This window comes from Vigna unguiculata, unplaced genomic scaffold (genome assembly GCF_004118075.2).
Source record: "Vigna unguiculata cultivar IT97K-499-35 unplaced genomic scaffold, ASM411807v1 contig_681, whole genome shotgun sequence".
NCBI classification, from domain to species: Eukaryota; Viridiplantae; Streptophyta; class Magnoliopsida; order Fabales; family Fabaceae; genus Vigna; species Vigna unguiculata.
Window position 1 is genome coordinate 7,813 of NW_021011407.1, and position 69,688 is coordinate 77,500.

General features: G+C 34.1%; 5 protein-coding genes, 1 long non-coding RNA gene and 2 pseudogenes across 20 annotated transcripts; 3 read left to right on the plus strand and 5 right to left on the minus strand.

The window, feature by feature from the left end:
• Positions 1–9,272: 9,272 nt before the first annotated feature.
• Positions 9,273–34,331, minus strand: LOC114172688 (protein Iojap, chloroplastic-like). Of its 8 annotated transcripts, XM_028057025.1 has the most exons (8): positions 17,378–17,761; positions 15,500–15,552; positions 15,194–15,323; positions 14,204–14,446; positions 12,805–12,931; positions 10,655–10,793; positions 10,487–10,575; positions 9,273–9,782 (listed from the first exon to the last, which is right to left on the minus strand). In XM_028057025.1, exons 4-8 carry the CDS (start codon positions 14,444–14,446, stop codon positions 9,661–9,663), a joined length of 720 nt encoding a protein of 239 aa, XP_027912826.1. In that variant the 5' UTR covers positions 15,194–15,323; positions 15,500–15,552; positions 17,378–17,761; the 3' UTR covers positions 9,273–9,660. The 8 variants fall into 8 exon arrangements, with proteins under 8 accessions (XP_027912826.1, XP_027912827.1, XP_027912824.1 ...); XM_028057026.1 differs by lacking the exons at positions 15,194–15,323; positions 15,500–15,552; positions 17,378–17,761 and adding exons at positions 31,973–32,102; positions 32,279–32,927; XM_028057023.1 differs by lacking the exon at positions 15,500–15,552 and having other exon boundaries at positions 15,194–15,301.
• Positions 16,625–17,272, minus strand: LOC114172692 (F-box protein At5g46170-like). Its single transcript, XM_028057031.1, has one exon. The coding sequence runs from the start codon at positions 17,270–17,272 to the stop codon at positions 16,625–16,627; it is 648 nt and encodes a 215-aa protein (XP_027912832.1).
• On the plus strand, positions 22,751–26,993 carry LOC114172689 (protein Iojap, chloroplastic-like). Its single transcript, XM_028057029.1, has 3 exons — positions 22,751–23,042; positions 25,187–25,429; positions 26,702–26,993. Exons 2-3 carry the CDS (start codon positions 25,187–25,189, stop codon positions 26,927–26,929), a joined length of 471 nt encoding a protein of 156 aa, XP_027912830.1. The 5' UTR covers positions 22,751–23,042; the 3' UTR covers positions 26,930–26,993.
• On the minus strand, positions 27,753–31,616 carry LOC114172693 (annotated as a pseudogene).
• A 52-nt stretch (positions 34,332–34,383) lies between the features above and the next one.
• Positions 34,384–38,139, plus strand: LOC114172690. 3 transcript variants are annotated; one of them, XR_003602223.1, is made up of 5 exons: positions 34,384–34,591; positions 34,870–34,971; positions 35,910–36,033; positions 37,096–37,185; positions 38,125–38,139. It is a non-coding gene; the product is annotated as an uncharacterized LOC114172690 (long non-coding RNA). The 3 variants fall into 3 exon arrangements; XR_003602222.1 differs by having other exon boundaries at positions 34,499–34,676; XR_003602224.1 differs by having other exon boundaries at positions 34,499–34,676; positions 35,910–35,992.
• A 7,589-nt stretch (positions 38,140–45,728) lies between these two features.
• On the minus strand, positions 45,729–57,609 carry LOC114172687. 6 transcript variants are annotated; one of them, XM_028057018.1, is made up of 13 exons: positions 57,256–57,609; positions 55,437–55,489; positions 55,131–55,260; positions 54,143–54,385; positions 52,749–52,875; positions 50,592–50,730; positions 50,424–50,512; positions 49,406–49,737; positions 48,568–48,713; positions 47,670–47,838; positions 46,962–47,060; positions 46,608–46,690; positions 45,729–46,159 (listed from the first exon to the last, which is right to left on the minus strand). In XM_028057018.1, exons 4-13 carry the CDS (start codon positions 54,383–54,385, stop codon positions 46,033–46,035), a joined length of 1,554 nt encoding a protein of 517 aa, XP_027912819.1. In that variant the 5' UTR covers positions 55,131–55,260; positions 55,437–55,489; positions 57,256–57,609; the 3' UTR covers positions 45,729–46,032. The 6 variants fall into 6 exon arrangements, with proteins under 6 accessions (XP_027912819.1, XP_027912818.1, XP_027912815.1 ...); XM_028057017.1 differs by lacking the exon at positions 55,437–55,489 and having other exon boundaries at positions 55,131–55,238; XM_028057014.1 differs by lacking the exons at positions 55,437–55,489; positions 57,256–57,609 and adding an exon at positions 56,254–56,527 and having other exon boundaries at positions 55,131–55,238.
• On the minus strand, positions 56,539–57,150 carry LOC114172694 (F-box protein At5g46170-like). The gene has a single exon (XM_028057032.1). The coding sequence runs from the start codon at positions 57,148–57,150 to the stop codon at positions 56,539–56,541; it is 612 nt and encodes a 203-aa protein (XP_027912833.1).
• A 4,949-nt stretch (positions 57,610–62,558) lies between the features above and the next one.
• LOC114172686 lies at positions 62,559–65,986 on the plus strand (annotated as a pseudogene).
• The last annotated feature ends 3,702 nt before the right edge of the window (positions 65,987–69,688 follow it).

The following is a 69,688-nucleotide window of genomic DNA, read 5'->3' on the forward strand; positions in this document are numbered from 1 at the left end:
CCCAATATATTATCACCTATGCTTCCATTCAATTAATCCTTCCAATTCCCCAATTAGCACGACCTGACTCACCAAAAATCCAGAACCATAAACTAACACTCGCGACCACATCAAATCCCAGTCTCTACGGTGGCGTCTAGAGGCGAGCCCCGTGCCGCCAGGCGGTGCATGTGGTTCTGGCAAAATTCCAGAATTTCTGCACCTGCACTGCCCTACTACCTATTTCTTGAAACTTTCCTCTGCCTAAGCTCACTATTTCTTACATGATCCACTTCATCGTGATACCAAGACTCCAACTAGACTATATCCAACACAATTTTATGACCAAGTTACCATAAACACACATAATCATGAAACCCCCCAATGTGCCAACCTTAAGATTGGTTCATATATCACCACTTTCATTTAATTCTCTTGTGCCGCACTAAAAGTTCACAATTTAATCATCTCTTTTTGATGAATTCGTAATCACAATACCAATTACGCTGACCAACATATCCCAAAACCCCGAAAACAGCAAAATCGAGCCAATATGGCTCGCGTCGCCTGACGGTTCAATCACCACCGCCAGGCTCCTCATTAGAAAACCCAGAATTGGGTAAATCACCAAGTGTCGCCTGGCGGACCGTCTCGTTCCGCCAGGCGGTTCCATCTCCGGAACCCAAAATTAGCATAACTGGGATGAGTCGCCTAGTGGAAATTCATCACCCACCAGGTGGTTTCTGGAATATTTTCAGAAACGTGAATTTGCACAGTTTTATTCCACTACATGCATCCAATTATTCAATTAATCATGCAATATTAACAACACAAGTAAAAAGGACGGAGTCCAGCTCCCCTAACCTGGTTTCCTTTGCTTAAAACTTGAGTAGCCCTTGGTTCTCCCTTGCTTCCAATGGCCTTCCTTAGTTCTCCTCAATTTAGCCTCAATGCCCCACTCAATATACTCACCTTACTCTGACACAAAACCTCTCTCTTTTTCCCTTAATTGGTCAATAATTGGTGTCTTAATGTGGGTTTAATGATGCAAAACGAAAGTACAATTAAACTAAGGTTAATGCCATTCAATTTGTTGTCTTATGATAGTTTTCCAGCCCTCTCTTGGCTGCTAGGGTTTCCTTGCCCTTTCACCTTCATGCCAAATAACATTTTGGCAAAAATAAAGTTTAATTTGGGTTCACCAAGGTTTAAACCCCTTACCTTGCCAAAGCCAAATCAATGTTCCACCATTCAACCGCTTCATGTTTCGTGATGATTAATATAATTTTATGATTATATTATCACTCAACATGCTCTAGCATATTATTAAAAACAATAATAATTAAATGACACACAAATGGTATACATAAGACTTGAACCCAAGTCCTCTCACACAATTAAGTACTCTCAACCACTTGAGCTAGTACTTTTCCACGTCATAGCAATCAGCATTAAATGCCTTAAAGACTCCTACTACCCGCATTTATTAAATAATTATTTAATTAATTATTTAATTAATTATTTAAATTTCTCGAGTCTTACACTTAGCATCACCTTCACATTGAACACCATCTCCTAAAACAGCAACACTCTCACATTGTCCTCCCTCCTCCCTTAACTCACATCACCTTCACCTTCACATTCACCTTCACACTCAACACCCTCTCCTAAAATAGCTGCAGCCCCCTCCTCTTGTGTGTCAGGTTCATCCATAAAATATTCCAACATTTCAATCACATGGGGTTCAGACAATGTGAGTTCCACAAATAAATGAACCTGACCCTTTAGCCTCACGATATTAACCATATGCATCGCACCAGTGTCATCACATAGAAGCTGCAATATGTCATCCAACACTAAAACACTTCCTATAGAGAACCACAATTGATTCTCTCCAACATACCCTAACCCTTTTATCACACTTAAAACAACATAGTAACTCCACATGTCTGGGTCGAAGGACAACGTAGTACTTTCCCCTTCGTACCGCAACTTCCCATCACTTAAGAATTTACCTCCGTGGTGAAAAACCACCTCAAAATCCCCGTCCATAATGCAAACAAGTATAAAGATAGATACATAAACCTATTTATAACGCTGTCGTTGACGTGATCAAATTAATACTACTAAATTATAGCAACGTCAGTATTGCTAAGATAGTAGTCAATAAATAGAAAGGGTAAAGTAATCCAAAGTCATCTCCCAACGAACACGGAATTGATTTTTAACAAGTTAGTTCTTATAAAATATATACAAAACGGTTAGTCAAATAAAATAATAAAAATATGGGAGGATTAAGATAAAAAGATAAAATAAGATAGAAACAATAGTAAAGAAAATAGATTAATTCCATTGCTTTTTCAAAATAGATTCATCATCGGTTATCTAAATATTATTGCTCAATTAATTATTTTTGTAGATTTACAAATTAACCAATGTAAAGTCTCAATTACTTTGTTGGCGTTCTCACTTTTAACCAAAGTACAGTCTCAATTAAAAGTGAGAACTTTTAGATTATCCACAGTAAATTCAACCAAAGTACAATCTCAATCAAATTTTACTATGCCTAATCATGTCTATTCTTTTATCTCCTCACCAAATAAAAAGCTTAATTAATCAAACTAAAGTCTCAATTAATTTTCGTTAAAGTAAATACCTTTAATCAAAGTAAAGTCTCAAATATTGGTAAAACCTCATTCAATCACATGAAAGTTTCTAAATAAAATCAAAGTAAAGTCTCAATTCAATTTAAAAATCCTTGAACTCATATGATCAACATGTATATAGATTTAAAATCATTACTTTTTAAGTGATTCAATGATAAAAGACATAGATGAATTAAAACCTCAACAATAATAAAAAGAACAAAGAAATTATTTCATTCTAACTCAGAATCCATAATGAAATTACAATGGAATCAACCCAAGAAGTTTAGCACTCCATGAAACATAAAATAAAATAAAAGAAGAATAGAGAGAGAAAGGAAACGAAATTAGGCCCCCCTTAAGGGTTCCTGAACTCCGAAGTTCCGAGCTGGTTCTTTTTGCTTCCCCCTTGTTCTCTTTATATAGGAGTTGGACTAGGCTTTTCGGTTGCTAAAATCTCTCAAATATCTTTTAAAATAAAGATAAAGCTAAATATTTAAAAATATTTGGAGAGATATAGACTATTTGACAAATATAGTTGGTTGATAATATCAATATCTAATATAATTAAATTAATTAATTAATCAAAGATATATGATAAATTATCACCAATTAATATTTGTATTAATTTTCCAAATCAACCCTTTGCAATCTCCTCAAATTATCTTCTAAATAATCCAATATCTTTAAGATATATTTGTTTGTTGTGGATCTAAAAAGATTCAAAAACATCTTGTCATATTTAAAAAGATTTGGTAGTTATTATCTTTTAATATTTTATGATATAGTTAAATAAGATAATTATTTAAAAATATTAAATAAAATATCTGAAGATATATTTTTCCCAAATTATCTTCTATCATAAAGATAAAGAAAATCGCAAGGTCCAATTTTTTTGTTGCTCTCTTCTTGGTTTAGCCAAACTTCTTCACTTTTTCAAGCTTTTCTTGTCGTCTTCATAGAATGCTTGGCTAGGATTTTTGTGCTTTTGATAATTTCTTATTCTTGGATTTATCTTTAAGGTGTCATGAAACTTTAAGCAATTTATTTCCACACCTCCATGAGCTTAACTTAGCTGCCATGCACTAACACACTCAAAATATCCAAAGAACATTTATGCAACTAAAAAGCTATTTTTAACATGTTTTTGTATCTCATGCTCAATAAACTCAATTATAGGAAATCTCAATTAAATCAATCTTTAAGTACACAAATTCAATTAAATACCCAGAATTAAACATTAAATGAGGGCAAAAATATGCATTCATCACCTATATATTAATCAAATACTGACAAAAAAATATATATTAAATACAAACCACACTGAAACAGACACATCAACACGACTTTAAACATGGGGAACCACATCGCAAAAGCATTTCCATATGGTGGGTCAACATAACATATTTAAACACCTTCACCCCATAATCATTACTGTGGTTCCCCCAAAACACATAAGCCCCATGACCAATATTCTGCTTCCCCAAAATACAAACACCACAACACACAACGAACAAAACAAATGAACATATTATAGAGAGAAACTCACCTTCTCCCCCCTTCTATTTAAATGAACGCGCGATTTAGACCAACGACTACCACAATTGTACTTGGATTTGAACGCCCTCCTCCCCCTTCTCTTCTCTTCTCTTATCTTCTCAAAGAACCCTAAATCGTTTCGTTTCCCCCAATCAAATTTTTGTCCCCTTCTATTCTGTCCAATCCCTAATTATATTATTCAACTAATATAATTTTTTCCAGCTCATTATTTCTACTAAAGCCACATCACTTAAAAATAACACATCAACATGCCTAGTCACTATTCATTTAACCGTCACTGACACAGTTAACGATTATAGTTGAATTGTTGCTATTTTTCAAAATTAGGGATCAAATTGAGTCAAATAAAAAGAGGAAGACTTTTGGAATGATTTAACGTAATTGATTTCATGCATCTCTTTCACCGACAACTATCCAATTACATTTATGTCTCTTCTACTATCAGTTTTGGGTTTTCATAATGTGAACTAGATTATGCCAGAGAGAGAATTGATTATTGGTAGCCTAATAATTGATTTCAGATAATGAAAATGATTTTGTTTAGATGAAGAGGATAATGGTATGATATATTTGAAAAAAAATTAATTTTAACATTTTACTCTTACTTAAGTAGCTTTATCCATGTTTTTCTTAAAATTTCAGATTGAAGGATTTCAAGCTTTCTCTGCATTTTCTCGTCCCCATTTCCGTGTACATCACGTGATCCAAACATAACTGTCATCCATAAATTTGTTTTCAGCAACCTGGCAATGAGATGACAAACAATGAGAACTGTGAGAAGAATTTAAAAATGAAAACTGATTAAAATGACTCAACAGAAACTCCAATACTCAAACATCTTTAAACCCATTAAAAGACTTTAAAAGCAACTTCCTAAGACTTAAAACAACAAAGGAAAGATGTTAAAAGGTTTAAAACAGAAAAGAAAACTGACTCAAAATGAAAGCTGACATAAACCGAGAAAAAGAAGACTAGAAATCTAAACAACAACTCCTAATAGCTAAAAACTGTTAAAACTTTTTAAAAACTCTTAAACCAACTTGCTACAGCTAAAAAAAATTAAAAGAAAGATGTTAGGAAGTTTGAAAAACAGAGAGAAATTGTCTAGGGGAGCAAAAATAGCTTAAAGCCAGAAAACTAACTGAAAACAACAACTCTAATAGCTAAAAATTGTTAGAACTACCTAAAGACTTTCGAAAACACTTTTCTACAACTCAAAACAACTTAGGAAAGCTAAGGAAACATGTAAGAAAGCTTAAACAGTAAAAAAAATCAAAACAGATTAAACGGTTAGTGAAACTAAAAAATTCAACACAAAGGAATAATATAGAGCTAGGAAACCTGATTAGTCCATTCAAAATTCAAAACACGGAATTAAACTACTAATATATACTATTAACATGATCAAAACAGAAAAAAGAGAACTAGTAAACTGATGAAAAAGCAATTCAAACTGAAACAGTAAAACTGGAACAAAATCAGAGAATTTTTTTTGACTCAAATTCCTTAAAAGATCAAACTAATTACTAGCAGCTAGGAATTTCAAAAATTTAAGAGCCTTTCCCCCCACATTTAAATGACACCTTGTCCTCAAGGTGCAAGGGGATCAAAATAGCAAAGAAAAATAGAAAAAGAAAAGAAAATTCACTGTCAGAAAAAATTTCTAAAACAGAATGTAAAAACTTCTCTTTTTGGTGTTTCTTCTAGGCCTCTATCACTAGTTCTGATTTTCCCTAGCGCTAATCACGGGCTGGGTTGTGATGGTTCTAGATTTCTTATGCATCAACTCATTCATGGAGGTAGCCAACTGCCCCATTTGAGTTTTCAAGTCTTGAATCACAACTTCAATTGTAGGGTCAGTTTTGTACTACTGCTGTGGCACAAAATTTTGTGGCCTCATCTATTGTGATTGCCTTGAACTGGGTGCTATGCTTGGCCTTGCTTGTTGTGGAATCATCCTTTGTTGATTATTCTGGAAAAACTGCTGCCTTTACTTAGAATAAGCAAGCTCCCTAAGAATTCTTTCACGCCGTTGAACCATACTCACAGTTTCCCCAAACTTGAGTTCAAAGTTAGCAGCAATGTGATCAAATTGTTCTTTCTTAGCTTGATGTTTCATTTTCTGGTTTGGGTCACATCTAAAATCATGAACCGACCCAACAAAATGGACAAACCTGAAGACTTAGACGTGCTTGATGACCCAGACAGGCCTGACGACCCGAACAGGCTTAACCATCCTGATAAGCTCGACGATCTAGACAGGCTTGACGACACAAACGAGCTTGATGATCCGGACGGGCCAACGACCCAAACAAACATGACGATTTAGATGATCCAGAAGACGCCAACGACCCGAATGGTGCCGACAAGCCGGATGGCTCGACGAGTTGGACATACACAATGAAACAGACATGTCCGACAGACCCAACGACCTAAACAAGCACAACGATCCGAACAAGCCCAACGACTCGAACTTGCCCAACGACCTGAACGAGCACGAAGACCCGAATGAGACCAATGACCCAGACGGGTCCGACGATCCGATCAGGCCCAACAATCTAGACGGGCCTGACGACACAAACGACCTGGACGGGCCTAACGACTCAGACGGACCTGACTATCTGGACATATTCGACGGTTTAGACAGGCTCGTTCAGATCGTTCAGCCCATCCTGATTGTAAGGGTCGTCCGACTCGTCGAGCCCGTTCTGGTCGTCGAACTCATCTTGGTCATCTGGTTCATCGGACCTGTCCGGGTTGGTGGGCCCATTTGGGTCGTCACGCTTGTTCGGGTCGTTTGGCCCATTCGAATTGTTGGGCCAGTCCGAATCGTCGTGTCCGTCTGAATTGCCAGGCCAGTCTGAATCGTCGGGCCCGTTAGAGTCTCCGGGCCCATCCGTGTCGTTGTGCTGGTCCGGGTCATTTGGTCCATCCGGATCATTGGTCCGACCAGATAGTCAGGCCTGTCTGGATCCTTGGACACGTTCAGATAATTGGGCCCTTCCAGAACCTCGGTCACGTTTGGATCGTCAAGCCCATTTTGGTCGTCAGGCTCGTTCGGGTCGTTGAGCCCATTCGGATTGTCGGACCCGTCCGGGTTATCAGGCTTGTCTGGGTCGTCACGCTTGTTTGGGTCGTTGGACCCGTCCGAATTGTTGGGCCTGTATTGGTCCTCTAGCCCGTCTGTACCGTCGTGCTGCTCCGGGTCGTTTGGCTCATCCAGATAGTCGGGCTCAGCCGAATAGTCAGGCTCGTCCAGATCCTCGGGCCCGTTCTGGTTGTTGTGTTTGTTCGGGTTGTCAGACCTGTTCGATCGGTGGACCTGTTTGGGTTGTCGAGCCTGTTTGGGTCGTCGTGCTTGTTGGGGTCGTCGAATAGATCTAGGTTGTTGGGCATGTTCGGGTCGTCGTGCTTGTTCGAGTCGTTGGGTCCGTCCAGATTGTCGGACTTGTCCCACAGATAATAATATATTTTTCATGTTGAAGATGAAAGCCCATGAGTTGACCCTGACCCACAAAACTTTTGTGGAGTTTTTGACTGTGCGGACTTCTTTGATGGGGACTTTTTTTCAATGTGGAATTTTTTAGCCCTAGCCCACATGGGTTAGGGAAGCCCTGTGAGCTGAGTCAAATTGACACCTCTACCAATTTGTGTATCAGCCTTGACCTATCCATTATTGACTCCCCTTCAAGAGAATCTTGGCCTCTATCTACTCTTTGACCACTCACACAAATGTATAGCCTTATCAACTCTATTACAACAATAAAACCACAAAAACAAACCGAGAAACAATCCAGAAAATACAAATGGAAAGAATATACTACAACATAAGCGCTTGGGAAACCTTGTTCGGAGCACAAGACAACACTTTGATCTTTCAAATCTTTAGAGCACTTGGAAAAGGTGTGTTGTTCTCAGAAAAAAACATTTGTTTATTTCTTAGATTGCTTGTAAAAGTTAAGTAAAGATACAACTTACCCTTTTATAGAGATCTTAAAACCCATTTTGCAAGTGCAAAATTCATGCATATAATCAATTATATTAGATGGTGATTGATTATTCTATTTGGTTATCAAAAACATGTCTCAACATCTAAGACATAATTGATTATTTCTCCGTATAATCGATTATACACGCTCCTCATTAATTGCTCAAACCTAATATAACGGATTGGTAATTGATTATATAACTGCAATAGGAAAAGCTTAAAAACATGCATTTATAAATAATCGGTTATACCAACACATACAACCTCTGAAGATCAATATAACAGTGGGGGAAGTAAAAAACAATGTAAAATCTACTCTACAACAGTGCAACGGATCAAAGAAAAAAAGTTTAAAAAACTGCTGGAAACAGAAATGTACTAAAGGAGTTAAGTATTTGACAGATTTTCAATAGGAAAAAAAATTATATTTTTTAATGTATAATCTAAAATAATAATTTAACATTTCAGATTATATAGTGCAAACAAAAAAATATAACTCTTTTTTCATTCTAAATTGCACTACCTAAAAGACAAAAAAATAACATTTTTTTTTCCAAATTATGTAATTCAGAAAATCTACGAACTATATTATCTAGAACTTAAACTGAAAAAACAAAAAACTACGTACTCATAAGAGTATAACTGATATTTCAAAATTATAGGATAAAAAAACAATAGGATGGATTAAACAATAACCATTTGGAAGCTCAATGATTTTAAAATATTATATTAAAACTTATACTTTCAATAACTTTTATTCAAATGATAATATATATATATATATATATATATTTATATAATCATATATTATATCAATTTATAACAAATATATTATTAAATGTCTTTATTATTAAAACTATAGTACCTAATATCAATAGTTTTGTATAATATTTACAACGTCATTTGGTTAACTTAAAAAAAAATATAAAATATAGTATTTCATATTGTAGTTGTTATTTGAAAGTAGCTATATTTATATTTGTCGTGCACCAACCAAGTGTTGGAATTGAGTTTATCAATTCATTTTAATTAATTTTGGAATCATTATAAAATATTCGGAAAAATACTTATCTTTAAGTCCCAAGTAAATAGGAAAGGAAGAGAGCAAAAGTTTCCTTTGAATCATCATTTTCTTGTTCTCTTTCTCCTGTTTTAAATATGGAAGAAAAAGAATAAATTTCTTTACAAAACCCACCTAATTCAAACTAACAGATATCGAATTTCAAGACAGACTTCAACAATTTGTCTCTATTCCCATTTGGTAAAGATTTTTCAGAGGAATTACCACTAATGTAAAAATTCAGAAAAAAAAGACTTCTAAATGCAGTGAAATTGTGCCTTTTCGCTTCCCCATTGACTGATTCTCCACTCCTGCTAATAAGGACATTGGAAGCCTACATCATACTCACGTAAACAAACCAAAGCTGGTCATTATAAATGTCTTGATCATCTTGAGTTTTTACAACAACTGGCAAATAAAAGGAGCTGTCAACTACGAAATGGTGGTTGATTCTCAAAAGGAAGCTCTACCGGTGTTGCATTACCATAAAACTCTTCCAAATTGTAGAAAGTTCTCTGTGAGGGAAGGAAGATGTGTACAACAACATCACCTGTAACCAATAAACAATCATTAGACCCACCAGGATCACACAGTACTTAACAAGATTACTAAACCAAGCCTAATCCAGAACTAGTGAAGCAACCGTTTCCATTAATTAACTACACGCATCGGCCAAGTGCACTCTTGATCTGTGGAATTATATAGGCTTTTTGGATTCAGACACAATTTTTTGTTGATTGGCTAAAACGGCTCTGGTGGGATCAAAGAGGGTAGAATCTTCTGAGTTATGTTGTTGCATCATGTTGGAGTACAAAGTATTTAACAAGTTTTGTCTTTGCATGTGTATGCTTTATACATCTTGTTGGAGTGCAATGGCCAACTTCAAGGGATTTCTTCGGGTAAATGGAGACAATTAAAGGGCTTTACTGTATTGATGTACTCTTGCTTTCTGCAGCAGGCTCTGTTCTTCGTTAATTTTCAGGTGGATATTTTATCCTTCAAGAAAATGAAGTTCCTCCCTTTCTAAAAGTTTTCTTCTTTTCATCATAAAAGAAACTGGCTAGAAATGTAAGATATAAAACTTAAGAAACACGTTCTTTAGTAAGATGGCATCAATTTGAGTGGCAGCACTACATGGTACCTATTAGAAGGGAGGTTGGAGTACGATGGCATTGGCATGTAAAGCTTTGTTCTTAAGTGAAAACAAGATTTCTATTAGCAGGTTATGCTATATTATAATTTAAAATCACTTACCGAAGTCCAACAGGGTCCATGAGTTGGGCTTTGTATCTCCTGTTGGAATTTTTCCATATTTTTTCTCAGCTCGATCTCTCATCCTGGACCTAAAACGCAATATCAACAAAAATGAAATCCTCAAACATTGCCTTCTCAGTACAAAGATATCAGTGACAAAGCCCTTACCCGATAGCATCAATCTGCGGACGGGAAAATGCTGTAGCTATGATAAAAAATCGGGTCCAGTAAACAAGTGGCTTCACAAACAAGACCTTTATATCTGCTGCCTTAACCTCGCTTGCAACCGAAGCCAATTCCATAGCAACTACAAATATGACACTTAGCAATTAGACACTATTGAGGCTCATTATATTTCTCCCTCTGATAGTTTTGTATAAGCAGAAAGTAACTGAACTAGTTTTTCGAACAGTTGAACCATTAGGTTTCGAGAGAAGTGAAACCAATTTATCAGCACTCGCACACACAAAAGGATATTAATAATTACACACTCCAAGAGACTGAATAGGCTATGATTATTCCATTGTAACCAACAAAGTAAACAAGTGGCTTCACAAACAAGACCTTTATATCTGCTGCCTTAACCTTGCTTGCAACCGAAGCCAGTTCCATAGCAACTACAAATATGACACTTAGTAATTAGACAGTATTTTATATTTCTCCCTCTCTTAAATAGTTTTGTATAAGAAGAAAGTAACTGAACTAGTTTTTCCAACAGTTGAACCGTTAGGTTTCTAGATAAGTGAAACCAGTTTATCGGCACTCGCACACAGAACAAGATACCACACTCGAAGATACTGAATAGCCTATGATTATTCGATTGTAACCAACAAAGTAACACGTACAAAGCTTCCAGGGACATTGTTCCCTCCTCACACAGGATAGCAATAATCCTGTTCACTCCCCTTTACAAAAACCTTCCTCCTAAGACAAGGCTACCTATCCCTATATATAAACTTCCATTGAAAGTCTCTCCCCCTCCAAACTACCAGACAACAACCTATAACCACCTATTTTTTAACAACTTTCCTCCTAACATATACCTTCCTAGTCCTATCATGAACACACTTGTATTAGTATTCAGGGGAAAATAACATGATCTTACAGAAAGATTCCATGGTACAGAACATTAAACAGAAAAGTAAAAACTAATGTGAGAAAACATATGTACAAATTAGGTGTTAGCAGAGGATTTTCTACTTCGAAACACACAAAGAAGATTGACTCAAGTACTTAATAAAATTATAACTGTACCACTAAAATTTATTTGTATATGTTTAATGTTATAACAATTAACATGGAGATTAACTGTGTTCACACATATGTAGTAATATTCTTACAAACAGAATCTACTTACTCATCAATTAAGTCAGAATGACACAGAACTGAAAGCCTGGCCAAATTCAAGCACAACAGGTATATGGTGGAGAGTGGCCATGGAGGCATGGTAAGTACCATGATTTTGTTTACAACCACACATGAAAACAATTACATTTATCAGTTAAACAACGATATCAATAAAAAAATTTCACCAACAAATAGATAAACTAAACAAATTCAAAATATCAAACAAGCTGAGTCCAGTAAAAACATTGGAGCTTAGGTTATTTATTTAAATGAGACTCCAATCACCCAACAAAGGTGAAGGCAGATCAGGGTATTTATGGGTATTCACTTCCTTTTACAGCCCCATGGCAGCAAGAATATTTCTTATTTTCTTCTGCATTAATTTATTTCAACTTTATTCTCCCAGAATTTATGTTTCATAGTTGCATGTGTATCTGTGTACTTGGGGAACACACCCTAAAAGTCTAGGCTATTAAGGAGAGAGAACCATTCACTTCAATACATAATCGAACATCCATAGTTCTTTATGACACACCAACAACTGGCTTTGATACCAATTCATAAGTACTAAAACACTTGGAAATTCAACCTCAAAAGTTAGCCATTAAGCGAGCAAGAACAAAGCACTTAAATACTCCATCAAAGATTCCATGTTACTCAATGTGTGACTTAAGCACACCACAATAACCAAGTTCCTATCGCTGCGTAACCTCCAAAAATTGTATATATATTTTTAAATCTCTAAGTAATATACCTACCTAAAAACTATAGAAATGAACTCCCTACTTTTTAATATTGTTATTCCTAAATTGCTTTACAAGATTCTTATGTAATTTATCATCCTTCAGATAGTCTGACAGATGAATCTTCTTAAAGAAACCTGATATAATCCAAAAGGTTGAAAGACAGATTGTACATGAATGTAAACAAGGTGGAAATAAATTCTTTGACAAGACTTCTTTTCAGCTTACATGACAGGCTTTCAGCATCATCATCAATCTCTGCGCTAGCAGGCTTTTTGTCTTTTCTACTAAATACCACTTTTCCATAATTATTAATTAAATCTTCATACATGTCATCTGTGTCTTCATTTACATCCTGCAAAGTACACAAGTTTTGTTACTTACGTCCCCTTAATGATGATCATCAACTGCAATTAACATGACAAAGTTTACAAAAGTATCTAAATTTCCTTAGAAAGGGTGTCAGTTGAAATTTGATGTTATAAATCCATGCAGCATACAAACAAATAAAATGTGAAAGAGTCCTATAAAAGACAATTGACCTATATTCTCAATATTAGCAGTTAACATCCAAGTGAGTTCATAAGGTACACTGTTTTCAAGACTAGAATATATAGCGATGAATAACAAGGGGATTGGAAAAAGAAATGTGGCGAAGATGACAAGGTTCACTTGTTGTCATGATGATAAAGGACATGAAAACTAATACTCTTTTTTTTTCACCAAAATCAGGGTGAAATAGGTGAATTAAATTTGTATAATTGAAAACTTCAAAGCAAACAATTGCATGATGTACCGTCCAGGGAATGGCCGACCTCAACATGCTCATTTGGATTCTGACTCGATCAATATTTATCATAAAACAACGAATTTCAGTCACAGGCCGAGGTGACGAGCATTTGGGCCGAGGTGGTCGAGGTGACGAGCATTTGGGCCGAGGTGACCCAGGTGACGAACATTTGGACCGAGGTCACCGAGGTGACTAGCATTTGGGCCGAGGTGGCCGAGGTGACAAACAAATATCCCTGGATTTTAGGAATAACCACCCCCATGCGAGATTTCAGGAGAGAATAGTGGAGAAGTGGGTAGGTTGGTTAGCTAAAGATCTGGCAGTAAGATAGCCATTTGAAGACTGAAAGACCCTATATATATATGAGGGACGGGTGAAAGAGGGGGGGTCTTTGATGGCAGAGTTGATTCCCAGTTCTGGTTCGGTCCCTAATTCCAGACCGGAACACATGCCTAAGTCAACATTTTATAAAAGTAAGCTTTCAAATTTTCAATTCGTCACCTTCTGGAAGACAAAACTTTGTTGTTCCTTAGGTAGTTATAATGTTTTCCAACCAGAATTGGAGTTTCAAATCAATAATTGTCATAATAAAGGTTGGTAATCAATATATGTTAATAAGGTAAAACTCCAAATATAAACAAAAGGATACTTGTATTGTATCTAAGTCTTTTCTCCCTTGGAACCCAAAATTCAAACTCAACCCAGAAGATTTATGAAGTGCTAAATGTTATCCAAACTGTAACTGGACTTTAAAATGATATTATGCAGCTATATTAAATTAATCAACAATTTAAAAAAAAAAAACCGAAAATTGCAAGGAACAAGATTATATTTTACCGAGAAAAAGCTGTCTTCGGCTTTTTTACCGAATGCGAAGCTTGAAAGTGAGTTTTGCTTCTTGGACTTGAAACCATTGATGGAGTGTTGCTGTAAATAAAGCTCCTTTATGCACCAACGGCTGAAAACCTTTCTGGGTCTGGGAGAACACTTGGCTTTGAGATGACCCAATTCGCCGGAAAAAATCACCGTCAGTACGGTGCCAGCACCGGCGAGAGACAGAACAGTGGATGATGGTAGCATCTATGAATAAGCCAATAGTCACAGTTCAACATGTGTCTACCATGAAACTACATATACAATTACCTTAATTCTTTTTTAATTACAAAGATGTCCAAAACATGATTAATCACTCAGAATCAATTAACAATCAGTCAAACTGATTAAGACAAACTTCATATCATAAACTTAACCAAGTGACCCTAGCTATAGTATATTATTAAAATCCAGATACTATCTAATGTATCAAGTATGAACAAAAGGTCAAAACAGAAGTTTTTAACAACTAAGTGATTTCTCTCAATCTCAATTATAAAATAAAAAACCTAATGACACAAAATGTTAAAAGTAAAAGTTGGTACATATTCATATTATGAAAAGTGAAAAATATCATATATTCAATTACATTAATGTTACGGGTGACTTCCTTTCCTATTTCTTTACACCTTTCTATGATTCTAAATTTAACTTCATTAGGTTTTCAATTCCTTTAAAGAATTGTTAATTTTAACCCTCATAAATTTTAAATAAGATGTCCCATTTAATGCTAATATTTCCACGTAACCAAAACTATCTCTTAAAAAATATGAATAACAAACAAAAAATATAAAATTAGAACTACATTAAATAATATCTATTGTAGTAAAAACAAATTTTAATCTTTAAATCAATAATAAATGCAATAAACATGTGTAATCTAAGTGTATAATCTAAGTGTTCTTTGATATTTGCTTAGAACCATAAGTTTAAGAAAGACTAAGGATGAATTACCTCCAATTTTGGCTGAGAAGACCCAAAAAAATCAATTTAAGCCGCAATCCTTAATTGAAGTAAGAACCACTTGCAGAATAATCCCCGGATTGAAACTTGGGGTTAGGCCTAGACACAAGGTAAGATGGGGCTATTGTTTGATATAAAGGTAAACAAAGGGAGGAGAAACATTTCATTCCAAATTTTATTTCCACAAAACAGAGTATGTTGACATAAAGGCTAGCAACATACCATTCAAGCATTATCAGAGAGAAATAACAAAGAATACAATAACTTTAAAGCTAAAAGACATATAAGCATGGATACTTAAAGCTGCATACAAGACAAACCACGTGATTCTCTTTTAGTAAATCATAAATCTGCACACAGAAATTAGAGTTTCATAATATGGCTCACATCGTATTGTGCTAAAAAATTTCTCAATAATTAAAATGCTTACACCATAGCTCTTTCACAAAGTAGGCAACTAAGACAGATCATGTTATCATGTTATCAAAAGACTGTTCTTTTCATTTCACTCAAAAGTAAAGTACATTCTTTTCTCTTGGCAACATTTATATGCAAATTACTGATGCTTGGCTCCAAGACTTTCAAATTGATTAGGCATGAGCAACTCTAGCATATTACAACTTCAATCATTTAAAAACTCAATAAGCATAAAAAAGAAATAATATTAAAAGGTAACAAAGCTCTCGTTGAAGTTATTTTAGTGTAATGTTGTCTTCATTGTTTACTAGTAATGTCTGCAATACTACAATTACTCATTACACAAATCACAGAATAACCACCAAACAAATCACTTATACAAACAATGGACCCCATTTCACTCCCTATCTCTAGATCTCTTTCACTCTTTATCTTCACCCAAAACCCTTCTCCAAAATTTTTCAATGTACTCTGTAATTCTTGACTGTTTTATTTGTAAACAAATTCATCACATCAGTATCCATAACCCTCTTTCTATAGCCTAAATACTCACATAATCACATATATATATAGGAAAGACCTAAACCAATAAACACACAATAAAGGTGCAATTACAACTTCACTGGAAAACCATATCATATCACTGAAAATCTCAGAACCCAAACCAATACCAATCCCAAACACAAAAATGTATCAAAATAAACAAATGTCTACAATTTTATAATGAATGACGATAAAAATCTCATAGGACAATCACAACACCATCTTTGACCTTCACAGGGGAAGCATTAGCGCCACCACGTGCTCGACCTCCTCGGCAGCGGGTTTGAGCTTCTCAAATTTCTAGTTGAAAATTCGTGCTTCACGCACGAACTTGATTTCGAAGGACTGAATTTGAGACCTATTAAAGTGGCGACTGGCAGCTTAGGGCTCAGGTACCGCACTACCAGCAGTAGTTGGCAAGGGCGAGCGGCGGCTCTTGCCGTCGGAATGGACCTACGCAATTTATTTACCAGGTCGTTCGACCGATGGTGTTTTATGTACGAGTTTTTCCAACCTTGACCAATGGGCCTGAGGATTGGCTTTGGCCGATTGACCGATGGGACATACAGTACACCATTTAAGGAGGACACCGTCTTCGATGCCAAGCTCACCGCTGGGGAGCTCGATCCGGAGGAGGCGAATCTCGTTGAAGTTTTTGAGGACCTGAGTGGGGGAGTGGTGCGTGACGCCGGCGTCTGAGTCATCATCGGTGCCGACGGCAATGGAGGAGGATGGGGTGGGGGAGGAAGAGGATGGGCGTTTGGGGCCGAGAAACTGGCCGAGGGTTTGGATGGGCTTAACGATTCCGCCGAAGACGAGGCGGAGGAGGTTCCAGAAAGGGCCGCGGGACTTGTCGGAGGCGGCGGAGGAGGAAGAAGAGTCGTCGTCGGAGATGACGCAGTCGACGCGGACGACGACGTTTTCGACCTGGGGGACGAGGGAGTGGAAGCGGCGAGAAACGACGCAGCAGCGGCCTAGGGCTTTTACGTCGCCGATCTTGTTGAAGACGAGGAGGAGGAGGGAGTCCGGGAGGCGGTCGAAGTGGTCGATTTGGGATGCATCGGGTTCCGGGAAGATCCGGCACGCTAGATCTGCGCGCTGAGAGGACATTGCACAGAGAGAGCAGAGAAATTGGGGAAATGAATTTACCTGATCCTATCGCAACTGAGAGGACATTGCACAGAGAGAGCAGAGAAATTGGGGAAATGAATTTACCTGATCCGATCGCAAGGGTTTTTCAATTTAGGGGTTCGTTTGCATCAGATCTACCAACGTCTGAAGCCTAAACAGGGATAAGCAGAGATTGAAAGAGAGCGAGAGAGAGAAAGAGAGAGAGATTGGAAGCGATGCAAAATGAGACTGCAAATGGTGGGTTATGGAGACACATCCACGGTTTTGGTTTTGTCTTTACATATATGAGAGTGAGAGAAAGAAAAAAAGAGAGATATTATGCGCGTCGAGGAAAAAGGTGGATCAGTGGTAGAGGGTGTGATTGTGTGTCATCTCATCATTCTTCCTCTCTTCTCCTTTTTCTTATCTTCTGTTAAGCACCTTCTCTAACTCCACTCTCTCCACTCTCTCCCCTCTAATTTCATCAACTGCACAAAATTATTTATTTCTCCATCTAACTCACACACCTCTTTCTATCTTCTTTTCTATTTTTCAAATCCACAATTAACACACTCTTCTCTCTGCTTTATTCTTTCTTTAATTATCTAAATTCATATTCAAATTTTCATATGTTGGAATCTGAAAATTTTCAAAATATAATTTTAATAAACTAATACATTAATACATCATAATGTTAAGTTAAACCAAGCCCACAGATAATTAATTTGATAGGTTGACTAAATAGTTCGACCAACTTTGCTATCAGTTATTGCAAATAATCCCTGTAACTGAAAGTTTGAGTTTTATTCTCATTCTATGTCTTCTCTACCATTTCGAATCAGACTACTTTTCAATTTAATAAATATAAAATATTGTCACATTGATTTTTTTTACGAACTCAATTAAAAAATAATTAAGTGAATAAATATTTTTGGATATTTTTTAAGCAAAATTTCTCACAGTGCATTACTTTGAAGATTTTATATGATGTTAAACAACTATATGACATTGTTATATTGATTTGTCTGTAGAGTGTAGTTATGACCTAAAACTTGTTCAAAAGCATAAAAAATGCATGTATTTTGTATCCCAATTAGGAATCATAAACCATGTGCACTTAGCATTCTTCTCATAATTTAGATTTGGATCCAAGAAATCACTAACTAAACCAGAACACACGCGCACCATGTGGCATGTGTGCATTCATGGCATATGCTTTCTGAACTCTCTTTTACGTTTCGCAAAACTAACATGTGCTTTTCAAATATTTTAATAAATATTTCTTTATTGTTCGTTTGATCATTAATTGATTAGATTGATTCACATTAAATTAATTATTTTGGTTTGGATTATCAATATCAATTCAACAGATGAAGATCAGTGGACGGACACTAAAAATTATTTACTACCCGTGTCCCTATACAGATAATTTAAGGATTTTTTTTTCTTTTCAGAAAATTATTATTATTCATTTGTTTTCTAAATATTTTATAATTACTTTACAACTTTTTATCAATAAAAAAAATCATAAACTGACGAGACAATCTCTCTCGTGAGGGTAAGGAGAAAATAACTAATGTTAGCTAATTAAATGAATGGTAATTTAGTGAATTAATGACATCACCGGTTTCAGTACTTTAAAAATTATATTATTAACTAAAATAACTAATTGTTTTATTTTTTAATTAAGTTAAGACGATGTTACACATATACAAAAATGACCAATAGTATACCTAATAAGTGGTGTTAATCTGTATATCTCTATCTATAATATTAAAATATATAGCAATAAATTTATCTGCTGTGATGAACCTGCAATGCTTTAATATGTGTACTAAAGAATAGTTGTTGTTTTTTTTAGTAAAGTTCTCTTATTCATTATTATTTTTTTACTTAAGTACATTAGTTTGATTGGCAAAACTTGTTGCTATTATATTTTCAAGGACCAAGCAACCATTTGGGATGTAATTGTTGTTATTCCGTGAATTTATGTCTTAAAAAGTACTTTCATATTGGAGATACTTTAAATAAAAGTTATTAAATATAATGAATAATCATGTTATTTATATACATATTATTTATATACATATAATATGAATTACCATATCACAATTTAAATAAATATAATGATTGAATCTGAAAATTTTGATAATACTAAAAAATAGAGAAGAGGTGTGAGTTGCATCGGAAGTTATCCATAATGTAGATTCATTATTAACTACATACACTAAAAAAATAACAATTTTATAATTATTTGGAATTGGATTCATTTTATGAAGAGAATATCATTAATGTTAAAAGATAATTATTGACAGACAGCACGTGCATATTTAGTATATTAGTAGTGATGTATTATATATGTTCTTTTCTTTTCTATTCCTGTAATTAATAATAATTGGACATAAAAATAATTTAGGTTAATTATATTTCAAGTTCTTCATAAATTCCATAACTTTTAATTGAATACTTGTAAGTTTATGTTAACTTTGCGAGTTAACTATTATCTTAAACGGTTATCTTAAATATCATCATATAATATTTATATCTTATTTATGAGAGATCATAATAAAATAATTTTATTCAAAGATATATGATATTTAATGGAAATTAATTTTAAATTTAATTAAAATTATTAAAATATAAAATACAAAATATAAATTATAAAAATATTAGGTATGTAACTATTAAATTATGAAATATAAAATTATAAAGTTAAAATTTATAAAAATAGAAAATTCAAAAATTCAAAAATTATAAAAATAGATAATTAAAAAACTACAAAACTATAAAATCACAAAAGTATGAAATTGTAAAATTGTTATGAAAATATCAAATTATCGATTTATAGACTTTTTAATTTTGTATTTTTGTAATTTTATAGTTTTGTATTTCATAATTTTGTGGTTAAGTATTTTATACATTTTAAAATTTAAATTTTGTATTTATAATTTTATAACATTAATTAAATTTTAAATAATTTTTACCAAATATAATAAATCTTTAAGGGATCATGTTTACTTATAATAAAATATTATATGATAATATTTAAGCAAAGTGAGAAATGCAAAATATGTCTCACATCGTATAATTAAAAAAAACTTTTACATGCAAGATTTGAAAATAATGAAATTTGTCATGTACTTAAAACATAATTCAGTAAAAAAATTACTAAATGTATAAATTTTTTATATTAGTTCAATATAAATTAATTAATTTTAAAAGAAATAAAATTTATGAAAAATAAGTACAATATCAAATATATATATATATATATATATCAAATATTTATAATTATATAAATTTTAAATTAAAATACAGTGAATAATATAAAATATCAGGATAAACATAAATAAACTTAGTTACAAACAAAATAAAGTTGTTAAAATAAAAAATATTTGAAAAAAATTAAAAAATATTTAAAAGTATTTTAAATATATTAATTTCTTTTCCTAAAATTTGATAAATTTTTTCTTATATATTAATAAAAATTACATTAGATAAAATTTATTTGTCTAGAAATATATATTATCACTCAATTTTGAATTGAGGTTGTAAAAACATATAAATAGTCTTTACGCGGATAAAATATACCTTTAAAGACTTTCACAAATAACTCACATGTGTTCTAGCAATATTCAAACTGAAATATTCATTATTTAGATATCGTTCCAAATTAAGATTGTAAAATTATGTCTTTAGAAGACATTCATAAAAAATGTGTTAAATAATAATAAACGTAATTAATTTACTTCATATATTATCCTGATTATATTATATTTATAGTATCTAAATAAGTATGAGCAGATGAATAAATTACTTTATTTAATTCTCTTAATATTTTGTTAAAACTTAATGTTATCTATGCTGATTGAGAGACAATCTCTAGTTAGATGACCAAGAAAATTTTGTATGTACATAGTTCACTTACATTCCAGGCTTGATATGTGATAAATTTCAAATTTTTAAGATATCAATGCCATTTCAGTATATAATAAAAATAAAATTTATATTTGTTTTGTCATCTCGTCCATAAGTATATAAACCAACCATAAAACCATGGAAAAATTATGGTTAAATTATACTTTTAGTCCCCATTTTCGTAGTAAAATTTGAATTTGGTCCCTCAATTATTTTTTATCTCAATCTGGTCCCTATTTTGGGAAATTTGACCCAATCAAGTCCTTTCTGTTAGTGGTGGAGTAATGGTGTTAAATGGGGTTCCACGTGTCAGCTTCTGGATTTTTTGAATTTTTTTTATTTTTTTTTTGATTTTTTTTTATTAATTTAAAAAAAAATTTAAAAATTAAAATTTTGCCACGTGTCAAGCGGACATCGTGCCACATGGCAGTGATAGTGCCACGTGTCACTATTTGGGAGTTGTCATTTTCTTATTCTCAATTTGGTCCCTATATTTTATTTTTTGTCTCAATTTAGTCCCAATTTTTGTAAAAATTGTGCAATTTTGTCCCTCTCCAAATTGAAACCAAATTTAATTTCTATATAAATATGCACAAATATTTCTACCAAAATTGACATTTCAAGTAAATATTTTTAACAAGATTAAGTTTATTTTAATTTATATTTTACGTTAAACTTTATTTAAAATTGTTTTAAAGTTGTTAATAGAAAATAATGTTAATAAAAAAATTCATAAATTATATTGATATTTTATTACATTATACTTTAATATTGTTTTTTATTTGAATTTATATTTTAAATAATTGCATATTTTTAAAATGTGTAAAATTCAATAATTTCTATATAAATATTTTAGTTAGTATAAAAATAACAATTATATAATTTAAGAAAAATTAACTAGTTTATGTAACAATAAAAAACAAATAAATTTAAAATTTGAAAACAATTTTAAGTAAAATTTAATGTGAAACAAATTTAAAGAAACTTGGTTTTATTGAAAATATATAATAAAAATATCAATTTGAATAAAAAAATCAAATTTAATAAAAATATTTGTATAACATTTTATAATTTTTGTTTCAATTTGGAGGGGGACGAAATTACATCATTTTTACAAAAATTGGGACTAAATTGAGACAAAAGATAAAATACAGGGACCAAATTGAGAATGAGAAAATGACACCTCCCAAATAGTGACACGTGACACTGTTACTGCCACGTGGCACGATGTCAGCTTGACACATGGCAAAATTTTAATTTTTTTAAAAGTTTTAAAAAAATAAAAAAAAAATAAAAAAATTCAAAAAAATTCAAAAAATGACACGTGACACTCCATTTAATACCGTTACTCCATCACTAACGAAAAGGACTTGATTGAGTCAAATTTTCCAAAATAGAGACCAAATTGAGATAAAATTTAATTAAGGGACCAAATTCAAATTTTGCTACAAAAATGGGGACTAAAAGTATAATTTAATCTTTAATTATTATACAAATAAGAATATAAAGGTAAAATGATAAATAATATAAATAAATCTGAAGCGGATGAAACTTTGGTTCGTAAGAAGGACCTACTATAGAGAATCGGAACACAAAGGCACTACACACGAGAAATCACGTTTTTTCTCTCTGGGTACGGTGCGGGTGAGCATAAATCCTACCGTGTTCGTCTTTAAGCGGCACCACCGTTCACCGGTTGTTACCGTCAGCTGCTCACCGAATATGACCTAACAGTGAGGACCATTACGCACCCTCTGCCTCAGTCGTTCATCCGACGTCTACAGTCCCAAACCCCGACGAGATTCACTCAACGGTAGCGTCTACATCCGAAGCTCCATAGCTGCTGCCGAGGGTATCTATGCCTCTATCCCTTCTGTCGTTCACGTCATACCGAAAAACCTAAGCCATAAACAGCCATTGGCCACTGGTTTCCCCTCTTTGTCTCTGTTTTATTCATTTCTGGCCATTGTTTGAATATTAATTGGATTTTGTTTGGGTCCATAGCTGTTAAAGCCAAATTGATGAGGCTATTGAGTAGCTATGAGTTGGCATTCGAGTTGCTGTTATTGGCAATTTGTGGAATCTATGTGTGCACTTTATGTTTTTGGGTTTAAGTCGATTTTGTTGGTGTTTTGGTTCGTGACTGGGTTGGTATTTTCTGATTGTTCTTGGGGTGGGAATCATTGGGTTATAATATATCTAGATTTGTATTTGGATTGATGAGCTAGAGTGAGTACTGCTTGTGTTACATGAGTGAGGGAATGGCCATGAAAAAGAAGAATGAATCGCATTGGTATAGATTTAATTCCATAATTGATTTGTTTGAAATAAGCATTTCGTTAATTGGTAATTTGAGCCCACGCCTTTTGCTGTTTTCATTAATTGGGGTTTTTCAGTTTATAATTGTGGTTTGAATTTGAGTTTATGCATTCTTTGGGCTATGTTTAGAGGAAGTGAATAATGAGTTAAATTTGGATTGTTGATGATTTCAATTTCGTTTAGAATGTTCAATTGTAGAGGTGTTCTTAAATGCCAAATATGTTGAGACATATGCTTATTGTTTGTGCTGATTTCTCCTTCTCCATAGCTTTGTGGTTTTGGTTTGTGAATTTTGAATTCATTTTTTGGGTGTATTTGGAGTTACACGTTGATGTATTATAAAAGTTTAAGCTGAAACAGGAATGTGACTTTGTGATTAAATTTGTTACTCATTTATTATTATTATTATTATATTTTAATTGTTGTTGCGTAGAGAAATGAAATTAATTGCTGAGGTTGTTTTGTTATGAGTTTAATACTGTTTTTTTTGCTGCTGCTGGTGAATTTGTAGTTGTCTTGGGGCTGGTTCGTGTGGCAGAACTTCTCCACTGTTCTATCTTTTGTTCTATCTTTTTTATCTGGTTCGATTGTGTATTTTTGAGGTAGTGTAAAATTCCCATGGTTTGTGTTTGTCAATGGTTGGAAAGATAAAAAAAATTATACTCGTTTCTTTTAGGTATTGATTTTTACGATTTTGTCGGACGTGGAAACTCTTTCCTATCACCAACAAATACAAATTACCAACAGCAACAGAATCAAGCACTGTGTTTGAAATCAAACAATAATAAAGAGGAAAATTTATCTGAATCAGTCACCATAACCAAACACAAATAGAGATATGAAATATTTCATTTTCACCTTAGCAAACCAGGATGTATGCAAGCTTATCTTATGAGTGGATAATGTGATTGAAGCAGCACCTTATATTTTTTTACTAAAATGTTGCTGCAACATAAATCATTGATTATTAGTCTGCTGTTTTTAAGCATTTAGTTTTTGTGAATGTACAATTGCTGGCTTATTATGTTTATGTTTAAATGTGTAAACTGCAAACTTCTCACATTAACTAATTGTAAATTTTTACATTTCGGTTTATCCAAGATGTTTGTTATTCATATTTTTAAGAGATAGTTTTGGTTACGTGGAAATATTAGCATTAAATGGGACATCTTATTTAAAATTTATGAGGGTTAAAATTAACAATTCTTTAAAGGAATTGAAAACCTAATGAAGTTAAATTTAGAATCATAGAAAGGTGTAAAGAAATAGGAAAGGAAGTCACCTGTAACATTAATGTAATTGAATATATGATATTTTTCACTTTTCATAATATGAATATGTACCAACTTTTACTTTTAACATTTTGTGTCATTAGGTTTTTTATTTTATAATTTAGATTGAGAGAAATCACTTAGTTGTTAAAAACTTCTGTTTTGACCTTTTGTTCATACTTGATACATTAGATAGTATCTGGATTTTAATAATATACTATAGCTAGGGTCACTTGGTTAAGTTTATGATATGAAGTTTGTCTTAATCAGTTTGACTGATTGTTAATTGATTCTGAGTGATTAATCATGTTTTGGACATCTTTGTAATTAAAAAAGAATTAAGGTAATTGTATATGTAGTTTCATGGTAGACACATGTTGAACTGTGACTATTGGCTTATTCATAGATGCTACCATCATCCACTGTTCTGTCTCTCGCCGGTGCTGGCACCGTACTGACGGTGATTTTTTCCGGCGAATTGGGTCATCTCAAAGCCAAGTGTTCTCCCAGACCCAGAAAGGTTTTCAGCCGTTGGTGCATAAAGGAGCTTTATTTACAGCAACACTCCATCAATGGTTTCAAGTCCAAGAAGCAAAACTCACTTTCAAGCTTCGCATTCGGTAAAAAAGCCGAAGACAGCTTTTTCTCGGTAAAATATAATCTTGTTCCTTGCAATTTTCGGTTTTTTTTTTTAAATTGTTGATTAATTTAATATAGCTGCATAATATCATTTTAAAGTCCAGTTACAGTTTGGATAACATTTAGCACTTCATAAATCTTCTGGGTTGAGTTTGAATTTTGGGTTCCAAGGGAGAAAAGACTTAGATACAATACAAGTATCCTTTTGTTTATATTTGGAGTTTTACCTTATTAACATATATTGATTACCAACCTTTATTATGACAATTATTGATTTGAAACTCCAATTCTGGTTGGAAAACATTATAACTACCTAAGGAACAACAAAGTTTTGTCTTCCAGAAGGTGACGAATTGAAAATTTGAAAGCTTACTTTTATAAAATGTTGACTTAGGCATGTGTTCCGGTCTGGAATTAGGGACCGAACCAGAACTGGGAATCAACTCTGCCATCAAAGACCCCCCCTCTTTCACCCGTCCCTCATATATATATAGGGTCTTTCAGTCTTCAAATGGCTATCTTACTGCTAGATCTTTAGCTAACCAACCTACCCACTTCTCCACTATTCTCTCCTGAAATCTCGCATGGGGGTGGTTATTCCTAAAATCCAGGGATATTTGTTTGTCACCTCGGCCACCTCGGCCCAAATGCTAGTCACCTCGGTGACCTCGGTCAAAATGTTCGTCACCTGGGTCACCTCGGCCCAAATGCTCGTCACCTCGACCACCTCGGCCCAAATGCTCGTCACCTCGGCCTGTGACTGAAATTCGTTGTTTTATGATAAATATTGATCGAGTCAGAATCCAAATGAGCATGTTGAGGTCGGCCATTCCCTGGACGGTACATCATGCAATTGTTTGCTTTGAAGTTTTCAATTATACAAATTTAATTCACCTATTTCACCCTGATTTTGGTGAAAAAAAAAAGAGTATTAGTTTTCATGTCCTTTATCATCATGACAACAAGTGAACCTTGTCATCTTCGCCACATTTCTTTTTCCAATCCCCTTGTTATTCATCGCTATATATTCTAGTCTTGAAAACAGTGTACCTTATGAACTCACTTGGATGTTAACTGCTAATATTGAGAATATAGGTCAATTGTCTTTTATAGGACTCTTTCACATTTTATTTGTTTGTATGCTGCATGGATTTATAACATCAAATTTCAACTGACACCCTTTCTAAGGAAATTTAGATACTTTTGTAAACTTTGTCATGTTAATTGCAGTTGATGATCATCATTAAGGGGACGTAAGTAACAAAACTTGTGTACTTTGCAGGATGTAAATGAAGACACAGATGACATGTATGAAGATTTAATTAATAATTATGGAAAAGTGGTATTTAGTAGAAAAGACAAAAAGCCTGCTAGCGCAGAGATTGATGATGATGCTGAAAGCCTGTCATGTAAGCTGAAAAGAAGTCTTGTCAAAGAATTTATTTCCACCTTGTTTACATTCATGTACAATCTGTCTTTCAACCTTTTGGATTATATCAGGTTTCTTTAAGAAGATTCATCTGTCAGACTATCTGAAGGATGATAAATTACATAAGAATCTTGTAAAGCAATTTAGGAATAACAATATTAAAAAGTAGGGAGTTCATTTCTATAGTTTTTAGGTAGGTATATTACTTAGAGATTTAAAAATATATATACAATTTTTGGAGGTTACGCAGCGATAGGAACTTGGTTATTGTGGTGTGCTTAAGTCACACATTGAGTAACATGGAATCTTTGATGGAGTATTTAAGTGCTTTGTTCTTGCCCGCTTAATGGCTAACTTTTGAGGTTGAATTTCCAAGTGTTTTAGTACTTATGAATTGGTATCAAAGCCAGTTGTTGGTGTGTCATAAAGAACTATGGATGTTCGATTATGTATTGAAGTGAATGGTTCTCTCTCCTTAATAGCCTAGACTTTTAGGGTGTGTTCCCCAAGTACACAGATACACATGCAACTATGAAACATAAATTCTGGGAGAATAAAGTTGAAATAAATTAATGCAGAAGAAAATAAGAAATATTCTTGCTGCCATGGGGCTGTAAAAGGAAGTGAATACCCATAAATACCCTGATCTGCCTTCACCTTTGTTGGGTGATTGGAGCCTCATTTAAATAAATAACCTAAGCTCCAATGTTTTTACTGGACTCAGCTTGTTTGATATTTTGAATTTGTTTAGTTTATCTATTTGTTGGTGAAATTTTTTTATTGATATCGTTGTTTAACTGATAAATGTAATCGTTTTCATGTGTGGTTGTAAACAAAATCATGGTACTTACCATGCCTCCATGGCCACTCTCCACCATATAAACTGATTCTCCACTCCTGCTAATAAGGACATTGGAAGCCTACATCATACTCACGTAAACAAACCAAAGCTGGTCATTATAAATGTCTTGATCATCTTGAGTTTTTACAACAACTGGCAAATAAAAGGAGCTGTCAACTACGAAATGGTGGTTGATTCTCAAAAGGAAGCTCTACCGGTGTTGCATTACCATAAAACTCTTCCAAATTGTAGAAAGTTCTCTGTGAGGGAAGGAAGATGTGTACAACAACATCACCTGTAACCAATAAACAATCATTAGACCCACCAGGATCACACAGTACTTAACAAGATTACTAAACCAAGCCTAATCCAGAACTAGTGAAGCAACCGTTTCCATTAATTAACTACACGCATCGGCCAAGTGCACTCTTGATCTGTGGAATTATATAGGCTTTTTGGATTCGGACACAATTTTTTGTTGATTGGCTAAAACGGCTCTGGTGGGATCAAAGAGGGTAGAATCTTCTGAGTTATGTTGTTGCATCATGTTGGAGTACAAAGTATTTAACAAGTTTTGTCTTTGCATGTGTATGCTTTATACATCTTGTTGGAGTGCAATGGCCAACTTCAAGGGATTTCTTCGGGTAAATGGAGACAATTAAAGGGCTTTACTGTATTGATGTACTCTTGCTTTCTGCAGCAGGCTCTGTTCTTCGTTAATTTTCAGGTGGATATTTTATCCTTCAAGAAAATGAAGTTCCTCCCTTTCTAAAAGTTTTCTTCTTTTCATCATAAAAGAAACTGGCTAGAAATGTAAGATATAAAACTTAAGAAACACGTTCTTTAGTAAGATGGCATCAATTTGAGTGGCAGCACTACATGGTACCTATTAGAAGGGAGGTTGGAGTACGATGGCATTGGCATGTAAAGCTTTGTTCTTAAGTGAAAACAAGATTTCTATTAGCAGGTTATGCTATATTATAATTTAAAATCACTTACCGAAGTCCAACAGGGTCCATGAGTTGGGCTTTGTATCTCCTGTTGGAATTTTTCCATATTTTTTCTCAGCTCGATCTCTCATCCTGGACCTAAAACGCAATATCAACAAAAATGAAATCCTCAAACATTGCCTTCTCAGTACAAAGATATCAGTGACAAAGCCCTTACCCGATAGCATCAATCTGCGGACGGGAAAATGCTGTAGCTATGATAAAAAATCGGGTCCATTAAACAAGTGGCTTCACAAACAAGACCTTTATATCTGCTGCCTTAACCTCGCTTGCAACCGAAGCCAATTCCATAGCAACTACAAATATGACACTTAGCAATTAGACACTATTGAGGCTCATTATATTTCTCCCTCTGATAGTTTTGTATAAGCAGAAAGTAACTGAACTAGTTTTTCGAACAGTTGAACCATTAGGTTTCGAGAGAAGTGAAACCAATTTATCAGCACTCGCACACACAAAAGGATATTAATAATTACACACTCCAAGAGACTGAATAGGCTATGATTATTCCATTGTAACCAACAAAGTAAACAAGTGGCTTCACAAACAAGACCTTTATATCTGCTGCCTTAACCTTGCTTGCAACCGAAGCCAGTTCCATAGCAACTACAAATATGACACTAAGTAATTAGACAGTATTTGAGGCTCATTATATTTCTCCCTCTCTTAAATAGTTTTGTATAAGAAGAAAGTAACTGAACTAGTTTTTCCAACAGTTGAACCGTTAGGTTTCTAGATAAGTGAAACCAGTTTATCGGCACTCGCACACAGAAAAAGATATCACACTCGAAGATACTGAATAGCCTATGATTATTCGATTGTAACCAACAAAGTAACACGTACAAAGCTTCCAGGGACATTGTTCCCTCCTCACACAGGATAGCAATAATCCTGTTCACTCCCCTTTACAAAAACCTTCCTCCTAAGACAAGGCTACCTATCCCTATATATAAACTTTCATTGAAAGTCTCTCCCCCTCCAAACTACCAGACAACAACCTATAACCACCTATTTTTTAACAACTTTCCTCCTAACATATACCTTCCTAGTCCTATCATGAACACACTTGTATTAGTATTCAGGGGAAAATAACATGATCTTACAGAAAGATTCCATGGTACAGAACATTAAACAGAAAAGTAAAAACTAATGTGAGAAAACATATGTACAAATTAGGTGTTAGCAGAGGATTTTCTACTTCGAAACACACAAAGAAGATTGACTCAAGTACTTAATAAAATTATAACTGTACCACTAAAATTTATTTGTATATGTTTAATGTTATAACAATTAACATGGAGATTAACTGTGTTCACACATATGTAGTAATATTCTTACAAACAGAATCTACTTACTCATCAATTAAGTCAGAATGACACAGAACTGAAAGCCTGGCCAAATTCAAGCACAACAGGTATATGGTGGAGAGTGGCCATGGAGGCATGGTAAGTACCATGATTTTGTTTACAACCACACATGAAAACGATTACATTTATCAGTTAAACAACGATATCAATAAAAAAATTTCACCAACAAATAGATAAACTAAACAAATTCAAAATATCAAACAAGCTGAGTCCAGTAAAAACATTGGAGCTTAGGTTATTTATTTAAATGAGGCTCCAATCACCCAACAAAGGTGAAGGCAGATCAGGGTATTTATGGGTATTCACTTCCTTTTACAGCCCCATGGCAGCAAGAATATTTCTTATTTTCTTCTGCATTAATTTATTTCAACTTTATTCTCCCAGAATTTATGTTTCATAGTTGCATGTGTATCTGTGTACTTGGGGAACACACCCTAAAAGTCTAGGCTATTAAGGAGAGAGAACCATTCACTTCAATACATAATCGAACATCCATAGTTCTTTATGACACACCAACAACTGGCTTTGATACCAATTCATAAGTACTAAAACACTTGGAAATTCAACCTCAAAAGTTAGCCATTAAGCGGGCAAGAACAAAGCACTTAAATACTCCATCAAAGATTCCATGTTACTCAATGTGTGACTTAAGCACACCACAATAACCAAGTTCCTATCGCTGCGTAACCTCCAAAAATTGTATATATATTTTTAAATCTCTAAGTAATATACCTACCTAAAAACTATAGAAATGAACTCCCTACTTTTTAATATTGTTATTCCTAAATTGCTTTACAAGATTCTTATGTAATTTATCATCCTTCAGATAGTCTGACAGATGAATCTTCTTAAAGAAACCTGATATAATCCAAAAGGTTGAAAGACAGATTGTACATGAATGTAAACAAGGTGGAAATAAATTCTTTGACAAGACTTCTTTTCAGCTTACATGACAGGCTTTCAGCATCATCATCAATCTCTGCGCTAGCAGGCTTTTTGTCTTTTCTACTAAATACCACTTTTCCATAATTATTAATTAAATCTTCATACATGTCATCTGTGTCTTCATTTACATCCTGCAAAGTACACAAGTTTTGTTACTTACGTCCCCTTAATGATGATCATCAACTGCAATTAACATGACAAAGTTTACAAAAGTATCTAAATTTCCTTAGAAAGGTGTCAGTTGAAATTTGATGTTATAAATCCATGCAGCATACAAACAAATAAAATGTGAAAGAGTCCTATAAAAGACAATTGACCTATATTCTCAATATTAGCAGTTAACATCCAAGTGAGTTCATAAGGTACACTGTTTTCAAGACTAGAATATATAGCGATGAATAACAAGGGGATTGGAAAAAGAAATGTGGCGAAGATGACAAGGTTCACTTGTTGTCATGATGATAAAGGACATGAAAACTAATACTCTTTTTTTTTTCACCAAAATCAGGGTGAAATAGGTGAATTAAATTTGTATAATTGAAAACTTCAAAGCAAACAATTGCATGATGTACCGTCCAGGGAATGGCCGACCTCAACATGCTCATTTGGATTCTGACTCGATCAATATTTATCATAAAACAACGAATTTCAGTCACATGCTCATTAGGTTTTCAATTCCTTTAAAGAATTGTTAATTTTAACCCTCATAAATTTTAAATAAGATGTCCCATTTAATGCTAATATTTCCACGTAACCAAAACTATCTCTTAACAAATATGAATAACAAACAAAAAATATAAAATTAGAACTACATTAAATAATATCTATTGTAGTAAAAACAAATTTTAATCTTTAAATCAATAATAAATGCAATAAACATGTGTAATCTAAGTGTATAATCTAAGTGTTCTTTGATATTTGCTTAGAACCATAAGTTTAAGAAAGACTAAGGATGAATTACCTCCAGTTTTGGCTGAGAAGACCCAAAACAATCAATTTAAGCCGCAATCCTTAATTGAAGTAAGAACCACTTGCAGAATAATCCCCGGATTGAAACTTGGGGTTAGGCCTAGACACAAGGTAAGATGGGGCTATTGTTTGATATAAAGGTAAACAAAGGGAGGAGAAACATTTCATTCCAAATTTTATTTCCACAAAACAGAGTATGTTGACATAAAGGCTAGCAACATACCATTCAAGCATTATCAGAGAGAAATAACAAAGAATACAATAACTTTAAAGCTAAAAGACATATAAGCATGGATACTTAAAGCTGCATACAAGACAAACCACGTGATTCTCTTTTAGTAAATCATAAATCTGCACACAGAAATTAGAGTTTCATAATATGGCTCACATCGTATTGTGCTAAAAAATTTCTCAATAATTAAAATGCTTACACCATAGCTCTTTCACAAAGTAGGCAACTAAGACAGATCATGTTATCATGTTATCAAAAGACTGTTCTTTTCATTTCACTCAAAAGTAAAGTACATTCTTTTCTCTTGGCAACATTTATATGCAAATTACTGATGCTTGGCTCCAAGACTTTCAAATTGATTAGGCATGAGCAACTCTAGCATATTACAACTTCAATCATTTAAAAACTCAATAAACATAAAAAAGAAATAATATTAAAAGGTAACAAAGCTCTCGTTGAAGTTATTTTAGTGTAATGTTGTCTTCATTTTTTACTAGTAATGTCTGCAATACTACAATTTCTCATTACACAAATCACAGAATAACCACCAAACAAATCACTTATACAAACAATGGACCCCATTTCACTCCCTATCTCTAGATCTCTTTCACTCTTTATCTTCACCCAAAACCCTTCTCCAAAATTTTTCAATGTACTCTATAATTCTTGACTGTTTTATTTGTAAACAAATCCATCACATCAGTATCCATAACCCTCTTTCTATAGCCTAAATACTCACATAATCACACATATATATATATATATATATATATATATATATATATATATAGGAAAGACCTAAACCAATAAACACACAATAAAGGTGCAATTACAACTTCACTGGAAAACCATATCATATCACTGAAAATCTCAGAACCCAAACCAATACCAATCCCAAACACAAAAATGTATCAAAATAAACAAATGTCTACAATTTTATAATGAACGACGATAAAAATCTCACAGGACAATCACAACACCGTCTTTGACCTTCACAGGGGAAGCATTAGCGCCACCACGTGCTCGACCTCCTCGGCAGCGGGTTTGAGCTTCTCAAATTTCTAGTTGAAGATTCGTGCTTCACGCACGAACTTGATTTCGAAGGACTGAATTTGAGACCTATTAAAGTGGCGACTAGCAGCTTAGGGCTCAGGTACCGCACTAGTGAGGTTCCAGCAGTAGTTGGCGAGGGCGAGCGGCGGCTCTTGCCGTCGGAGGCCCAGTTCGCGAGCTTTGGTAGTTGACGCTGATGGTCGTGGTGGATGAGGTTTCAGGAGGCTGAGGCGTGGCGGCTTGCGGCGGAGGAGCGACAAGAGATAGAAATCGTAGAAGGGGAGTGTTCTGTGAGGGTTTGGTTCCGGTGAGGTTTTTCGTGAATGAGTGGGGAGGTGTTATCTTTTTTTTCGTGTGTTGTTCTGTTGTTCTGAAGTTTGTTAGGATGAGGAGTGTGTGAAAAAACGTCAAAAAAATTGTGTGTGGGTTAGAGAAGTGTGTGTTAGTGTGAGATGTGGAAAGCGAGAAAAATCTGCCACGTGGAGTCGATACAGTGGGTAAGGATTTTTAGGTGAAAAAGAAAAAGACAGGGTGTGGATAGAAATATGGATCGGACTTTATGAGAGGAGAACATGGGTGGTAGTATTCTTTAAGTGACTAAAAAACTGACAATTGCAAGTGACAAGTGATCCGCAAGCACAAGCAACAACGGCGAACTATGTACGATATGAAGATGAAATGCAATCAACACAATATGTCAATGCCACTCAAGCTCGACAGAATTAAAGCCATTCATTCATTCAAGATATTTTGACAAGGTATAGACATCACAAAAATGTTGCTCGCACAGAAAACCCTAATCATAAAATTGGCCACTCAAATCAAAAATAGGCAAGATTAAATTCAAAAATGCAACAATACATTGATGAATGTCATACCAGAAACAGAAAAGGAGTGGACTGAGGCGCAAATGCGAGCAATCGAACCAAATAACCCAATCGAGCAAATGCGAACGGCGGCAATCGTGGACTGAGGCGCAAATGGAGGTGCAAATGGAGGCGAAGGAAGGAGAAAGGAGAAAGAGGTGAAACAAAAGAGGGGAAACGAAGAGGAGAAAAGGAGAAAGGAGAAACGGAGAGCGAACGGAGAGGTGAGCGAACAGAGAGCGTCACATCCAAGGATCCTCGCCCAGCTAGAATGGCAGCAGCGAGAATGGCGAGGCTGCGGAGGAAGGAGAGGAATCAGATGGTCTGAGAGGCGTCTGGCTCGTCGAGGAATAGTTCCTCAGGCACAAGGAAAGCACTATGGAGGCAATCGACCACGATGCCGAGCATGAGAACGGAGATGAAGGTGGAGCTGACGCTAGTGATGAACACGACGAAGACGGTGAGCCCAATAACTAGGGTTTCAAAATCTTTAACCGATACAAAGCTCAATTGATTTGTGTGGTGTGTTGAACTTGCTCTTTTCGGTGGGTTTTTATCTCTTTATCCTACTCTGTTGCGATTTAAACATTTAAGAGACACTAAATCAAACACTCATTTAGTCTGTCCAAAAGAATATGAATTCAAGTTTTTTAAATTTCAATTTTCTATAATTTTGATAGTTTTATTGTATAATTAGGAAAATTTATTGAAACAATTTTAATTTATTGTTTGATGCAGAGTATTTTGCTGGAGAGAAAGAAAGTGTTTTGCAAGTAAGTTCATGTTTTGCAAAAGGTGCAATGGTGCTTATCATTGTTCGGTCTGCAACCTCCTCATAAGGTAGAGTTTGTAACCTTACTAGTGAGCTTAATATTAATTTTATACTAATGTTGGGAATTGAATTGGGAATTGTTGTTGAGTTAAATTCCTGATGTGAATATGACCTGAATTGGTTACTGCTGCTGTCACATAATTTTTACTGTCACAGCTTAAAATTTTTGCGGCCATGTGATTTGATGTTGTCATAGTCCAGTAAGGGTAACTGTTGTTGTTGCCATGTTTGTGTCACAACTAGTTTGAATGAAATTCTTGGACCTGTGCATAGCATTTTAATATAGCAAGTAAACGCCATTTGAAACCAAGTATGAATTAATTAAATACACTTGCATAGTTTGAGCATAAATTTACTATGTCTCAATTTAAGTTGATGTGAATTTGGTTAATAACTCTGTTTTTATGTTGTGCTGATTTGCTTAACGTTGCCAGTTGGATTCACGAATACCAATCATATAGTTCCTTTGATAATACAAAAGTAACTAGTTTATTGTTATTTTAGTCAGTTTTCATTCATAAATTGATAAACTAATATGAAATTAAAAAGATAAATATAACTGCTGGAATATGGTGCAATAAGGAGAAATGAGCGGCACTAATAAAGTGTTTAAAATTAATTTATATCTGTTACCACAAACAGTTTAGAATTAATAGTGATAAGTTTTGTTATCAATTTTAGAGCTAAAGCATCACTTCTTTTTTTTATATGATTTTTGCCTTGATGTAGGTAGTTGACTTTTCTTTTCGGCAATATTTTCATAATGTTTCTTTCGAGTGCTCGTGAATCTATAAAAAGTAATAATACATTATTTTTAATAATTTTGTTAATGTGTTTTAATATTACTATGGTGTAATGTACATTGTCAGTATGCTACCAGTTTTTTTATATTTTATTTTAACCGTAGTTTTCAATCACGTACCAATTGTTAGGAATTGTTTTGCAGTTCAATTTTGAAATGCTAGAGTGGGAGGGCAAGGATTTCTTAAAAGATGTTCTGTATCCAATCTAAGGCCTATAAACGTGAAGGTTGAATATTTCATTTTTCAGGTGTTTCTGCTGTAGTCCAGGTTGAAAGTCTTCAATGCTATGCATTTCTTTTATAGCCTGGAACTAGATAGATAGAAACTTGGACTTTTAGTTGACTTTTATCTACACTCTTTAAGAAATAATTAAATTAATAGTTAAAGAAAATATTTTGGAAGAAAAGTAATAATTTTTGTCTTTGTCAGTTTATTAGTAAAATCTATATTTTTAATATTTATTTTTTATCATAAATATTAAAGGTAAGTAGGGATATTTTAATGTATGATCATGTATACAGCTTTATAGTGTGTATTGTACCATGGTGTTAAGTTTTATAATTGTTGAGTAACTTACGAGAATAAAGTTACTAGCTATTAAAAGATAGTTACGAGAACCCTTAGAGCACACAAAATCACTTGACGAAAGCAGGTTGCTCTCTATTGTTTTTCCAAATTGTTTTGATGGTATCTTATGTTGCTTCTCGATTGTAGAGCATTTATGTAAACCAACAGATTCAAAGACACATTTTCTCCTTTTCGTCGAAGGGATGTCTGGCTTCATAGTTTTAGCATTTGTTATTTCTCTCCTTAACAAATCATTTGGTTTGCTTAGATGCCAAGTCCAGTACACCACCAATATTAATATTAGAATTTTTAACATCTAGTTGACCCTTATAATGCTTAGGAAATTTTTTTGCAGTCTGTTAGTATCCCCATACAAAAAAATCATTGGCATCATCATTAAAAACAAATGAGACACAATTATTGCATTGTATTTACAAAAAATACCTTTTGAGCTTGTCCATGAGCCACAGTAAATTCCTTAAGTGCTTGAAAAACTCTACTTAGAAAATTTTAGTATAAATTCCTTTTTCCACAACTTAAATTGGAGTTAATTTTGAATGTGTGACTTCATAGGTATTCTTCCTATCTTTAATTTATACACATGTATGTATCTATGCATTATTTTGAATATGATTTTATGTTTAAGGTGAGGTCATACATTTTGTGTTGTATCTTTTATCTATAATTCTATTTTTTAAGCTGATGTCGCAATTAAATGTTCACAGCAGTTTATCATAGTATAAAGTGGTTGTTGTTTTACAGGGAGAAAATAATGACAACTGCAAGGAAAGAGAAAAAGAGAGAGAGGCTCGAAGAGAAGAGAAGCCTAAGAAAGCAACTTTGTTGGAAAAGGTGAAAGTCAATCCTAATGTTACTCATACACATAATGTTGGAAAGGGTTTATCGGTACAATAGGATAAACCCTTGAAGGAAATATGTTATATTATGAATTTCAGATTTCCATTTATTTTTAGTGAAAAGTATTTTGTATTGCTGGAGAGAAGGAAGTTAAGGTTTGCTTATTGGGAAAGAAATAGAGGATAAAATGGTGTTTCTAAAGGTGACAGTGATTGAGGACAACAACCACCTTTTAATAGGAACTGATAATAACTGGTATGAGCAGTCATGTACTGTTAGATGCTAGTATAATAATATCAGTCATGTTGGCAGTTCTGGGTAGAATATGTGCTAGAAAATAACTCGCATTGCGTCAGCAGTTCTTTATTAGAATTAGATACTACTGTGATGACAGTTATTCGTAGAGAATAACTGATGGCAGTTATTTAGAAGTTGTAGAGTGTGTAATTAGGCAAAGGGGATTGCTATTTGCAGTTTGTTTGCCGAGAATAATACTCTGTGTAGGATGTCTGTCGGACAGCAAGTGCATTGCTTTGCTACATTGTTTTTGATTTCATGTTCTGCGTGCTGGTTCACCTATTGGTGCTCTATCACTTTTAGATTCTAAAGTTTTAGCATTTTTTGCTGTGGAAAAAAAATCTGATTATGTCTTTGTTATAAGAAACATTTAATTTGCATTTACTTCAAATTAAGCATACTACTTGACTGTAACAATGTTGCTGGTCTGTATACAATAATTATAGTTAATGAGTTCACATTTGACCAAATTTTTTCTTATTCAAAGTTTGAATAACCAGTTACCTAGTTCTATTTATTATCAATGTTTGGTTACTTATTCACAGGTTTGCACACATGCTCTCACAAACACACATATAGTTATATTTTACGCTTATCTATGGGTACATCTTTGATCTCTTGGTAATTTTTCATCAGCTTGAAGATGGGATTCTATTGCTGCAAGCATGCTGCAGGGCTCTCAAATTAATAATGAAAAAGAAGCTGGTTTAATAACTAATTCCATTAATAGTGTCACTCAACTGAAGGAGAGGTTGTCAAGTCATAATCCATACAGAGGCAAGTCTGACTCCGTTAGGTTTGTTGAGTATTGGGTTCCTGTACAAATATCTAATATGCAGCTTGAACAATATTGTTCTATTTTACTGTCAAATGCTTCTATTCTGCGCTCCTCATCAAAGGTTGATAGCATTGAGGTCGTTCGTGATGTTCTTATATTAACTCGGAAGGTTAGGTTTTACTTTCTAAATAAATTGCATGCATATCATAACATCAAAAACAATATAAAGTTGCATGAAATAATGTATTTATTATTATTAGATGTTTAGTGCTAAACTGTTAACAAGTTCTTACTACTGAGCGATATAATTACAATGAGTATGACATCAATATAATCAATTCAGTATTATTAATAAAAATTGATTTTGTTTTATATTGAATTCATTTCAACCTATGCTGCATATGAATTGATGCTAATTCTGATTTGGTGTTTCTGATTCATAATTAAAATGAATTTGATATACTAACGTGTACTTTTTTTATATTTGATTTGGTGTTCCTTTTTATTAACTCCAGAGCTGTCAAGTGTTTGTGTATTTTCTTAATAGTTTATTTTTATTGTGGTATCTCTCGACAGTGTTGTAGTCATCCCTAACAAGGGTCTCGAACCGTCTCAGTATCTTGATTTTGATTTAAAAGCAAGTGGCAAGTTGCAACTTCTTGATTCAATGCTTGAGGAGTTGAGAAAAAGTGATTTAAGGGTGCTCATTCTTTTTCAGGTACACATTTCAGACTGTCTACCCATTAAGTCATTAAATTTACATCATCATCTATTAGTTTCTTTAGCTTCATAGTTATCAATCACAATGAGGAGTGGCTGACCACAAAAATGTTGTAGTTGGGTGACTTTCATATCAAAGATTTTATATTATAGATATATAAATGCCAAAAACTATTCACAACTATAGGCACATTCATATTAACTGGCATGAGAACACTGGAATGAAGTGATAAATAAAAGACGGAATTAATACATAAGAATGGAACACATAAGTTACGTGTGAGGAGAGTCAAAAGAAGTTGAAAAAAGTATGAAGGCTTTCGAGCAAAGAGCTGAGTGAACAGAGATCCTTATATTGGAGAGCAGTGGTCTATTAGAAAATACTTGGCTTAGCTGGAAATGATACTGCTGAGCTAGGATAGATGAGAGATGAAAGCAGAGGTCATACTTGTTTTTTGTTGTAAAGAAGTTGAGGATGCAATTCATGTTTTTGAATAAAAATACATGTATTCTACACGACTGTGAAAAAGTGAATCATGAAAATACTGCAAAAATGGATTCTATAGCTAAAAAATTTGAGGTGTGGGCAGGGAGATGGTTTTTGGCTGTGATGTCATGGTTAGAGTCATGTAGCTTCCTAGGTTGATGTGTTATGGAGACAAAAGACTTTACGCCGCTCAAGAGCCTAAGAATTTGAAGGGACTAATATTAAATTCTATTAGTTGGTATAACAACACTACCCTTCAACGTGAGATCCCTAAATTGTTCTAGAGAAGTCCTTTTGTGAATGCATTAGCTAACTAGAGTCTTGAAGGGACCTACATTGTATCTAGGGGTGTCAAATTGAGCCAATCTGACTCACATGGGTTTACTCACTTCGGGTTGAGTTAAATACGAGTTAGCTCAACCTGACTCACTTTTTGGTGAGTAAAAAATTTTGCAACCCGGCTTGACTCAAGCTGTGGTGGATTAGTGTGTTGATGCACTTAAAGATGTTTTGTTCTTTCAATTTTTTTTAATATATTCATCGCAGTACAAGCAAAGTAAATTGACTTGACTAATTTTTTATAGCAATATGATAAAAAATCTGGACAAGAAAAAACAGAATTGGCTTTGTACATTTTGCAGAGAGGTCCAATGCTATGAAAGCACTGAAAGATATGAATTAGAAGGTAGCACATTGTCCAACCTTGTGTGATTGTTTTTGTGAATGTTTGTCAATATTCATTAGCTTTATTCTATGTTTCAGGTAAAGTTTTAGAGTGCTCTTTGGCAAAGCCACGGTCTGATCAAAAGTCTGGAGGGTCAAACACACAGAAGTTAGGACCAGGATTGCTTGCAAGTTATCCACAACATGTCGGTTATGGTTTGGTTGGCGGTGCCTATGGTGCACTAGGTGCTGGATATCATGCTCTAGGTCTTGCACAGGTGACATTTTTTTCATTTGTTTTTCCATTAGATATCTTTAGCTTGTTTCCAGATCTAACATCACTATATTATGGTCTTTATTTTTGTGTTAACAGAAATCACTGTATTGATGCTAAATAATGGAATTATAGAGCTACTAACTTCTACAGAATCTAAATCCTTATCGAATTGCATTTAAAGATGTTCAATAATATATTTCAAATTACATTAGAAATCATGCATATGCTACATGAAGTACTATTATGGTGTTGTAGCTATCTGATATAATTTTCGTGAAATTTATTGGAAAATTTTTGTCGATAAATTATAATTAAATTTTTTTCATTCTCATCCACTCAACTTGAATCCTGGATTATGATTAATCTTTCTTTTCATTACATTGTAAGATGGATCCAAGGCATACTGTAATTCCTGAACTTCTTTTCTCAAAATTATCAAAGTCAATTGCCTCCTGAGTTGACTATGTTCAATCCTACACCAGTAATGTTTAAGACTAGATAACTTCTTTTATTTTTCAGAGTTTACATTTATAATTATGATTCACATTTATATTGTAGGTTTCTGATCAAGAGAGTGTGCCAACTAATACAACAAGTTCTGTACATGAGGAAAATCATGTGATAGTTGAAGAATATAATATAATGTGGAAGTTAATGAATCATTTTATGTTTTGAGAACCATTGCAGTACTTCATGATAGTTTTTGCTGACTAATATTGTACTTGAATTTGAATTTGAATTCGTATATTTGTTATACTTTGATATACATTTAGTCATCTATAAATAATGTCAATTTGATGAGTTTATATCTATTTATGTATAATTTCATTAAATATAGATTAAAAAAATAGAATAAATGTAAATAATTGTGATTGAAAAAATATATATGAATACATAAATGATAAATGAGTAAAATAATATAATAATAATAATTTAAAAATCTATGGTACTTTACAGAGGTTTTGAAACCTATAATATTTTATGGAGGTTTTGAAGCCTAGGGTATTTTAGGGGGTTTTGAAACACATGATATTTTATGGGGGTTCTGAAACCTATGTTATTTTATGGAGGTTCTAAAACCCATAGTATTTTATGGAGGTTTCAAAATCCACGATATTTTACGGAGGTTTCAAAATTCATGGTAATTAATCGGGATTTTAAACCCACAAAACTTAACTGAGGTTTTAAAACTTATGTTAAATACAAGAGGATAAAAAACCTCCGTTATTGATTGGTGCTTCCTGGGATTCGTAAAAACCCTGGTTAATACATTCTCCAGGGATGATTTAGCGGGAGAAATCGAAACTCCAGGTAAAGAAGTAGAGGTTTTAACCCTGAGTAATGTAAAAATAAACCTCCGTTAAAAATATTTTTTCTTGTAGTGTTCGTAACGTTAATGGACTTAATTTAAAAAAAAAATCTATATTACTAAATCAAAAGAAGATAATTCAAATTTGATTACAGAATTAGCAGGTAGTCTAATATTTACTTTCTCCAAGAGAAATACAATTTACTTAACAATAGATTTGATGAGAAAATACAATAAAAATAAAAATAAAAAACGCTATTAAATTATTTTAAAACAAGAGTGCAGTAAACCATATAAATAAAAGGATAACGATAAAATGGTTTTATAAAATTATAAAATTATGAAATTATGAAATTATAAAATTATAAAATTATGAAATTATAAAATTATAAAATTATAAAATTATAAAATTATAAATTATAAAATTATAAAATTATAAAATTATAAAATTATAAAATTATAAAATTATAAATTATAAATAAAATATATATTTATATATTTTGTAATTTTGTAATTATGGAATTATATATTTTTATAATTTGTTAATTTTTGTAATTTTATATTTTTAATTTTTTTTTATAATTTTCGAGTTACATGTTTTATATTTTATAATTTTTTTTTGCAACTTTTTTGTAAATTTAAAAATTATTTTCTTTAAATGCAATCAATATAGGAAAAGATCAAGTCATAACCGTCTTTTGTAACAAATAATATTTGTAACATTTATGGAAAATGAGAGTGCAAGATAACTGTCACATCATAAAGTTAACAGACACACTTAAGAGTAGGGATTCAATTGAAAAGTTTTAAATTTGAAGGAGAGACCATAACAATTTATTGGGGACGCCAATTAAAAGTTCCCAAAGAGAGACTTAAAACATAATTAAGTCTTTATTTTAATGTATAAAAATTTTAAATTAAAGTTAAAACGTATTAGTCAACTTAAGTATTAGTTCAGAGTGTAAGGTCGTGAAAGAAATTTTTTTTTCAAATTCTACTTATTTTAAGGGTATTTAAATTTCTAATAATTTAACTAATTGAAATACTTTAAAAAATATTTATATTTTAAATATTTTTTAATTTCTCTTTTCAAACAAAGCATTTCATTACAAAAAAATTTAAATTCTCCAAAAAAAATGAATTGCTTTATTAGAATACTCTATCCAACTACACCTTGAGGTTCTTTCAAAAACATAAGATTCATGTCATTAATAGTGCACATGATTGAAGTTGCATATTCTAAAATGTTGTGATGAAGCTCGGAACATTCAAAACATCACATAATCAATCAGTTTCATGGGATAATATCTTCCAAATCGTGACAGATTCCATATTGATAAAATCAGGGTATTTGATGGAACATAACAATAATCCAATAACACTAATATTACTGTAATATTGTATGAATATCATAATTTTAATCAATTATAATCTAATTTACATTAATCAATTAATAGAAGTTAGACAAAATAATCATAATGGTGGTGTGAGTATGCCATTGATAAAATTATCTCAAGAACAAAGACTCTTGGTGTTCAATAGAAGGAGAGCAATGATTTGAACAAGAAAATGAAACAAGATAACAACACAAACACAATTGCCAAATTAAAATGAAGGAAAACAAGAAGAATATGGAAGCATAAGAAGATGGTAATGGAGCAAGGGAGCATGCCACTCATAGTGGGGCCATAAGGCTAACCAACCCTTGGAGATAAGTGATGTTGTGTCGTCACTTGATTACTTAAGACAAGGCAAAGGAGAACCTCCACTCCTTGGAGGAAAAGCTCACGAAAATGTGGTTGAAACAATATAGAAAATACTCAAATTGATCAACCATCGTACATGTCAAAGAGCACCCCTTAAATAGAAAGTTATAGGGGCCTCTAAACAAAAACCAAAAGTGCAAAAGGGTAGCTAAACAATTACAAAACTCTAGCCTCTAGAAACTAGGTTAAACCTAATACATAAGATGACAAAAATGGAGTAGACTAGGTGGTCTCTTTGTGTGAATTTCGTCCAAGGTACAAGGAGGACCATATGCTCATGTTGCTTTATGTGTTATGCTTTATGTTTTCCTCTCTCATCCACATCACACATGTTTTATGCTTTATGCTTTCCATGTAGACATGTCTTAATCCACTCCCATTAGTGTTCATTCTCTCCTAATTACCATAAGCAAACCTACAAAACAAATAAATAAGGATTACCATGTCAACTAAGGTCAACTCAAGTCAATAGTCAACAAGTCCATCAAAGTCAAGTCAACCAAAGTCAACTTAGGAAAATTCAAACATAATGAAAGCTAAGACAATGGAAGGGATTAGGTAACTCCCTATCTAAACATATGGGTTCTCCAAACCATATGTCTTGGGCCACTATCCTTGGTAAGGGTCAAGCCTACATCATCCTCCCCTTCTTTGAGAGAATTTGACCTCAAATTCTTGAAACCCTTGTTGATGGAGCTTGACTTGAGTTGAGGAAGTAATTTCTCTTGAGATCTTTCTCCATCTTTTCTAAGGGTTCCAACCCTAGCCTTGGAGAGGCCATGTTACTTTTATAAGCCACTCTTCCTCTCTTGCTTGTGCCTTTGTTCTTCTTTCTTGGTTTGGGAAGAAGAGGAAGAATGGTGGTGCACATCTTGCTTTGGAAAACTCTTTTTGTAGGCAACTAACACCTTGGTAAAGACTTGCCCTTTTTCTTTTTCTTCTTTTTCTTCTTTTATTATATTTTCATCCTTATTAACTACTAGAAATCATAGAGGTAGTAAAGTGATCTTTTTCCCATGTATGAAAAAAATGTATTTGTTGGTATGGCCATCATGTAAAGTTGTTCATCAAATTGTCATGGCCTACCTCGTAAGATATGTGTGACTTCCATGAGAACATCACATAGGACCTCATCTTTGTAGCTTCCTATTGAAAAGTTAATTAGGACTCGTTTATTGACATTTATTTCTCCCTCCTTACTTATCCAAGTAAGCTTGCAAGGCTTAGCATGAGGAATGATTTCTAAGCTAAGTTTTTCCACCAACCTTGTGCTAACCACATTGGTACTACTTCTTCCATCAATAATTAAAGAGCAAATCCACTTATTAATGATGCATCTTGTTTGAAAAATGTCTTATCTTTGAGTTGGCTTACCTCACTTTGAACTTGGTCTATCATGTGCCTCACTAACATAGAGACTCCCTCACAAGTTTTAGTTTTACTAGAGGAAGAAGATTCTTCTCTTGAAGGAGAATGGGGAGATGGGTGCTCACTATCAACATCATCACTCTTCTTTAAGATCATAGTCCTTTTAGTTGGGCAAGTCAAAGCAATATGCCCATACCTAAACATTTAAAACATTTAATGGAACTTAATCTTTGAGAAGTGGAATGGAGAGTATGACCACTTGGTGACTTACTTTTACTTGGTGGTTCTTGGTGAAACTTAGAAAGGGACTTATCATGTTTCTTTTTATCCTTTTCCTTCCATGAGTGATTATAGTAGTGGTTAGGTGAGTAACTCTTCTTTGCCTCTCTTTTCCTTTCCAATTGAGGACAAGCCTGTTGTTGAAGGGAGTGACGTTGTTGGAAACCCAACAAGTTTATGGGCTAAAAGAGCCATTGGTCCATGAGGGGCATATGACACCTAAGATATGGAAGGTTTATGTGCGCAAAAGAAAGAAGGGAAATGGGGATGCTGAGGTGGCATGAGTAAGTGGAGAGGTCGCTAGAGGTGAGAGAGTAGTTTCTGTTACTTAGTCTGATGAGGCAAAAAGGGCAAGGCATTATGTGATTCTCTGTTATCGGAGCTATGCTCTGGGCAATCGGAGGTTTCCTCCTATTGTAGTTTCCTTTTCATTGCAAATAACATACAAATCACAGTGCCCTCACTTTCTCTGTTCTTTTTTATCACTATATTCTTTGGTTTGTAACATAATTACTAATTATTTAAATATATAAGACAATAATCAATTATAAGATAGTAATTGATTTAAAAGATAATTAATTGAGTATGTCATATGCAGGAAAGTATAACTATGGATATTATTGTTATACTAACTTCATTGACACCACAGTTAGCAACAAAGTGCTGAGAGATGGATTTTTTCCTTGAGTTACCTGAGCAAAAAAATTATGATTGGCTAAGTGATGTCACAGAAACAATAATGTTTTTTCTTTGAAACTGGATCCCATCTAATAATAAAAATGTAGCTAATGTCAGTTTGTTGTGAACTGCGTAGAATGAAATTACTTTCTTGAACCAAACTTGAAACCAGATCCATTTTTGTTGCATAGAAAGTGTGCACTTGTATTACATGTAATTTCACTCTGGTTCAACAGGAGTTTGCGAAATGGACACTGCTGATAATGATGGCCGTAGGAGAAGGTACAAACCAGGCCCTAAATATGGTATCAATGATATGGGAAGAAGCCAAGAACCTTTGTCAAACCTGCAAATTAGACTAGCGTTAAAATATGTGCTACATTGTCTTTTATTCCCTCCGTTCCACAATAACTGCAGTTTAAGGTTTTCACACACAGGTTTTTTTTAATCAAAATAGGTAACCAAAACATCATTGTCTCGACTCTAATCTCAACTAGGTTGACACTTCTCACACAGATTAAGAATAATAAGTATATCACTTTTTGAAATAATTTTGCTAAAATAGTCTCACTTTTTTAATAAATAAATTGCTCTGAATGAGAAAAAAAGAGTGATTAATTTGAGGATAAACTAGGAAGAGAAAGAATTAATACTTCATTGGAACGTGAGAGCATCAGTCAATTTGGAATTTTTTTTAAATAACTAAAACCGCAGTGGAACGGATGAAGTATATAACTAGGACTAGGAACTGAATGTAAAAATTAAACTAAGAACTTATATGGCAAGTAATTTACCATTTTCGTGCAGTCATGTCGTTGTATACCCAGAATGGTGCAAATGTGGAAAGTACAATAAAATCAATGGAGGTAATATGAATCTGCAATATGAAAACTCAACCTTAGCACCTAACATTTCCAATTTTATGAAAAATGAACAGTGTAAATCATGAACATGAAGTCTAAGAACTGCATTCTAATGTAGTCATGAACTTGGCCTAGTAGACCAGCAATTGTTGAATTTACATTAGCATTTCATTTAGCAAAGATCACGATAACAAGATTGAAAAAGTCTATGACACTGCTAATGCTTATATAATGAATACAATGAATAGTCATGCCAACTTGTTGAAATGGTGGGTATGAACTTACAAATTTGCTTTCCCTAAAGTACTGGTAAAATTCTTTCCACACATCTTGTCCAGCTAAACCAGCATAAATTATGATGGCTACCCCTGCAACAAGTGATATCTGATGTGCAAGTACGATAAGTTACATCCTTCAATAAAATAAATTAAAAAGAAGAGACTACTGAGATTATGCTATACATTTGTCCATAGGGCTATTCCCATGGATCTTCCATAAAAGGGGCATGCTGACAAGCATGTCTAGGAAGAAAGTTTTTCAATGAGGACTAATAGAGAGCCTTTTGAAAACTATTCCAAATCATCATGGTTGTTCAATTTCATCATGATCATATTCTGCTTTTATTGATCAGGTAAGTTTAAGAATGAAAAGAATAGGAAGAGGAATCCAAAACGTTAAAAATAGATTGATTCCATCAAACAATAAGACTAAAAGCAGTTGAATATGAAAACCTTCCAAATATTTTTCTTTCACTGCACCAATGTATGCAGCAGGTTGTGTGTGTGTTTTCTAATGACATACAACTATGATGTTTTTATATAAAACACTAAGGGGCAACCTCTGCAATGGCTTTTTTTAATCATTTTATAACTCAAATCTACACTGCATTTTAAGTGTTTCGCCAATGATAAACATGAGATTGCAAATGGGCTGTTTTTTCTTATGATCATGCAAAATCACCTAACCATGGAATCAGGTTGAGATGAGCATTACCAATGCAGTTACTTTTGATTCCAGAAAATTCAAGGGCCATGTTTTAAGCTGAGTTTCTTCAACAGGAGGTGCTGGCGGTTTCCAAAGTACAAAATAAGGAAGAAGTACATATGCACCTCCAAAACATGAAAGTATCAGGAAGGGCCATACAGGAATACTGTTTTTTGAGCTGTAGAACAACAAAAGGAAGATATGAAACCAGCTTCAGGTATTGTCAAATAGGACATATACATAAGAAAACACAAATTATTGTATTTATGCTGGCACAAGGGAGGGCGGCAAGGCTTAATAAACTATGTATTTGCAAATTAATTCAATGTTTATGGTTCACAATTTTTGTTGTACGATTCAACTAGGCAGCAATTTGTATCATCTATTGAATCTGAAATGGTTAGAAATCTCGCATGGACTAAAAATATGATCAAATTATAAATATACATATTTATATATATATATATATATATATATATATATATATATGGATGCGAACTCTACCATACAAACTCATTTTGTAAGATTGAATTAGGCTTAAAATTAATGTTCTAAGTCAAATGACACTGAATAGTATGATACATGAATGATTTGGTACAACGTGGTGCTTACTGATATTAATCATATAATTAGATTTGTTGTTTTCTCCTTTTACTTTTCTTTTACCAGTTCTAGTGAAAGATATTAAGAATTTATATAAGCTTAAAAGGTTAAATGAAAAGTTTCTTCCATAAGGTTCCCTCTTTTCTCTATGTTTTTCTAGTCATGCTCAATTCGTAGAACTATAAATTTTCATAACACAACTAAAAGATAGAGGTTTATGAGTGGCTTGAAATCTGATGAAAGAAACATATTACTTATGTTGGACAAATATATATATATATATATATATATCAAAGGAAAGTACCTTCTTCCTGTAGGAAGCAAGAGCATGTTATATACCAATGGCCACAAGCCCATTATATACCACAATGATACTAACACTTCATTCATTCTGAAACCATCATCCCCTTTCAGATTCAGGAGCTTTTTCAGGAAATATAAATCCCTTGACTGAAAGAAAGTAAAACCTCACAGGTTAAGTCAAAAGAAAAGGAAAAATAAAAGCATAGGAAGATAAAACTGCAAAGGCTACTTTCTGTGATGAATCCAAGACCCTGGACAAGTGGGGGGCATTGAGTATAATCACATACTCTTACATCAATATATGAGTCTCTCACTCAACTGCAGGGTCAATACATAAATTTAAGGCTGTAAAAGAATAAAAGTTTAATACAGTAATTGTAATTTCACAAAAATGTGGAGGTGCAACTATGTACCTTATAATGACTCTGGGTTCGCCACCGACTACTTCTTTGCTCTTATAAGAGGACCAAAGAGTATATTGAATCCTTAAAGATCCTACACAGTATATTGATTTCCTATTTTAGTCCATGAGGGACTCTAACATTGTTGAATCTCTTTAGACCTGCCACTAGTTTCCCTCAGCTCAACTAGTTTTGCCAACGATTCTAGCAAAAATCCTTTTGTGGATAATAACTATAATTTTGATTCTCAAATAATATTAGAAGGTTTTGTTGTTGTGGTGGAGATTATATTTCTTCTACAATTATTTTTCATTCTCAAATGAACTGATATAAACAAATCACAAGTAATACACATACGAATATCCAATCTTGGTTCGAAAATACAACATATATTACGATTAGCGTATTCCAAAATGGAAAAAAGAGTGAAGAACATACCGGGGTCTGGTTTGGGGTGAGAAAGAAGACATAGTAGATGAGTGCTGCCCACAGGAGAAAGAGCAAAAAGGAGGTTGTCCAGTCTCTTTCGTCATTCCCACCAACTTCGCTCTCTTTCTTGAAGCTATGGCAGATTTGGACACCACTCTTTTTCTGAAGCGGAGCCAACAGGGTTTTGGGTCTTGCTCTCACACCAAGTGGTTTTGGCATTTGTGAAACTCTGAGAGGAGGAAAATTGTTGTGGGGCTGAAGTGAAGCTCTCAAATTTGTCTTCTTGATGAGAGTGGGAAAGTTGGGAGAGAAGAAAATGGGTTGAGCCAACAGCATGTTCACTACAAAAAAACATGTAAATACCGACGTTTATTTTTGTAATTTACGTCATTTTTAACTGTCGTTATTTACTTGAGCGACGGTTTCCTGAAATGTCGTAATTTTTGCTGTCACAAAGTATAATACAACGGTTATATAGGCTTTTTGGATTCGGACACAATTTTTTGTTGATTGGCTAAAACGGCTCTGGTGGGATCAAAGAGGGTAGAATCTTCTGAGTTATGTTGTTGCATCATGTTGGAGTACAAAGTATTTAACAAGTTTTGTCTTTGCATGTGTATGCTTTATACATCTTGTTGGAGTGCAATGGCCAACTTCAAGGGATTTCTTAGGGTAAATGGAGACAATTAAAGGGCTTTACTGTATTGATGTACTCTTGCTTTCTGCAGCAGGCTCTGTTCTTCGTTAATTTTCAGGTGGATATTTTATCCTTCAAGAAAATGAAGTTCCTCCCTTTCTAAAAGTTTTCTTCTTTTCATCATAAAAGAAACTGGCTAGAAATGTAAGATATAAAACTTAAGAAACACGTTCTTTAGTAAGATGGCATCAATTTGAGTGGCAGCACTACATGGTACCTATTAGAAGGGAGGTTGGAGTACGATGGCATTGGCATGTAAAGCTTTGTTCTTAAGTGAAAACAAGATTTCTATTAGCAGGTTATGCTATATTATAATTTAAAATCACTTACCGAAGTCCAACAGGGTCCATGAGTTGGGCTTTGTATCTCCTGTTGGAATTTTTCCATATTTTTTCTCAGCTCGATCTCTCATCCTGGACCTAAAACGCAATATCAACAAAAATGAAATCCTCAAACATTGCCTTCTCAGTACAAAGATATCAGTGACAAAGCCCTTACCCGATAGCATCAATCTGCGGATGGGAAAATGCTGTAGCTATGATAAAAAATCGGGTCCAGTAAACAAGTGGCTTCACAAACAAGACCTTTATATCTGCTGCCTTAACCTCACTTGCAACCGAAGCCAATTCCATAGCAACTACAAATATGACACTTAGCAATTAGACACTATTGAGGCTCATTATATTTCTCCCTCTGATAGTTTTGTATAAGCAGAAAGTAACTGAACTAGTTTTTCAAACAGTTGAACCATTAGGTTTCGAGAGAAGTGAAACCAATTTATCAGCACTCGCACACACAAAAGGATATTAATAATTACACACTCCAAGAGACTGAATAGACTATGATTATTCCATTGTAACCAACAAAGTAAACAAGTGGCTTCACAAACAAGACCTTTATATCTGCTGCCTTAACCTTGCTTGCAACCGAAGCCAGTTCCATAGCAACTACAAATATGACACTTAGTAATTAGACAGTATTTGAGGCTCATTATATTTCTCCCTCTCTTAAATAGTTTTGTATAAGAAGAAAGTAACTGAACTAGTTTTTCCAACAGTTGAACCGTTAGGTTTCTAGATAAGTGAAACCAGTTTATCGGCACTCGCACACAGAAAAAGATATCACACTCGAAGATACTGAATAGCCTATGATTATTCGATTGTAACCAACAAAGTAACACGTACAAAGCTTCCAGGGACATTGTTCCCTCCTCACACAGGATAGCAATAATCCTGTTCACTCCCCTTTACAAAAACCTTCCTCCTAAGACAAGGCTACCTATCCCTATATACAAACTTCCATTGAAAGTCTCTCCCCCCTCCAAACTACCAGACAACAACCTATAACCACCTATTTTTTAACAACTTTCCTCCTAACATATACCTTCCTAGTCCTATCATGAACACACTTGTATTAGTATTCAGGGGAAAATAACATGATCTTACAGAAAGATTCCATGGTACAGAACATTAAACAGAAAAGTAAAAACTAATGTGAGAAAACATATGTACAAATTAGGTGTTAGCAGAGGATTTTCTACTTCGAAACACACAAAGAAGATTGACTCAAGTACTTAATAAAATTATAACTGTACCACTAAAATTTATTTGTATATGTTTAATGTTATAACAATTAACATGGAGATTAACTGTGTTCACACATATGTAGTAATATTCTTACATACAGAATCTACTTACTCATCAATTAAGTCAGAATGACACAGAACTGAAAGCCTGGCCAAATTCAAGCACAACAGGTATATGGTGGAGAGTGGCCATGGAGGCATGGTAAGTACCATGATTTTGTTTACAACCACACATGAAAACGATTACATTTATCAGTTAAACAACGATATCAATAAAAAAATTTCACCAACAAATAGATAAACTAAACAAACTCAAAATATCAAACAAGCTGAGTCCAGTAAAAACATTGGAGCTTAGGTTATTTATTTAAATGAGGCTCCAATCACCCAACAAAGGTGAAGGCAGATCAGGGTATTTATGGGTATTCACTTCCTTTTACAGCCCCATGGCAGCAAGAATATTTCTTATTTTCTTCTGCATTAATTTATTTCAACTTTATTCTCCCAGAATTTATGTTTCATAGTTGCATGTGTATCTGTGTACTTGGGGAACACACCCTAAAAGTCTAGGCTATTAAGGAGAGAGAACCATTCACTTCAATACATAATCGAACATCCATAGTTCTTTATGACACACCAACAACTAGCTTTGATACCAATTCATAAGTACTAAAACACTTGGAAATTCAACCTCAAAAGTTAGCCATTAAGCGAGCAAGAACAAAGCACTTAAATACTCCACCAAAGATTCCATGTTACTCAATGTGTGACTTAAGCACACCACAATAACCAAGTTCCCGCTGCATAACCTCCAAAAATTGTATATATATTTTTAAATCTCTAAGTAATATACCTACCTAAAAACTATAGAAATGAACTCCCTACTTTTTAATATTGTTATTCCTAAATTGCTTTACAAGATTCTTATGTAATTTATCATCCTTCAGATAGTCTGACAGATGAATCTTCTTAAAGAAACCTGATATAATCCAAAAGGTTGAAAGACAGATTGTACATGAATGTAAACAAGGTGGAAATAAATTCTTTGACAAGACTTCTTTTCAGCTTACATGACAGGCTTTCAGCATCATCATCAATCTCTGCGCTAGCAGGCTTTTTGTCTTTTCTACTAAATACCACTTTTCCATAATTATTAATTAAATCTTCATACATGTCATCTGTGTCTTCATTTACATCCTGCAAAGTACACAAGTTTTGTTACTTACGTCCCCTTAATGATGATCATCAACTGCAATTAACATGACAAAGTTTACAAAAGTATCTATATTTCCTTAGAAAGGCAGTTGAAATTTGATGTTATAAATCCATGCAGCATACAAACAAATAAAATGTGAAAGAGTCCTATAAAAGACAATTGACCTATATTCTCAATATTAGCAGTTAACATCCAAGTGAGTTCATAAGGTACACTGTTTTCAAGACTAGAATATATAGCGATGAATAACAAGGGGATTGGAAAAAGAAATGTGGCGAAGATGACAAGGTTCACTTGTTGTCATGATGATAAAGGACATGAAAACTAATACTCTTTTTTTTTCACCAAAATCAGGGTGAAATAGGTGAATTAAATTTGTATAATTGAAAACTTAAAAGCAAGCAATTGCATGATGTACCGTCCAGGGAATGGCCGACCTCAACATGCTCATTTGGATTCTGACTCGATCAATATTTATCATAAAACAACGAATTTCAGTCACAGGCCGAGGTGACGAGCATTTGGGCCGAGGTGGTCGAGGTGACGAGCATTTGGGCCGAGGTGGCCGATGTAACGAATATTTGGACCGAGGTCACCGAGGTGACTAGCATTTGGGCCGAGGTGGCCGAGGTGACAAACAAATATCCCTGGATTTTAGGAATAACCACCCCCCATGCGAGATTTCAGAAGAGAATAGTGGAGAAGTGGGTAGGTTGGTTAGCTAAAGATCTGGCAGTAAGATAGTCGTTTGAAGACTGAAAGACCCTATATATATATGAGGGATGGGTGAAAGAGGGGGGGTCTTTGATGGCAGAGTTGATTCCCAGTTCTGGTTCGGTCCCTAATTCCAGACCGGAACACATGCCTAAGTCAACATTTTATAAAAGTAAGCTTTCAAATTTTCAATTCGTCACCTTCTGGAAGACAAAACTTTGTTGTTCCTTAGGTAGTTATAATGTTTTCCAACCAGAATTGGAGTTTCAAATCAATAATTGTCATAATAAAGGTTGGTAATCAATATATGTTAATAAGGTAAAACTCCAAATATAAACAAAAGGATACTTGTATTGTATCTAAGTCTTTTCTCCCTTGGAACCCAAAATTCAAACTCAACCCAGAAGATTTATGAAGTGCTAAATGTTATCCAAACTGTAACTGGACTTTAAAATGATATTATGCAACTATATTAAATTAACCAACAATTTAAAAAAAAAAACGAAAATTGCAAGGAACAAGATTATATTTTACCGAGAAAAAGTTGTCTTCGGCTTTTTTACCGAATGCGAAGCTTGAAAGTGAGTTTTGCTTCTTGGACTTGAAACCATTGATGGAGTGTTGCTGTAAATAAAGCTCCTTTATGCACCAACGGCTGAAAACCTTTCTGGGTCTGGGAGAACACTTGGCTTTGAGATGACCCAATTCGCCGGAAAAAATCACCGTCAATACGGTGCCAGCACCGGCGAGAGACAGAACAGTGGATGATGGTAGCATCTATGAATAAGCCAATAGTCACAGTTCAACATGTGTCTACCATGAAACTACATATACAATTACCTTAATTCTTTTTTAATTACAAAGATGTCCAAAACATGATTAATCACTCAGAATCAATTAACAATCAGTCAAACTGATTAAGACAAACTTCATATCATAAACTTAACCAAGTGACCCTAGCTATAGTATATTATTAAAATCCAGATACTATCTAATGTATCAAGTATGAACAAAAGGTCAAAACAGAAGTTTTTAACAACTAAGTGATTTCTCGCAATCTCAATTATAAAATAAAAAACCTAATGACACAAAATGTTAAAAGTAAAAGTTGGTACATATTCATATTATGAAAAGTGAAAAATATTATATATTCAATTACATTAATGTTACGGGTGACTTCCTTTCCTATTTCTTTACACCTTTCTATGATTCTAAATTTAACTTCATTAGGTTTTCAATTCCTTTAAAGAATTGTTAATTTTAACCCTCATAAATTTAAATAAGATGTCCCATTTAATGCTAATATTTCCACGTAACCAAAACTATCTCTTAACAAATATGAATAACAAACAAAAAATATAAAATTAGAACTACATTAAATAATATCTATTGAAGTAAAAAAAATTTTAATCTTTAAATCAATAATAAATGCAATAAACATGTGTAATCTAAGTGCATAATCTAAGTGTTCTTTGATATTTGCTTAGAACCATAAGTTTAAGAAAGACTAAGGATGAATTACCTCTAGTTTTGGCTGAGAAGACCCAAAAAAATCAATTTAAGCCGCAATCCTTAATTGAAGTAAGAACCACTTGCAGAATAATCCCCGGATTGAAACTTGGGGTTAGGCCTAGACACAAGGTAAGATGGGGCTATTGTTTGATATAAAGGTAAACAAAGGGAGGAGAAACATTTCATTCCAAATTTTATTTCCACAAAACAGAATATGTTGACATAAAGGCTAGCAGCATACCATTCAAGCATTATCAGAGAGAAATAACAAAGAATACAATAACTTTAAAGCTAAAAGACATATAAGCATGGATACTTAAAGCTGCATACAAGACAAACCACGTGATTCTCTTTTAGTAAATCATAAATCTGCACACAGAAATTAGAGTTTCATAATATGGCTCACATCGTATTGTGCTAAAAAATTTCTCAATAATTAAAATGCTTACACCATAGCTCTTTCACAAAGTAGGCAACTAAGACAGATCATGTTATCAAAAGACTGTTCTTTTCATTTCACTCAAAAGTAAAGTACATTCTTTTCTCTTGGCAACATTTATATGCAAATTACTGATGCTTGGCTCCAAGACTTTCAAATTGATTAGGCATGAGTAACTCTAGCATATTACAACTTCAATCATTTAAAAACTCAATAACATAAAAAAGAAATAATATTAAAAGGTAACAAAGCTCTCGTTGAAGTTATTTTAGTGTAATGTTGTCTTCATTTTTTACTAGTAATGTCTGCAATACTACAATTACTCATTACACAAATCACAAAATAACCACCAAACAAATCACTTATACAAACAATGGACCCATTTCACTCCCTATCTCTAGATCTCTCTCACTCTTTATCTTCACCCAAAACCCTTCTCCAAAATTTTTCAATGTACTCTGTAATTCTTGACTGTTTTATTTGTAAACAAATCCATCACATAATCACATATATATATATAGGAAAGACCTAAACCAATAAACACACAATAAAGGTGCAATTACAACTTCACTGGAAAACCATATCATATCACTGAAAATCTCAGAACCCAAACCAATACCAATCCCAAACACAAAAATGTATCAAAATAAACAAATGTCTACAATTTTATAATGAATGACGATAAAAATCTCACAGGACAATCACAACACCGTCTTTGACCTTCACAGGGGAAGCATTAGCGCCACCACGTGCTCGACCTCCTCGGCAGCGGGTTTGAGCTTCTCAAATTTCTAGTTGAAGATTCGTGCTTCACGCACGAACTTGATTTCGAAGGACTGAATTTGAGACCTATTAAAGTGGCGACTGACAGCTTAGGGCTCAGGTACCGCACTACCAGCAGTAGTTGGCGAGGGCGAGCGGCGGCTCTTGCCGTCGGAATGGACCTACGCAATTTATTTACCAGGTCGTCTCTGGTGTTTTATGTACGAGTTTTTCCAACCAGATGGACCTGAGGATTGGTTTTGGCCGATTGACCGATGGGACATACAGTACACCATTTAAGGAGGACACCGTCTTCGATGCCAAGCTCACCGCTGGGGAGCTCGATCCGGAGGAGGCGAATCTCGTTGAAGTTTTTGAGGACCTGAGTGGGGGAGTGGTGCGTGACGCCGGCGTCTGAGTCATCATCGGTGCCGACGGCAATGGAGGAGGATGGGGTGGGGGAGGAAGAGGATGGGCGTTTGGGGCCGAGAAACTGGCCGAGGGTTTGGATGGGCTTAACGATTCCGCCGAAGACGAGGCGGAGGAGGTTCCAGAAAGGGCCGCGGGACTTGTCGGAGGCGGCGGAGGAGGAAGAAGAGTCGTCGTCGGAGATGACGCAGTCGACGCGGACGACGACGTTTTCGACCTGGGGGACGAGGGAGTGGAAGCGGCGAGAAACGACGCAGCAGCGGCCTAGGGCTTTTACGTCGCCGATCTTGTTGAAGACGAGGAGGAGGAGGGAATCCGGGAGGCGGTCGAAGTGGTCGATTTGGGATGCATCGGGTTCCGGGAAGATCCGGCACGCTAGATCTGCGCGCTGAGAGGACATTGCACAGAGAGAGCAGAGAAATTGGGGAAATGAATTTACCTGATCCTATCTCAACTGAGAGGACATTGCACAGAGAGAGCAGAGAAATTGGGAAAATGAATTTACCTGATCCGATCGCAAGGGTTTTTCAATTTAGGGGTTCGTTTGCGTCAGATCTACCAACGTCTGAAGCCTAAACAGGGATAAGCAGAGATTGAAAGAGAGCGAGAGAGAGATTGGAAGCGATGCAAAATGAGACTGCAAATGGTGGGTTGTGGAGACACATCCACGGTTTTGGTTTTGTCTTTACATATATGAGAGAGAGAGAAAAAAAGAGAGATAGCGTCGAGGAAAAAGGTGGATCAGTGGTAGAGGGTGTGATTGTGTGTCATCTCATCATTCTTCCTCTCTTCTCCTTTTTCTTATCTTCTGTTAAGCACCTTCTCTAACTCCACTCTCTCCCCTCTAATTTCATCAACTGCACAAAATTATTTATTTCTCCATTTAACTCACACACCTCTTTCTATCTTCTTTTATATTTTTCAAATCCACAATTAACACACTCTTCTCTCTGCTTTATTTTTTAATTATCTAAATTCATATTCAAATTTTCATATGTTGGAATCTGAAAATTTTCAAAATATAATTTTAATAAACTAATACATTAATACATCATAATGTTAAGTTAAATCAAGCCCACAGATAATTAATTTGATAGGTTGACTGAATAGTTCGACCAACTTTGCTATCAGTTATTGTAAATAATCTCTGTAACTGAAAGTTTGAGTTCTATTTCATTCTATGTCTTCTCTACCATCTCGAATCAGACTACTTTTCAATTTAATAAATATAAAATATTGTCACATTGATTTTTTTTACGAACTCAATTAAAAAATAATTAAGTAAATAAATATTTTTGGGTATTTTTTAAGCAAAATTTCTCACAGTGCATTACTTTGAAGATTTTATATGATGTTAAACAACTATATGACATTGTTATATTGATTTGTCTATCTGTAGGGTGTAGTTATGACCTAAAACTTGTTCAAAAGCATAAAAAATGCATGTATTTTGTATCCCAATTAGGAATCATAAATCATGTGCACTTAGCATTCTTCTCATAATTTAGATTTGGATCCAAGAAATCACTAACTAAACCAGAACACACGCGCACCATGTGGCATGTGTGCATTCATGGCATATGCTTTCTGAACTCTCTTTTAAGTTTCGCAAAACTAACATGTGCTTTTCAAATATTTTAATAAATATTTCTTTATTGTTCGTTTGATCATTAATTGATTAGATTGATTCACATTAAATTAATTATTTTGGTTTGGATTATCAATATCAATTCAACAGATGAAGATCAGTGGACGGACACTAAAAATTATTTACTACCCGTGTCCCTGTACAGATAATTTAAGGATTTTTTTTTCTTTTCAGAAAATTATTATTATTCATTTGTTTTCTAAATATTTTATAATTACTTTACAACTTTTTATCAATAAAAAAAAATCATAAGCTGACGAGACAATCTCTCTCGTGAGGGTAAGAGAAAATAATTAATGTTAGCTAATTAAATGAATGGTAATTTAGTGAATTAATGACATCACCGGTTTCAGTACTTTAAAAATTATATTATTAACTAAAATAACTAATTGTTTTATTTTTTAATTAAGTTAAGACGATGTTACACATATACAAAAATGACCAATAGTATACCTAATAAGTGGTGTTAATCTGTATATCTCTATCTATAACATTAAAATATATAGCAATAAATTTATCTGCTGTGATGAACCTGCAATGCTTTAATATGTGTACTGAAGAATAGTTGTTGTTTTTTTAGTAAAGTTCTCTTATTCATTATTATTTTTTTACTTAAGTACATTAGTTTGATTGACAAAACTTGTTGCTATTATATTTTCAAGGACCAAGCAACCATTTGGGATGTAATTGTTGTTATTCCGTGAATTTATGTCTTAAAAAGTACTTTCATATTGGAGATACTTTAAATAAAAGTTATTAAATATATAATGAATAATCATGTTATTTATATACATATAATATGAATTACCATATCACAATTTAAATAAATATAATGATTGAATCTGAAAATTTTGATAATACTAAAAAATAGAGAAGAGGTGTGAATTGCATCGGAAGTTACCCATAATGTAGATTCATTATTAACTACATACACTAAAAAAATAACAATTTTATAATTATTTGGAATTGGATTCATTTTATGAAGAGAATATCATTAATGTTAAAAGATAATTATTGACAGACAGCACGTGCATATTTAGTATATTAGTAGTGATGTATTATATATGTTCTTTTCTTTTCTATTCCTGTAATTAATAATAATTGGACATAAAAATAATTTAGGTTAATTATATTTCAAGTTCTTCATAAATTTCATAACTTTTAATTGAATATTTGTAAGTTTATGTTAACTTTGCGAGTTAACTATTATCTTAAACGGTTATCTTAAATATCATCATATAATATTTATATCTTATTTATGAGAGATCATAATAAAATAATTTTATTCAAAGATATATGATATTTAATGGAAATTAATTTTAAATTTAATTAAAATTATTAAAATATAAAATACAAAATATAAATTATAAAAATATTAGGTATGTAACTATTAAATTATGAAATATAAAATTATAAAGTTAAAATTTATAAAAATAGAAAATTCAAAAATTCAAAAATTATAAAAATAGATAATTAAAAAACTACAAAACTATAAAATCACAAAAGTATGAAATTGTAAAATTGTTATGAAAATATCAAATTATCGATTTGTAGACTTTTTAATTTTGTATTTTTGTAATTTTATAGTTTTGTATTTCATAATTTTGTGGTTAAGTATTTTATACATTTTAAAATTTAAATTTTGTATTTATAATTTTATAACATTAATTAAATTTTAAATAATTTTTATCAAATATAATAAATCTTTAAGGGATCATGTTTACTTATAATAAAATATTATATAATATTATATGATAATATTTAAGCAAAGTGAGAAATGCAAAATATGTCTCACATCGTATAATTAAAAAAACATTTACATGCAAGATTTGAAAATAATGAAATTTGTCATGTACTTAAAAATAATTCAGTAAAAAAAATTACTAAATGTATAATTTTTTTATATTAGTTCAATATAAATTAATTAATTTTAAAAGAAATAAAAATTATGAAAAATAAGTATAATATCAAATATATATATATATATATATATATATATCAAATATTTATAATTATATAAATTTTAAATTAAAATACAGTGAATAATATAAAATATCAGGATAAACATAAATAAACTTTAATTACAAACAAAATAAAGTTGTTAAAATAAAAAATATTTGAAAAAAATTAAAAAATATTTAAAAGTATTTTAAATATATTAATTTCTTTTCCTAAAATTTGATAAATTTTTTCTTATATATTAATAAAAATTACATTAGATAAAATTTATTTGTCTAGAAATATATATTATCACTCAATTTTGAATTGAGGTTGTAAAAACATATAAATAGTCTTTACGCGGATAAAATATACCTTTAAAGACTTTCACAAATAACTCACATGTGTTCTAGCAATATTCAAACTGAAATATTCATTATTTAGATATCGTTCCAAATTAAGATTGTAAAATTATGTCTTCAGAAGACATTCATAAAAAATGTGTTAAATAATAATAAACGTAATTAATTTACTTCATATATTATCCTGATTATATTATATTTATAGTATCTAAATAAGTATGAGCAGATGAATAAATTACTTTATTTAATTCTCTTAATATTTTGTTAAAACTTAATGTTATCTATGCTGACTGAAGACAATCTCTAGTTAGATGACCAAGAAAATTTTGTATGTACATAGTTCACTTACATTCCAGGCTTGATATGTGATAAATTTCAAATTTTTAAGATATCAATGCCATTTCAATATATAATAAAAATAAAATTTATATTTGTTTTGTCATCTCGTCCATAAGTATATAAACTAACCATAAAACCATGGAAAAATTAATTTATTAGCTACAGTACCAATTAAGTTCATGTTCATTCTCTTAATAAAAGATGAAGTTGTACCTCTATCCATCCAAGAAACCTTAACTTAAGTTTATTTATATTTTTAATAACACACGTTTCTGTTATGATAATAATATGCATATGTACGATCAGTGAAAAAGGATAATAATAATAATAATAATAATAATAATAATAAAAAAAAAAAAAAAATAATAAAACAAAAAATCACAATCAGGCATAACTTCAACTGTTTTGCATACTCCAATAAAATTATTCACAGGGAAGTTATATCTATTTTTAAAATAATGTCTTTTTAATCATTATTGTTGATTCAATATAATTTATATATTAATTTGGATGGTATAAATGAATATTAGTTTTCAATCACGAACTGAAGCCATTTAACAATACATTGATTCCCAATTAAAGAAATAAAGTACAGATTATGAAGACTAATATTTTTCACCTATTCAATTATGGTTTAACAATGCATTAATTTTCACTTTTATATCAAGAATCAAGTAACCTAACTTAATATCAAACCATAATAGTTTAGCGCCTATAAGGATTTCACATGGACCCAATACAAAGTACCCATTTAACATGGTCCAATACAAAATAGTCTAAAGTATAAAAATAAACAGACTTAAGGGTCTTTCTTCTTGTACCTCCAAAATTTTTTCTACACCTCTAAACTTTTTTTAAATTTCCAAAAAACCCTTTGACTATTTAAGAAAATCCACAGACACCACACCCCCAAAATTATGTTGACTTCCGGAAGTCGACTTCCGTTATATATATATATAAACAGATTTTCACTTCCGTTTATATATATATATACAGAAGTCCGAATTCCGTTTATATATATATATATATATATATATATATATTTAACTTTTTATTTTAATTTAAATTATTTTTCAATTTTTTATTTAATATTTTTTTAAGTGATTTTTTTTAAAATTTATATGTTTTATAATTTTTAATACGTGTTTTTTAAAAATTGAAATAAAATAAAAGTTAGAAAATATAAATTTTAAAAAGAATTAAAAATGTTTAAAATTGATTTAATTTTACTTACGGAAGTCTACTTCCGTAAAGTTTTTTGACTTCTGGAAGTCGACTTCCGGTGATATATTTTGACTTCTGAAAGTTGACTTCTGATGATATATTTTGACTTCTGAAAGTCATATATTTTGACTTTCGGAAGTATTTTTGGGGGTGTGATGTCCGTGAATTTCCTTAAATAGTCAAAGGATATTTTGAGAATTTAAAAATATTTTGGAGGTGCAGAAAAATGCTTGGAGGTGTAGGAAGAAAGACCCCAGACTTAATCGCAAATGTAATTTTCCTAATCCATAAATCCTCACACCAAAAATAACAAAAATAAAAATGGCACAACAATAACGCTTTGTGTCTTGGTTACTCCTCCTCCCTCCTCTCCAACAAGTCCCTCAGTCTGTTCTAGAACCTTCCCGGCGTCGTCTTCAGCGAAAACGTGAAACCCATCCAAACCCTCGAAATCATAAAGCGTAGACAAGATAAAAGTGTTGGAGGCAAGCCTTACTGACAGAAAGAATGCACAATTACTATTTTCTCATTACAGATTTACAATTGCTAGATAAGGGAAACGCTATTGAACCTGCATTGGGAAGAACTGAATTCACATCTCTTGGAAGAACACCGCCACCGGATGCCGCGAAGAAGAACCGACCCGTTACTTCGAGCCCTACTCAGAACCATCAAATTCAAATTATGATTTACGTGACGTGAGTATTGGAAAGAAATTTAGGATTAGGGCTTGGAATTTTTCATTATTTTCTGCAATTCCTTTTTTCACCTTTTAATTCATGTACTCTTCTCTGTCATTTCATTTTGTTTGAATAGAATTTTCAGAAATTACGTATTTTTAATAAAATAATAATTTTTTTTGTTAGAAATATATGATTTTACTTTAAGCCACTGCTTGCTGTCGAGTAATTTATTAGCAAAAAAATTAGCATCGCAACCTGATCGGAATTTCACGTTGTCTGTGCCCTGTAATGAGTCTAACGATAAATCTTTTTATACACATTGCAGGATTTTCGGGCCTGGTTGCTAGTGTTAGCAAGACTATCTACCTATAGCTTAAGCTCTTGGCCAAAGTATTTTCCTGGTAATTTCTTGTTGCTGATTAAATTGCCCTGGCTTCGTATGTATGTAATGAAATATTTTATAAGGTTTTCTGATACTGGTTTTCTGTTTGGCATGGCAATGCTGTTAATGATTAATTCTTTTTGTTATGTTTATTATTTTTGCATTGTGGTTTTGCTTAACAACTTGTATATGTAATTGTTGCGGAGTTTATAGTTTAAGATGCTAAGATAGATAAGCTGGGGCAATAGGGGGCTGTTTAGGATCCAAGCTGTGAATCTGATATGATATGTTATCCCTTAGCCACGTAAGGTAGTGGATATGAGCAATTAGATTCGTACCCAGCAAGGTCCCACGAAGCTTAGAAATAGGCTGTACACCTTATTAGGACCTTCCAACAACAGTTTGTTTAGAAGCTACGAAAATGAATATTGCTAGTTTAAAAGATAGCCACAAGTTGATCATTAATGCTCTCACTCAAGATAGCCACAAGTTGACCAAAGTAAACTGTAATTTTAATTTCGTAAGAGTATATTTCAAACAAAAAATATATTAAAATACATAACATAATAATTCAATATTATATGATGTTATGAATAATTTTTTATATTTTTTACTGTAATATTGTTATTAGTATTAGTTGATAATATTATATACTATTTTAAATATTTTTTATATTTTTCTAGTATTATTATCCTTTTATAATTGCTACATTATCCTTTTTCTAGTTGATAATGTTATATTTTTTATATTTTGCTTTACGTAAAAAGGAAGTTGTTGGACTTAAACTGAGGCCAACAGTCCACTAATTTGACCCTAATATGACCCATAGCTTGGGCCAGCCCTATCAATGTAGCGGAATAGAGAAAGGAAATGGGAGAGTACCATGGCAGATTTTCAATACAATGATGAATGCACTCATTTGTATGATTGAACGTGTGTTAGTGAATGCAGTTATTGGTACCCGTTATTGTTGAATTTGATATTAAAAGAAACAAAATTTGCATTATTCTTGAGCATTTGTTAAGAGTTTAAATGTAATTGAAGGGACGCAACATGGAAAGTCCTCACTCTGTGAACAGTCCAAGAAGAACTCTCAGTCTGTCAAAGAAGCGGAGGGCAACTGTGTCCTTTTTTGACCCTGAAGACAAAACCTCTGGCTTCGGATTGTCTGGCGATCATGGCCCTAAGCCTTCTGAAGTTTATGGTTTTGTAGGTTCTATTACCACTATTGTTGCTACAGGTCTTCTTCCCTTTTATTCTGCTCTTCAGAATTTTAACCCTATTCTGTCTATACTCTCTTATATATGACTTTCTATAGCAATATTATATGTGATGATTGTAACTTTTAGTTAGCAACCAAGTTTTTCATGATCCTCATATGTGATTTTGACTTTTATTGTATTTTAATATTTCGTTTGTGAATAGTTATTTTCTTCATATGGGCATATGGTCCAAAATCATGGCTATAATCTGCTGGCATCTCGTACTATCCTAGCAGGTTAGACATCTCCACTCCTCTTGTTATTTGAACCTATGGAAAGTGTCAGATGTAATTGTTTGGGTGCACAAAACAATAATTTTTTGTCGAGAAAACCTGAAGTGAGAAGTTCTGGAGTGTTAATTTTAAGGTTTACAAAAAACTCGGTCATGGTGCATGAAACAATGTCAATTTAGCTGTGTAGTAGGGCTTTTGGGAAGGGATGGAGGGTATTAAGCCCAACTTTTTCCTTTAGAGTCTTTAATAGTGAATATATATGGAAAAAGGATTTCAAATCACCTGTTTATGTAAACAATGAGAATTTTGCATCAGTTTTTGCTTTCGAGATCATAGAGTGGGGAACTTAGTTCGCATATGTAGGAAAAAAAAATTATTTTCGGGTATTGGGCTTTTCAGATTGTTTGTGTGACAAAATGTTAGCAAAACAACTTCTGGCTTTTCAGATATTGGGCTTTAGCAGTACCAACATATGTGATGGTGACCATTGTTTTGATGTTGGGATTCTACATTGGCCTTAACTTCATTTCAACACCTTCCCCTTCTTCTTTAAACACAGTTTTTGGTGAGTTCAATGCCAAATTCTTCAGTGACACTTGTGCTTAATTTTGATTTGGACATGTTAGTAAACAACACAAGTTTGATTTGTTGAGGCTCTGCTATCAGTTTTCTGATAATTGATATGAACATCTCTTTGTTCAGATGAATTCAGTAGAGATCCTTCGAGTAACGAGTGTTCTCTAGAAGATGAAAAACCCATCAATCCCATTTCAGATATCGGCCTTGACAGAATCAATGATATCATGTTCAATAATGCAACCTAACAATCACACATATCTCCAATGTTGTTATGGTAGGAATTGCTATCAAACAAGTGTTGCTAATTTAGGTTATTGTAGGAGAAGTTATAACTACAGAGGTGAAATTTATTGAGTTGGTGTTGTGAAAGAATGATTTCATTCTATCTTACTGTAGAACTTCCTTTTAATGCTTATTTTTTTAGGTCTAGTTTTTAAAAGCTTTTGTCTACTTATTTTAGAGTTTTGAACCTTGCTACTTTATGAATTGGTGGTGAAGAGTTGTAGAGAAGGAAACGGCCTCTTTGTTTATGGGGGTAATATTATGTATCTGACTCATATCCCAGAACTGTGGTTGTATTTGTGGACATGGTGCTCACTGTGAATTATCAGGCCACAACGTATCTGACATAACGTCTACTTGAACACGCCCAATGCCCAAAATATGGGAAACGGGGATATAACCTTTATGTATGTAATGTGACAAATTTCAATTAAAGATTTATGTAGTTTAAACTAAGGAAACAAATTTATTACAGTTTTCTGCAATAACAACATTATTCACTATATAATTCTAAATACGATAGCTACGTGGAAACAAGACTAAAAAGCGAATCATGCTTTATGTATGATATAAATTGCTTTTTATTTTTTATTATAGTACTGTTTTGTGAAGAATAGGTGTCGAGGTTAGTCTAAAATGTCGAGTGTCAGATCCAAAAGAAAAATTTGAGTTGTGAAAGTTAAGACGTGTCAAAAGTCTAATGAACCCCCTCTCCACACATACACGGACACACACGCGCATGCACACAAACCCACCCACCCCCTCCACACACAACCACCCACACACACACTCTCACCCACTCACCCACCCACCCTCACACACATGCACACTCATACACGCACACACACACACCCCCATCTAACCACACACACAAGCACCCAACCATCACACACACACACACACACCCGCACCCATCCCCACACTCACACCACACGCACACACACAACCACACACACAAGCGCACACATACATAGACACATGCACACACACCCACACACACACACACCCATCAAGACACACACACACACACAAACACCCCCTCCCCGCCAGAAACACACAAACCCACCCCTCCCCCCCCCCACACACCACACACACACACACAACCACACCCACAACAACACCCACACGACACACATACACACACACACGCACGCACACACGCACAGACACCCACACACAGACCCACACACACACCACACATACACACGCATGCACAGACACACACGGACACACACGTACACCCACAACAACACTCACACGACACACATACACACACACACCACACACACACACGCACACGCACACATACACACACACACACAAACACAGACACACACACACACCCACCCACCCAGACACCCACACACAACCACCCACCCCCCAAAGAAATACGCACACACACACCCACCCACACACACACACATGGCCGCAATCACACACACAAAAACGCACACACACGCACACAGACACACACCCACCCACCCACCCAAAGACACACACATACCCCCCCCCCCACCCCACCACACACACACACGCACACACGCAAACACACACACACACACACACACACACACACACACTCATACATACCCCCCCCCCAACACACACACACCCACCCACACCACACACAAACACACATACACACACACAGTCACACACCCATGCACACCCACATACACAAAGTCACCTATCCACCCAACCACACACACACACAAGCAACTACGCACACACACACACACACCCACCCACACACCCACACCCACAACAAGACCCACACGCCACACATACGCACACACATACACACACACACACACACAGACACACACACACACACACACACACACACACACCCACACACACCCATCTAACCACAAACACAAACACCCACCCACCCCACACACACACACCCGCACCCATCCCCACACCCACATAACACGCATACACACACACACACCCACACACACCCACCAAGCCACACAGACACAAACACCCCCTCCCCGCCAGAAACACAGACACACTCACCCCCCTCCCCACACACACACGCACACACACACGCACGCACACAAACCCACCCACCCCACACACTCCCACCCACTCTCCCACACTCACACACGCACACACACACGTACACACCAGACATACAAACAAATGCACACACACGCACATAGACACACATACACACACTCACATACACCATACACAAACACACACACACACACCCATCTAACCACACACACAAGCACCCATCCACCCCACACACACTCGCACCCATCCCCACACCCACACCACATGCACACACACAAGAGCACACATACATAGACACATGCACACACACACACACCCACCCACCAAGCAACACAAACACCCCCTCCTCGCCAGAAACACACACAAACCCACCCCTCCCTCTCACACACACATTCGCACGCACACACACACACATGCACACACACACACCCACACCGACAACAACACCCACACGACACACATACACACACACACACATACACACACACACACACTCACACACACGCATACACACACACACATACGCACGAACGCACACACACACACATGGATAGACACGCACACTCAGACACACACCCACACCCACAACTACACCCACACGAGACACATACACACATTCACATACACGCACACACACACACACGCACGCACACAAACACACACACGCACACCGACACACACAAACACACACAAACACACACACACACACACCCACACATTTAACCACACACACACCCACCCACCTACACACTCACCCACCCACCCCGCACACACACCCGCACCCATCCCCACACCCACACTACACGCACACACACGTGCACACACACACACACCCACACACACACCCACACACACCTACCAAGCCACACAACCACCCACCCACACACACACACACAAATACCCCGTCCCCCCTCCCCCCACACACAAATACCCCCTCCCCCCCTCCTCCCCCCCACACACAAACCCACCCCTCTCGCCCACATATAACCATCCACACAAACACTCCCACCCACCCACCCACCCACACACACCCACACCGCACACACACACACGCATACACACAAACACACGCGCACACACGCACACACACACACACACACATATACACACGCACACACACACACACACACACACAAAAACACAAACCCCACACACACACACACACACACACGCACACACACACACACAAACCCGAAACTCAAAACCCGTAACCCGAAACCCGAAACCCAAAACTCCAAACCCCAAACCCAAAACACGAATCCCGAAACCGAAAACTTGTAACTCGAAACCCTAAACCGGAAACCTGTAACCCGAAAGCCGTAACCCGAAACCTGTAACCCGAAATCCGAAACTGCAAATCCTAAACCCCAAACCCCAAACCCGAAACCCAAAACCCGAAACCCCAAACATCAAACCAAAAATTCGAAACCCGAAACCCCAAATTCGAAACCCCAAACCCCAAACCAGATACCCAAAATTCCAAACCCAAAACCCGTAACCTGAAACCCTAAACTCGAATCGCGAAACTGGAAAACCGTAACACGAAACTCGTATCTCGAAGCCCCAAAATCGAAACCCGAAACTTTAAACCTGAAACTTGAAACCCGAAATCTGAAATTCGAAATCCGAAACCCGAAACCCCAAACCACAAACTTGAAAACCGTAACCCGAAACCCGTTACCCGTTACCCGAAAGCCATAACCTGAAACCCCAAACCCTAAACCCTAACCATGAAACCCTAAACTTGAAACCCCAAACCCCAAACCCAAAATTCGTAACCCATACCCCGAAACCCGAAACTCCAAACCCCAAACCCGAAACACGAATTCCGAAACTGGAAACTTGTAACTCGAAAACAGAAACCAAAACTCCAAACCCCAAACCCGAAACACAAATCCCGAAACCGAAAACTTGTAACTCGAAACCTTAAACCGGAAACCTGTAACTCGAAACCCGTAACCCGAAAGTCGTAACCCGAAAC

What these genes read in the sequence shown, in the direction of transcription:
- LOC114172688 (XM_028057026.1), bottom strand. Translation starts at nt 14,446, where the DNA reads ATGCTACCATCATCCACTGTTCTGTCTCTCGCCGGTGCTGGCACCGTA. An exon ending in CCGAAGACAGCTTTTTCTCG is followed by an intron (nt 12,932 to 14,203) that starts GTAAAATATAAT and finishes TGTACTTTGCAG; the next exon opens with GATGTAAATGAAGACACAGA. An exon ending in CCGCAGATTGATGCTATCGG is followed by an intron (nt 10,576 to 10,654) that starts GTAAGGGCTTTG and finishes ATTGCGTTTTAG; the next exon opens with GTCCAGGATGAGAGATCGAG.
- LOC114172692 (XM_028057031.1), bottom strand. Translation starts at nt 17,272, where the DNA reads ATGTCCTCTCAGCGCGCAGATCTAGCGTGCCGGATCTTCCCGGAACCC.
- LOC114172689 (XM_028057029.1), top strand. Translation starts at nt 25,187, where the DNA reads ATGCTACCATCATCCACTGTTCTGTCTCTCGCCGGTGCTGGCACCGTA. An exon ending in CCGAAGACAGCTTTTTCTCG is followed by an intron (nt 25,430 to 26,701) that starts GTAAAATATAAT and finishes TGTACTTTGCAG; the next exon opens with GATGTAAATGAAGACACAGA.
- LOC114172687 (XM_028057017.1), bottom strand. Translation starts at nt 54,385, where the DNA reads ATGCTACCATCATCCACTGTTCTGTCTCTCGCCGGTGCTGGCACCGTA. An exon ending in ATGGACCCTGTTGGACTTCG is followed by an intron (nt 49,738 to 50,423) that starts GTAAGTGATTTT and finishes GTTTTTTTGTAG; the next exon opens with TGAACATGCTGTTGGCTCAA. An exon ending in ACTTTAGGGAAAGCAAATTT is followed by an intron (nt 46,691 to 46,961) that starts GTAAGTTCATAC and finishes TTCATATTGCAG; the next exon opens with ATTCATATTACCTCCATTGA.
- LOC114172694 (XM_028057032.1), bottom strand. Translation starts at nt 57,150, where the DNA reads ATGTCCTCTCAGCGCGCAGATCTAGCGTGCCGGATCTTCCCGGAACCC.